This window comes from Schistocerca americana, chromosome X (genome assembly GCF_021461395.2).
Source record: "Schistocerca americana isolate TAMUIC-IGC-003095 chromosome X, iqSchAmer2.1, whole genome shotgun sequence".
Lineage (NCBI taxonomy): Eukaryota > Metazoa > Arthropoda > Insecta > Orthoptera > Acrididae > Schistocerca > Schistocerca americana.
Genome location: NC_060130.1, coordinates 82,508,395 through 82,580,483, shown reverse-complemented (window position 1 = coordinate 82,580,483; position 72,089 = coordinate 82,508,395).

Below are 72,089 nucleotides of genomic sequence, written 5' to 3'. Positions count from 1 at the left end.
AGTTAGAGTGTCAGTCCTCTTGTACTTAAGTCCGCATTGTGCCTTTTGTATTAATTTCAGATGCAATTTCTGTGCTTCATCGTCAATAAGACGGTCCAAGGGATACAGTAAACCTGAAGTGAAGCATCGGAATCTAAATCTGGAGTCACAGGAGAGGTTCAAATCATAGAAAGAGAGTGTTAGTTCTCTTGTACTTAAGTCGGCATTGTTCCTTTTGTATTAAATTCGGATGCAATTTCTGTGTTTCATCGTCAATAAGAAGGTCCAAGGGATACAGTAAACCTGAAGTGAAGCATCGGAATCTAGAACTGGACTCACAGGTGAGGTTCAAATCATAGAGAGTTAGAGTGTCAGTCCTCTTGTACTTAAGTCGGCATTGTGCCTTTTGTATTACATTCGGATGCAATTTCTGTGTTTCATCGTCAATAAGAAGGTCCAAGGAATAAAGTAAACCTGAAGTGAAGCATCGGAATCTAAAACTGGACCCACAGGAGAGGTTCAAATCATAGAACGTTAGAGTGTCAGTCCTCTTGTACTTATGTCGGCATTGTGCCTTTTGTTTTAATTTCGGATGCAATTTCTGTGTTTCATCGTCAATAAGAAAGTCCAAGGGATACAGTAAACCTGAAGTGAAGCATCGGAATCTAATACTGAACTCACAGAGGAGGTTCAAATCATAGAGGGTTAGAGTGTCAGTCCTCTTGTTCTTAAGTCGGCATTGTGCCTTTTGTATTAAATTTTAATGCAATTTCTGTGTGTCATCGTCAATAAGAAGGTCCAAGGGATACAGCAAACATGAAGTGAAGGATCGCAAGCTAATACAGGACACACAGGAGAGGTTCAGATCATAGAAAGTTTGAGTGTCAGTCCTCTTGTACTTAAATCGGCAATGCGCCTTTTGTATTAAATTCGTATGCAATATCTGTATTTCATCGTCAATAAGAAGATCCAAGGGATACAGTAAACCTGATGTGATGGATCGGAATCTAAAACTGGACACACAGGAGAGGTTCAAATCATAGAAAGTTAGAGTGTCAGTCCTCTTGTACTTAAGTCGGCATTGTGCCTTTTGTATTACATTCGGATGCAATTTCTGTGTTTCATCGTCATTAAGAAGGTCCAAGGGATACAGTAAACCTGAAGTGAAGCATCGGAATCTAAAACTGGACTCTGAGGAGAAGTTCAAATCAAAGAAAGTTAGAGTGTCAGTGCTCTTGTACTTATGTCGGCATTGTGCCTATTGTATTAAATTCGGATGCAATTTATGTTTTTCATCTTCAATAATAAGGTCCAAGGGATACAGTAAACATGAAGTGAAGCACGGAATCTAAAACTGCACTCACAGGTGAGGTTCAAATCATAGTGATTTAGAGTGTCAGTCCTCTTGTACTTAAGTCGGCATTGTGCCTTTTGTATTGAATTCGGAAGCAATTTCTGTGTTTCATCGTCAATAAGAAGGTCCAAGTGATACAGTTAACGTGTAGTGAAGCATCGGAACCTAAAACTGGACTCACAGGAGAGGTTCGAATCAAAGAGAGTTAGAGGGTCAGTCCTCTGGTACTTAAGTCGGCATTGTGCCTTTTGTATTAAATTCGGATGCAATTTCTGTGTTTCATCGTCAATAAGAAGGTTCAAGGAATACTGTAAACCTAAAGTGAAGCATCGGAAGCTAAAACAGGACACACAGGAGAGGTTCAAATCATAGAAAGTTACAGTGTCAGTCGTCTTGTACTTAAGTCGGAATTGTGCATTTTGTATTAATTTCGAATGCAATTTCTGTGTTTCATCGTCAATAAGAAGGTCCAAGGTATACAGTTATCCGGAAGTGAAGCATCGGAATCTAAAACTGGACTCACAGCAGAGGTTCAAATCACGGAAAGTTAGAGTGTCAGTCCTCTTGTGCTTAAGTCGGCATTGTGCCTTTGGTATTAAATTCGGATGCAATTTCTGTGTTTCATCGTCAATTAGAAGGTCCAAGGGATACAGTAAACCTGAAGTGAAGCATCAGAATCTAAGACTGGACTCACAGGAGAGTTTCAAATCATAGGAATTTAGAGTGTCAGTCCTCTTGTACTTAAGTCCGCATTGTGCCTTTTGTATTAATTTCAGATGCAATTTCTGTGCTTCATCGTCACGAAGAAGGTCCACGGGATACAGTAAACCTAAAGTGAAGCATCGGAATTTAAAACTGGACTCACAGGAGAGGTTCAAATCATAGAAAATTAGAGTGTCAGTCCTCTTGTACTTAAGTCCGCATTGTGCCTTTTGTATTAATTTAAGATGCAATTTCTGTGCTTCATCGTCAATAAGACGGCCCAAGGGATACAGTAAACCTGAAGTGAAGCATCGGAATCAAAATCTGGACTCACAGGAGAGGTTCAAATCATAGAAAGAGAGTGTTAGTTCTCTTGTACTTCAGTCGGCATTGTTCCTTTTGTATTAAATTCGGATGCAATTTCTGTGTTTCATCGTCAATAAGAAGGTTCAAGGGATACAGTAAACCTGAAGTGAAGCATCGGAATCTAGAACTGGACTCACAGGTGAGGTTCAAATCATAGAGAGTTAGAGAGTCAGTCCTCTTGTACTTAAGTCGGCATTGTGCCTTTTGTATTACATTTGGATGCAATTTCTGTGTTTTATCGTCCATAAGAAGGTCCAAGGAATAAAGTAAACCTGAAGTGAAGCATTGGAATCTAAAACTGGACTCACAGGAGAGGTTCAAATCATAGAATGTTAGAGTGTCAGTCCTCTTGTACTTATGTCGGCATTGTGCATTTTGTATTAATTTCGGATGCAATTTCTGTGTTTCATCGTCAATAAGAAAGTCCAAGGGATACAGTAGACCTGAAGTGAAGCATCGGAATCTAAAACTGAACTCACAGAGGAGGTTCAAATCATAGAGGGTTAGAGTGTCAGTCCTCTTGTTCTTAAGTCGGCATTGTGCCTTTTGTATTAAATTTTAATCCAATTTCTGTGTGTCATCGTCAATAAGAAGGTCCAAGGGATACAGCAAACATGAAGTGATGCGTCGGAATCTAAAACTTTACTCACTGGAAAGGTTCAAATCATAGAAAGTTAGAGTGAAAGTCCTCTTGTACTTAAGTCGGTATTGTGCCTATTGTATTAAATTCGGATGCAATTTCTGTGTTTCATCGTCAATAAGAAGGTCCAAGGGATACAGTAAACCTGATGTGAAGGATCGCAAGCTAAAACAGGACACACAGGAGATGTTCAAATCATAGAAAGTTGGAGTGTCAGTCCTCTTGTACTTAAATCGGCATTGCGCCTTTTGTATTAAATTCGTATGCAATATCTGTATTTCATCGTCAATAAGAAGATCCAAGGGATACAGTAAACCTGATGTGAAGGATCGCAAGCTAAAACAGGACACACAGGAGAGGTTCAAATCATAGAAAGTTGGAGTGTCAGTCCTCTTGTACTTAAATCGGCATTGCGCCTTTTGTATTAAATTCGTATGCAATATCTGTATTTCATCGTCAATAAGAAGATCCAAGGGATACAGTAAACCTGATGTGATGGATCGGAATCTAAAACTGGACACACAGGAGAGGTTCAAATCATGGAAAGTTAGAGTGTCAGTCCTCTTGTACTTAAGTCGGCATTGTGCCTTTTGTATTACATTCGGATGCAATATCTGTGTTTCATCGTCATTAAGCAGGTCCAAGGGATACAGTAAACCTGAAGTGAAGCATCGGAATCTAAAACTGGACTCTGAGGAGAAGTTCAAATCAAAGAAAGTTAGAGTGTCAGTGCTCTTGTACTTATGTCGGCATTGTGCGTATTGTATTAAATTCGGATGCAATTTATGTTTTTCATCTTCAATAAGAAGGTCCAACGGATACAGTAAACATGAAGTGAAGCACGGAATCTAAAACTGCACTCACAGGTGAGGTTCAAATCATAGTGATTTAGAGTGTCAGTCCTCTTGTACTTAAGTTGGCATTGTGCCTTTTGTATTGAATTCAAAAGCAATTTCTGTGTTTCATCGTCAATAAGAAGGTCCAAGTGATACAGTTAACCTGTAGTGAAGCATCGGAACCTAAAACTGGACTCACAGGAGAGGTTCGAATCAAAGAGAGTTAGAGGGTCAGTCCTCTGGTACTTAAGTCGGCATTGTGCCTTTTGTATTAAATTCGGATGCAATTTCTGTGTTTCATCGTCAATAAGAAGGTTCAAGGAATACTGTAAACCTAAAGTGAAGCATCGGAAGCTAAAACAGGACACACAGGAGAGGTTCAAATCATAGAAAGTTAGAGTGTCAGTCCTCTTGTACTTAAATCGGCATTGCGCCTTTTGTATTAAATTCGGATGCAATATCTGTATTTCAACGTCAATAGGAAGATCCAAGGGATACAGTAAACCTGAAGTGAAGCATCGGAATCTAAAACTGGACACACAGGAGAGGTTCAAATCATAGAAAGTTACAGTGTCAGTCGTCTTGTACTTAAGTCGGAATTGTGCATTTTGTATTAATTTCGAATGCAATTTCTGTGTTTCATCGTCAATAAGAAGGTCCAAGGTATACAGTTATCCGGAAGTGAAGCATCGGAATCTAAAACTGGACTCACAGGAGAGGTTCAAATCATAGAAAATTAGAGTGTCAGTCCTCTTGTACTTAAGTCGGCATTGTGCCTTTTGTATTAAATTCGGATGCAATTTCTGTGTTTCATCGTCAATAAGAAGGTCGAAGCGATACAGTAAACCTGAAGTGAAGCATCGGAATCTAAAACTGGACTCAAAGGAGAGGTTCAAATCATAGAAAGTTAGAGTGTCAGTCCTCTTGTACTTAAGTGAGCATTGTGCCTTTTGTATTAAATTCAGATGCAATTTCTGTGTTTCTTCGTCAATAAGAAGGTCCAAGGGATACAGTAAACCTGAAGTGAAGCATCGGAATCTAACACTGGACTCACAGGAGAGGTTCAAGTCAGAGAAAGTTAGAGTGTCAGTCCTCTTGTACTTAAGTGGGCATTGTGCATTTTGTATTAAATTCGAATGCAATTTCTGATATCCATCGTCAATAAGAAGGTCCAAGGGATACAGTAAACCTGAAGTGAAGCATCGGAATCTAAAACTTTCCTCACAGGAGAGGGTCAAATCATAGAAAGTTAGAGTGTCAGTCCTCTTGTACTTAAGTCAGCATTGTGCCTTTTGTATTAAATTCAGATGCAATTTCTGTGTTTCGTCGTCAATAAGAAGGTCCAAGGGATACAGTAAACCTGAAGTGAAGCATCGGAATCTAACACTGGACTCACAGGAGAGGTTCAAATCATAGAAAGTTAGAGTGTCAGTCCTCTTGTTCTTAAGTCGGCATTGTGCCTTTTGTATTAAATTTGGATGCAATATCTGTGTGTCATCGTCAATTAGAAGGTCCAAGGGATACAGTAAACACGAAGTGAAGCATCGGAATCTAAAACTGGACTCACAGGAGAGGTTCAAATGATAGAAAGTTTGAGTGTCAGTCCTCTTGTACTTAAGTCGGAACTGTGCATTTTGTATTAAATTCGAATGCAATTTCTGTGATTCATCGTCAATAAGAAGGTCCAAGGTATACAGTTATCCTGAAGTGAAGCATCGGAATCTAAAACTGGACTCACAGGAGAGGTTCAAATCACAGAATGTTAGAGTGTCAGTCCTCTTGTACTTAAGTCGGCATTGTGCCTTTTGTATTAAATTCGGATGCAATTTCTGTGTTTCATCGTCAATATGAAGGTCCATGCGATACAGTAAACCTGAAGTGAAGCATCGGAATCTAAAACTGGACTCAAAGGAGAGGTTCAAATCATAGAAAGTTATAGTGTCAGTCCTCTTGTACTTAAGTCAGCATTGTGCCTTTTGCATTAAATTCAGATGCAATTTCTGTGTTTCATCGTCAATAAGAAGGTCCAAGGGATACAGTAAACCTGAAGTGAAGCATCGGAATCTAACACTGGACTCACAGGAGAGGTTCAAATCATAGAGAGTTAGAGTGTCAGCCCTCTTGTACTTAAGTGGGCATTGTGCATTTTGTATTAAATTCGGATGCAATTTCTGATTTCCATCGTCAATAAGATGGTCCAAGGGATACAGTAAACCTGAAGTGAAGCATCGGAATCTAAAACTTTCCGCACAGGAGAGGGTCAAATCATAGAAAGTTAGAGTGTCAGTCCTCTTGTACTTAAGTCAGCATTGTGCCTTTTGTATTAAATGCAGATGCAATTTCTGTGTTTCGTCGTCAGTAAGAAGGTTTAAGGGATACAGTAAACCTGAAGTGAGGCTTCAGAATCTAAAACTGGACTCACAGAGGAGGTTCAAATCATAGAGAGTTAGAGTGTCAGTCCTCTTGTTCTTAAGTCGGCATTGTGCCTTTTGCATTAAATTTGGATGCAATTTCTGTGTGTCATCGTCAATAAGAAGGTCCAAGGGATACAGTAAACACGAAGTGAAGCATCGGAATCTAAAACTTTCCTCACAGGAGAGGTTCAAATCATAGAAAGTTAGAGTGCCAGTCCTCTTGTACTTAAGTCGGCATTGTGCCTTTTGTATTACATTCAGATGCAATTTCTGTGTTTCATCGTCAGTAAGAAGGTCCAAGGGATACAGTAAACCTGAAGTGAAGCATCGGAATCTAAAACTGGACTCTGAGGAGAGGTTGAAATCAAAGAAAGTTAGAGTGTCAGTGCTCTTGTACTTACGTCGGCATTGTGCCTATTGTATTAAGTTCGGATGCAATTTATGTTTTTCATCTTCAATATGAAGGTCCAAGGGATACAGTAAACATGAAGTGAAGCACGGAATCTAAAACTGGACTCACAGGAGAGGATCAAATCATAGTGATTTAGAGTGTCAGTCCTCTTGTACTTAAGTCGGTATTGTGCCTTTTGTATTAAATTCGGAAGCAATTTCTGTGTTTCATCGTCAATAAGAAGGTCCAAGTGATACAGTTAACCTGTAGTGAAGCATCGGAATCTAAATCTGGACCCACAGGAGAGGTTCGAATCTAAGAGAGTTAGAGTGTCTGTCCTCTTGTACTTAAGTCGGCATTGTGCCTTTTGTATTAAATTCGGATGCAATTTCTGTGTTTCATCGTCAATAAGAAGGTTCAGGGGATACTGTAAACCTGAAGTGAAGCATCGGAAGCTAAAACAGGACACACAGGAGAGGTTCAAATCATAGAAAGTTAGAGTGTCAGTCCTCTTGTACTTAAATCGGCATTGCGCCTTCTGTATTAAATTCGGATGCAATATCTGTATTTCATCGTCAATAAGAAGGTCCAAGGGATACAGTAAACCTGAAATAAAGCATCGGAATTTAAAACTGGACACACAGGAGAGGTTCAAATCATAGAAAGTTACAGTGTCAGTCCTCTTGTACTTAAGTCGGCATTGTGCATTTTGTATTAAATTCGGATGCAATTTCTATGTTTCATCGTCAATAAGAAGGTCCAAGGTATTCAGTTAACCTGAAGTGAAGCATCGGAATCTAAAACTGGACTCATAGGAGAGGTTCAAATCATAGAAAGTTAGAGTGTCAGTCCTCTTGTACTTAATTGGGCATTGTGCCTTTTGTATTAAGTTCATATGCAATTTCTGAATTCCATCGTCAATACGAAGGTCCAAGGGATACAGTAAACTTGAAGTGAAGCATCGGAAACTAACACTGGACTCACAGGAGAGGTTCAAATCATAGAGAGTCAGAGTGTCAGTCCTCTTGTACTGAAGTGGGCATTGTGCCTTTTGTATTAAATTCGGATGCAATTTCTGTGTTTCATCGCCAATAAGAAGGGCCAAGGGATACAGTAAACCTGAAGTGAAGCATCGGATTCTAAAACTGGACACACTGGAGAGGTTCAAATTATAGAAAGTTAGAGTGTCAGTCCTCTTGTACTTGAGTCGGCATTGCGCCATTTGCTTTAAATTCGGATGCATTTTCTGTGTTTCATCGTCAATAAGAAGGTGCAAGGGATACAGTAAACCTAAAGTGAAGCATCGGAATCTAAAACTGGACTCACAGGAGAGGTTCAAATCATAGGGAGTTAGATTGTCAGTCCTCTTGTACTTAGGTCGGCATTGTGCCTTTTGTATTAAATTAGGTTGCACGTTCAGTGTTTCATCGTCAGTAAGAAGGTCCAAGGGATACAGTAAACCTGAAGTGATGCATCGGAATCTAAAACTGGACGCACAGGAGAGGTTCAAATCACAGAGATTTAGTGTGTCGGTCCTCTTGTCCTTAAGTCGGCATTGTGCCTTTTGTATTAAATTCGCATGCAATTTCTGTGTTTCATCGTAAATGAGAAGATCCAAGGGATACAGTAAACCTGAAGTGAAGCTTCGGAATCTAAAACGGGACTCACAGGAGAGGTTCACATCATAGACAGTTAGAGTGTCAGTGCTCTTGTACATAAGTCGGCATTGTGCCTTTTGTATTAAATTCGGATGCAATTTCTGTGTTTCATCTCCAATAAGAAGGTCCAAGGGATACTGTAAACCTGAAGTGAAGCATTGGAATCTAATACTGGACTTACTGGAGAGGATCAGATCATAGAGAGTTAGAGTGTCATTCCTCTTGTACTTAAGTCGGCATTGTGACTTTCGTAGTAAATTCGGATGCAATTACTGTGTTTCATCGTCAACAAGAAGGGCCAAGTGATACAGTAAACCTGACGTGAAGCATCGGAATCTAAAATTGGACTAACAGGAGAGGTTCAAATCATAGAAAGTTAGAGTGTCAGCCCTCTTGTACTTATGTCGGCATTATGCCTTTTGTATAAAATTCGGATGCAATTTCTGTGTTTCTTCGTCAATAAGAAGGTCCTAGGGATACAGTAAACCTGAAGTGAAGCATCGGAAACTAAAACTGGACTCAAAGGAGAGGTTCAAATCATAGAGAGTTAGAGTTCAGACCACTTGTACTTAAGTGGGCATTGTGCCTTTTGTATTAATTTCGGATGCAATTTCTGTGTTTCATCGAAAATAAGAGGGTCCAAGGGATACAGTAAACCTGAAATGAAGCATCGGATTCTAAAACTGGACTCACAGGAGAGGTTAAAATCATAGAAAGTTAGAGTGTCAGTCCTCTCGTACTTTTGCCGTCATTATGCCTTTTGTATAAAATTCGGATGCAATTTCTGTGTTTCTTCGTCAATAAGAAGGTCCTAGGGATACAGTCAACCTGAAGTGTAGCATCGGAATCTAAAACTGGACTAACAGGAGTGGTTCAAATCATAGGGAGTTAGAGTGTCAGTCCTCTTGTACTTAAGTCGGCATTGTGCCTTTTGTATTAAATTCGGATGCAATTTCTGTGTTTCATCGTCAATAAGAAGGTCCAAGGTATACAGTAAACCTGAAGTGAAGCATCGAAATGTAGAACTGGACTCAAAGGAGAGGTTCAAATTATAGAGAGTTAGAGTGTCAGTGCTCTTGTACTTAAGTCGGCATTGTGCCTTTAGTATTAAATTCGGATGCAATTACTGCGTTTCATCGCCAATAAGAAGGTCAAGGGATACAGTAAACCTGAAGTGAAGCATCGGAATCTAAAACTGGACTCAAAGGAGAGGTTCAAATCATAGAAAATTAGTGTGTCAGTCCTCTTGTACTTTAGTCAGCATTGTGCCTTTTGTATTAAATTCGGATGCAATTTCTGTGTTTTATCGTCAATAAGAAGTACCAAGGGATACAGTAAACCTGAAGTGAAGCATCGGAATCTAAAACTGGACTCACAGGTGAGGTTCAAATCGTAGAAAGTTACAGTGTCAGTCCTCTTGTACTTAAGTCGGCATTGTGCCTTTTGTATTAAATTCGGATGGAATTTCTGTGTTTCATCGTCAATCAGAGGGTCCAAGGTATATAGTAAACCTGAAGTGAAGCATCGGAATCTAAAACTGGACTCACATTAGAGGTTCAAATCATAGAGAGTTAGAATGTCAGTCCTGTTGCACTTAAGTGGGCATTGTGCCCTTTGTATTAAATTCGGATGCAATTTCTGTGTTTCATCGTCAATAAGAAGGTCCAAGGGATACAGTAAACCTGAAATGAAGCATCGGATTATAAAACTGGACTCACAGGAGAGGTTCAAATCATAGAAGGTTAGAGTGTCAGTCCTCTCGTACTCATGTCGTCATTGTGCCTTTTGTATAAAATTCGGATGTAATATCTGTGTTTCGTCGTCAGTAAGAAGGTCCTAGGGATACAGTAAACCTGAAGTGTAGCATCGGAATCTAAAACTGGACTCCCAGGAGTGGTTCAAATCATAGAAAGTTAGAGTGTCAGTACTCTTGTACTTAAGTCAGCATTGAGTCTTTTGTATTAAATTCGGATGCAGTTTCTGTGTTTCATCGCCAATAAGAAATTCCAAGGGATACAGTAAACCTGAAGTGAAGCATCGGAATCTAAAACTGGACTCACAGGAGAGGTTCAAATTATAGAGAGTTAGAGTGTCAGTCCTCTTGTACTTAAGTCGACATTGTACCTTTCATATTAAATTCGGATGCAATTTCTGTGTTTCATCGAAAATAAAAGGGTCCAAGGGATACAGTAAACCTGAAGTGAAGCATCGGAATCTAACACTGGACACATATTAGAGGTTCAAATCATAGAGACTTAGAGTGTCAGTCCTCTTGTACTAAAGTCGCCTTGTGCCTTTTGTATTTAATTCGGATGCAATTTCTGAGTTTCATCGTCAATAAGAAGGTCCAAGGGATACAGTAAACCTGAATTGAAACATCGGATTCTAAAACTGGCCTCACAGGAGAGGTTCAAATCATAGAAAGTTAGAGTGTCAGTCCTCTCGTACTTATGTCGTCATTGTGCCTTTTGCATAAAATTCGGATGCAATTTCTGAGTTTCGTCGTCAATAAGACGGTCCTAGGGATACAGTAAACCTGAAGTGTAGCGTCGGAACCTAAAACTGGACTCCCAGGAGTGGTTCAAATCATAGAGAGTTAGAGTGTCAGTCCTCTAGTACTTAAGTCGGCATTGTGCCTTTTCTATTAAATTCGGTTGCAATTTCTGTGTTTCATTGTCAATAAGAAGGTCCAAGGGATACAGTAAACCTGAAGTGAAGCATCGGAATCTAGAACTGGACTCAAAGGAGAGGTTCAAATCAGAGAAAGTTAGAGTGTCAGTACTCTTGTACTTAAGTCGGAATTGTGCATTTTGTATTAAATTCGAATGCAATTTCTGTGTTTCATCGTCAATAAGAAGGTCCAAGGTATACAGTTATCCTGAAGTGAAGCATCGGAATCTAAAACTGGACTCACAGGAGAGGTTCAAATCATAGAATGTTAGAGTGTCAGTCCTCTTGTACTTAAGTCGGCATTGTGCCTTTTGTATTAAATTCGGATGCAATTTCTGTGTTTCATCGTCAATATGAAGGTCCATGCGATACAGTAAACCTGAAGTGAAGCATCGGAATCTAAAACTGGACTCAAAGGAGAGGTTCAAATCATAGAAAGTTATAGTGTCAGTCCTCTTGTACTTAAGTCAGCATTGTGCCTTTTGCATTAAATTCAGATGCAATTTCTGTGTTTCATCGTCAATAAGAAGGTCCAAGGGATACAGTAAACCTGAAGTGAAGCATCGGAATCTAACACTGGACTCACAGGAGAGGTTCAAATCAAAGAAAGTTAGAGTGTCAGCCCTCTTGTACTTAAGTGGGCATTGTGCATTTTGTATTAAATTCGGATGCAATTTCTGATTTCCATCGTCAATAAGATGGTCCAAGGGATACAGTAAACCTGAAGTGAAGCATCGGAATCTAAAACTTTCCGCACAGGAGAGGGTCAAATCATAGAAAGTTAGAGTGTCAGTCCTCTTGTACTTAAGTCAGCATTGTGCCTTTTGTATTAAATGCAGATGCAATTTCTGTGTTTCGTCGTCAATAAGAAGGTTTAAGGGATACAGTAAACCTGAAGTGAGGCTTCAGAATCTAAAACTGGACTCACAGAGGAGGTTCAAATCATAGAGAGTTAGAGTGTCAGTCCTCTTGTTCTTAAGTCGGCATTGTGCCTTTTGCATTAAATTTGGATGCAATTTCTGTGTGTCATCGTCAATAAGAAGGTCCAAGGGATACAGTAAACACGAAGTGAAGCATCGGAATCTAAAACTTTCCTCACAGGAGAGGTTCAAATCATAGAAAGTTAGAGTGTCAGTCCTCTTGTACTTAAGTCGGCATTGTGCCTTTTGTATTACATTCAGATGCAATTTCTGTGTTTCATCGTCAGTAAGAAGGTCCAAGGGATACAGTAAACCTGAAGTGAAGCATCAGAATCTAAAACTGGACTCTGAGGAGAGGTTGAAATCAAAGAAAGTTAGAGTGTCAGTGCTCTTGTACTTACGTCGGCATTGTGCCTATTGTATTAAATTCGGATGCAATTTATGTTTTTCATCTTCAATATGAAGGTCCAAGGGATACAGTAAACATGAAGTGAAGCACGGAATCTAAAACTGGACTCACAGGAGAGGATCAAATCATAGTGATTTAGAGTGTCAGTCCTCTTGTACTTAAGTCGGTATTGTGCCTTTTGTATTAAATTCGGAAGCAATTTCTGTGTTTCATCGTCAATAAGAAGGTCCAAGTGATACAGTTAACCTGTAGAGAAGCATCGGAATCTAAATCTGGACCCACAGGAGAGGTTCGAATCTAAGAGAGTAAGAGTGTCTGTCCTCTTGTACTTAAGTCGGCATTGTGCCTTTTGTATTAAATTCGGATGCAATTTCTGTGTTTCATCGTCAATAAGAAGGTTCAGGGGATACTGTAAACCTGAAGTGAAGCATCGGAAGCTAAAACAGGACACACAGGAGAGGTTCAAATCATAGAAAGTTAGAGTGTCAGTCCTCTTGTACTTAAATCGGCATTCCCCTTCTGTATTAAATTCGGATGCAATATCTGTATTTCATCGTCAATAAGAAGGTCCAAGGGATACAGTAAACCTGAAATAAAGCATCGGAATTTAAAACTGGACACACAGGAGAGGTTCAAATCATAGAAAGTTACAGTGTCAGTCCTCTTGTACTTAAGTCGGCATTGTGCATTTTGTATTAAATTGGGATGCAATTTCTGCGTTTTATCGTGAATAAGAAGGTCCAAGGTATACAGTAAACCTGAAGTGAAGCATCAGAATCTAAAACTGGACTCACAGGAGAGGTCCAAATCATAGAAAGTTTGAGTGTCACTCCTCTTGTACTTAAGTCGGAATTGTGCATTTTGTATTAAATTCGGATGCAATTTCTATGTTTCATCGTCAATAAGAAGGTCCAAGGTATTCAGTTAACCTGAAGTGAAGCATCGGAATCTAAAACTGGACTCATAGGAGAGGTTCAAATCATAGAAAGTTAGAGTGTCAGTCCTCTTGTACTTAATTGGGCATTGTGCCTTTTGTATTAATTTCGGATGCAATTTCTGAATTCCATCGTCAATACGAAGGTCCAAGGGATACAGTAAACTTGAAGTGAAGCATCGGAAACTAACACTGGACTCACAGGAGAGGTTCAAATCATAGAGAGTCAGAGTGTCAGTCCTCTTGTACTGAAGTGGGCATTGTGCCTTTTGTATTAAATTCGGATGCAATTTCTGTGTTTCATCGCCAATAAGAAGGGCCAAGGGATACAGTAAACCTGAAGTGAAGCATCGGATTCTAAAACTGGACACACTGGAGAGGTTCAAATTATAGAAAGTTAGAGTGTCAGTCCTCTTGTACTTGAGTCGGCATTGCGCCATTTGCTTTAAATTCGGATGCATTTTCTGTGTTTCATCGTCAATAAGAAGGTGCAAGGGATACAGTAAACCTAAAGTGAAGCATCGGAATCTTAAACTGGACTCACAGGAGAGGTTCAAATCATAGGGAGTTAGATTGTCAGTCCTCTTGTACATAGGTCGGCATTGTGCCTTTTGTATTAAATTAGGTTGCACATTCAGTGTTTCATCGTCAGTAAGAAGGTCCAAGGGATACAGTAAACCTGAAGTGATGCATCGGAATCTAAAACTGGACTCACAGGAGAGGTTCAAATCACAGAGATTTAGTGTGTCGGTCCTCTTGTCCTTAAGTCGGCATTGTGCCTTTTGTATTAAATTCGCATGCAATTTCTGTGTTTCATCGTAAATAAGAAGGTCCAAGGGATACAGTAAACCTGAAGTGAAGCTTCGGAATCTAAAACGGGACTCACAGGAGAGGTTCAAATCATAGACAGTTAGAGTGTCAGTGCTCTTGTACATAAGTCGGCATTGTGCCTTTTGTATTAAATTCGGATGCAATTTCTGTGTTTCATCTCCAATAAGAAGGTCCAAGGGATACTGTAAACCTGAAGTGAAGCATTGGAATCTAATACTGGACTTACTGGAGAGGATCAGATCATAGAGAGTTAGAGTGTCATTCCTCTTGTACTTAAGTCGGCATTGTGACTTTCGTAGTAAATGCGGATGCAATTTCTGTGTTTCATCGTCAACAAGAAGGGCCAAGTGATACAGTAAACCTGACGTGAAGCATCGGAATCTAAAATTGGACTAACAGGAGAGGTTCAAATCATAGAAAGTTAGAGTGTCAGCCCTCTTGTACTTATGTCGGCATTGTGAATTTTGTATTAAATTGGGATGCAATTTCTGAATTTCATCGTCAATAAGAAGGTTTAAGGGATACAGTAAACCTGAAGTGGAACATCGGAATCTAAAACTGGACTCACAGGAGAGGTTCAAATCATAGAAAGTTAGAGTGTCAGTCCTCTTGTACTTAAGTCGGCATTCTGCCATTTGTATTAAATTCGGATGCAATTTCTGTGTTTCATCGTCAATAAGAAGATCCAAATGAGACAGTAAACCTGAAGTGAAGCATCGGAATCTAAGACTGGACTCACCGCAGAGGTTCATATCATAGAAAGTTAGAGTGTCAGTCCTCTTGTACTTATGTCGGCATTGTGCCTTTAGTATTAAATTCGGATCCAATTACTGCGTTTCATCGCCAATTAGAAGGTCCAAGGGATACAGTGAACCTGAAGTGAGGCATGGGAATCTAAAACTGGACTCAAAGGAGAGGTTCTAATCATAGAAAATTAGAGTGTCAGTCCTCTTGTACTTAAGTCAGCAATGTGCCTTTTGTATTAAATTCGGATGCAATATCTGTGTTTCATCGTCAATAACAAGTTCCAAGGGATACAGTAAACCTGAAGTGAAGCATCGGAATCTAAAACAGGAATCACAGGAGAGGTTCAAATCGTAGAAAGTTAGAGTGTCAGTCCTCTTGTACTTAAGTCGGCATTGTGCCTTTTTTTATTAAATTCGGATGGAATTTCTGTGTTTCATCGTCAATCAGAGGGTCCAAGGTATATAGTAAACCTGAAGTGAAGCATCGGAATCTAGAACTGGACTCACAGGAGAGGTTCAAATCATAGAGAGTTCGAGTGTCAGTCCTCTTGTACTTAAGTCGCATTATGCCTTTCGTATTAAATTCGGATGCAATTTCTGTTTTTCATCGTCGATAAGAAGGTCCAAGGTATACAGTAAACCTGAAGTGAAGCATCGGAATCTAAAACTGGACTCACAGGAGAGGTTCAAATCATAGAAAGTTAGAGTGTCAGTCCTCTTGTACTTAAGTTGGCATTGTGCCTTTTGTATTAAATTTGGATGCAATTTCTGTGTTTCATCGTCAATAAGAAGGTCCAAGGGATACAGTAAACCTGAAGTGAAGCATCGGAAACTAAAACTGGACTCAAAGGAGAGGTTCAAATCATAGAGAGTTAGAGTTCAGACCACTTGTACTTAAGTGGGCATTGTGCCTTTTGTATTAAATTCGGATGCAATTTCTGTGTTTCATCGAAAATAAGAGGGTCCAAGGGATACAGTAAACCTGAAATGAAGCATCGGATTCTAAAACTGGACTCACAGGAGAGGTTCAAATCATAGAAAGTTAGAGTGTCAGTCCTCTCGTACTTATGTCGTCATTATGCCTTTTGTATAAAATTCGGATGCAATTTCTGTGTTTCATCGTCAATAAGAAGGTCCAAGGTATACAGTAAACCTGAAGTGAAGCATCGAAATGTAGAACTGGACTCAAAGGAGAGGTTCAAATTATAGAGAGTTAGAGTGTCAGTGCTCTTGTACTTAAGTCGGCATTGTGCCTTTAGTATTAAATTCGGATGCAATTACTGCGTTTCATCGCCAATAAGAAGGTCCAAGGGATACAGTAAACCTGAAGTGAAGCATCGGAATCTAAAACTGGACTCAAAGGAGAGGTTCAAATCATAGAAAATTAGTGTGTCAGTCCTCTTGTACTTTAGTCAGCATTGTGCCTTTTGTATTAAATTCGGATGCAATTTCTGTGTTTTATCGTCAATAAGAAGTACCAAGGGATACAGTAAACCTGAAGTGAAGCATCGGAATCTAAAACTGGACTCACAGGTGAGGTTCAAATCGTAGAAAGTTACAGTGTCAGTCCCCTTTGTACTTAAGTCGGCATTGTGCCTTTTGTATTAAATTCGGATGGAATTTCTGTGTTTCATCGTCAATCAGAGGGTCCAAGGTATATAGTAAACCTGAAGTGAAGCATCGGAATCTAAAACTGGACTCACATTAGAGGTTCAAATCATAGAGAGTTAGAATGTCAGTCCTGTTGCACTTAAGTGGGCATTGTGCCCTTTGTATTAAATTCGGATGCAATTTCTGTGTTTCGTCGTCAATAAGAAGGTCCAAGGGATACAGTAAACCTGAAATGAAGCATCGGATTATAAAACTGGACTCACAGGAGAGGTTCAAATCATAGAAGGTTAGAGTGTCTGTCCTCTCGTACTTATGTCGTCATTGTGCCTTTTGTATAAAATTCGGATGCAATATCTGTGTTTCGTCGTCAGTAAGAAGGTCCTAGGGATACAGTAAACCTGAAGTGTAGCATCGGAATCTAAAACTGGACTCCCAGGAGTGGTTCAAATCATAGAAAGTTAGAGTGTCAGTACTCTTGTACTTAAGTCAGCATTGAGTCTTTTGTATTAAATTCGGATGCAGTTTCTGTGTTTCATCGCCAATAAGAAATTCCAAGGGATACAGTAAACCTGAAGTGAAGCATCGGAATCTAAAACTGGACTCACAGGAGAGGTTCAAATTATAGAGAGTTAGAGTGTCAGTCCTCTTGTACTTAAGTCGACATTGTACCTTTCATATTAAATTCGGATGCAATTTCTGTGTTTCATCGAAAATAAGAGGGTCCAAGGGATACAGTAAACCTGAAGTGAAGCATCGGAATCTAAAACTGGACTCATATTAGAGGTTCAAATCATAGAGACTTAGAGTGTCAGTCCTCTTGTACTAAAGTCGTCTTGTGCCTTTTGTATTTAATTTGGATGCAATTTCTGAGTTTCATCGTCAATAAGAAGGTCCAAGGGATACAGTAAACCTGAATTGAAACATCGGATTCTAAAACTGGCCTCACAGGAGAGGTTCAAATCATAGAAAGTTAGAGTGTCAGTCCTCTCGTACTTATGTCGTCATTGTGCCTTTTGCATAAAATTCGGATGCAATTTCTGAGTTTCGTCGTCAATAAGACGGTCCTAGGGATACAGTAAACCTGAAGTGTAGCGTCGGAACCTAAAACTGGACTCCCAGGAGTGGTTCAAATCATAGAGAGTTAGAGTGTCAGTCCTCTAGTACTTAAGTCGCCATTGTGCCTTTTGTATTAAATTCGGTTGCAATTTCTGTGTTTCATCGTCAATAAGAAGGTCCAAGTGATACAGTAAACCTGATGTGAAGCATCGGAATCTAAAACTGGACTCACATTAGAGGTTCATATCATAGAGACTTAGAGTGTCAGTCCTCTTGTACTTAAGTCGGCTTGTGCCTTTTGTATTTAATTCGGATGCAATTTCTGTGTTTCATCGTGATAAGAAGGTCCAAGGGATACAGTAAACCTGAAGTGAAGCATCGGAATCTAAAACTGGACCCACAGGAGAGGTTCAAATCATAGAAAGTTAGACTGTCAGTTCTCTTGTACTTAAGTCGACATTGTGCCTTTCGTATTAAATTCGGATGCAATTTCTGTGTTTCATCGAAAATAAGAGGGTCCAAGGGATACAGTAAACCTGAAGTGAAGCATCGGAATCTAAAACTGGACTCACATTAGAGGTTCAAATCATAGAGACTTAGAGTGTCAGTCCTCTTGTACTTAAGTCGGCTTGTGCCTTTTGTATTTAATTCGGATGCAATTTCTGTGTTTCATCGTGATAAGAAGGTCCAAGGGATACAGTGAACCTGAATTGCAGCATCGGACTCTAAAACTGGAATCACAGGAGAGGTTCAAATCATAGAAAGTTAGAGTGTCAGTCCTCTCGTACTTATGTCGTCATTGTGCCTTTTGCATAAAATTCGGATGCACTTTTTGAGTTTCGTCGTCAATAAGACGGTTCTAGGCATACAGTAAACCTGAAGTGTAGCATCGGAAACTAAAACTGGACTCCCAGCAGTGGTTCAAATCATAGAGAGTTAGAGTGTCAGTCCTCTTGTACTTAAGTCGGCATTGTGCCTTTTGTATTAAATTCGGATGCAATTTCTGTGTTTCATCGTCAATAAGTAGGTCCAAGGGATACAGTAAACCTGAAGTGAAGCATCGGAATCTAAATCTGGACTCACAGGAGAGGTTCAAATCATAGAAAGTTAGAGTGTCAGTTCTCTTGTACTTAAGTCGACATTGTGCCTTTCGTATTAAATTCGGATGCAATTTCTGTGTTTCATCGAAAATAAAAGGGTCCAAGGGCTACAGTAAACCTGAAGTGAAGCATCGGAATCTAAAACTGGACTCACATTAGAGGTTCAAATCATAGAGAGTTAGAATGTCAGTCCTGTTGTACTTAAGTGGGCATTGTGCCTTTTGTATTAAATTCGAATGCAATTTCTGTGTTTCATCGTCAATAAGAAGGTCCAAGGGATACCGTAAACCTGAAATGAAGCATCGGATTCTAAAACTGGACTCACAGGAGAGGTTCAAATCATAGAAAGTTAGAGTGTCAGTCCTCTCGTACTTATGCCGTCATTGTGCCTTTTGTATAAAATTCGGATGCATTTTCTGTGTTTCGTCGTCGATAAGAAGGTCCTAGGGATGCAGTAAACCTGAAGTGTAGCATCGGAATCTAAAACTGGACTCCCAGAAGTGGTTCAAATCATAGAGAGTTAGAGTGTCAGTCCTCTTGTACTTAAGTCGGCATTGTGCCTTTTGTATTAAATTCGGATTCAATTTCTGTGTTTCATCGTCAATAAGGAGGTCCAGGGGATACAGTAAACCTGAAGTGAAGCATCTGAATCTAGAACTGGACTCAAAGGAGAGGTTCAAATCATAGAAAGTTAGAGTGTCAGTACTCTTGTACTTAAGTCAGCATTGAGTCCTTTGTATTAAATTCGAATGCAGTTTCTGTGTTTCATCGCCAATAAGAAATTCCAAGGGATACAGTAAACCTGAAGTGAAGCATCGGAATATAAAACTGGACTCACAGGAGAGGTTCAAATTATAGAGAGTTAGAGTGTCATTCCTCTTGTACTTAAGTCGGCATTATGCCTTTCGTCTTAAATTCGGATGCAATTTCTGTTTTTCATCGTCGATAAGAAAGTCCAAGGTATACAGTAAACCTGAAGTGAAGCATCGGAATCTAAAACTGGACTCACCGCAGAGGTTCAAATCATAGAAAGTTAGAGTGTCAGTCCTCTTGTACTTAAGTCGGCATTGTGCCTTTAGTATTAAATTCGGATGCAATTACTGCGTTTCATCGCCAATAAGAAAGTCCAAGGGATACAGTAAACCAGAAGTGAAGCATCGGAATCTAAAAGTGGACTCAAAGGAAAGGTTCAAATCATAGAAAATTAGAGTGTCAGTCCTCTTGTACTTAAGTCAGCATTGTGCCTTTTGTATTAAATTCGGATGCAATTTCTGTGTTTCATCGTCAATAAGAAGGTCCATGGGATACAGTAAACCTGAAGTGAAGCATCGGAATCTAGAACTGGACTCAAAGGAGGGGTTCAAATCATAGAATGTTAGAGTGTCAGTACTCTTGTACTTAAGTCAGCATTGAGTCTTTTGTATTAAATTCGGATGCAGTTTCTGTGTTTCATCGCCAATAAGAAATTCCAAGGGATACAGTAAACCTGAAGTGAAGCATCGGAATCTAAAACTGGACTCACAGGAGAGGTTCAAATTAAAGAGAGTTAGAGTGTCAGTCCTCTTGTACTTAAGTCGGCATTATGCCTTTCGTATTAAATTCGGATGCAATTTCTGTTTTTCATCGTCGATAAGAAAGTCCAAGGTATACAGTAAACCTGAAGTGAAGCATCGGAATCTAGAACTGGGCTCAAAGGAGAGAATCAAATCATAGAAAGTTAGTGTGTCAGTACTCTTGTACTTAAGTCAGCATTGAGTCTTTTGTATTAAATTCGGATGCAGTTTCTGTGTTTCATCGCCAATAAGAAATTCCAAGGGATACAGTAAACCTGAAGTGAAGCATCGGAATCTAAAACTGGACTCACAGGAGAGGTTCAAATTATAGAGAGTTAGAGTGTCAGTCCTCTTGTGCTTAAGTCGGCATTATGCCTTTCGTATTAAATTCGGATGCAATTTCTGTTTTTCATCGTCGATAAGAAAGTCCAAGGTATACAGTAAACCTGAAGTGAAGCATCGGAATCTAAAACTGGACTCACAGGAGAGGTTCAAATCATAGAGAGTTCCAGTGTCAGTCCTCTTGTACTTAAGTCGGCATTATGCCTTTCGTATTAAATTCGGATGCAATTTCTGTTTTACATCGTCGATAAGAAAGTCCAAGGTATACAGTAAACCTGAAGCGAAGCATCGGAATCTAAAACTGGACTCATATTAGAGGTTCAAATCATAGAGACTTATAGTGTCAGTCCTCTTGTACTTAAGTCGGCTTGTGCGTTTTGTATATAATTCGGATGCAATTTCTGTGTTTCATCGTCAATAAGAAGGTCCAAGGGATACAGTAAACCTGAATTGAAGCATCAGATTCTAAAACTGGACTCACAGGAGAGGTTCAAATCATAGAAAGTTAGAGTGTCAGTCCTCTCGTACTTATGTCGTCATTGTGCCTTTTGCATAAAATTCGGATGCAATTTCTGAGTTTCGTCGTCAATAAGACGGTCCTAGGGATACAGTAAACCTGAAGTGTAGCATCGGAATCTAAAACTGGACTCCCAGGAGTGGTTCTAATCATAGAGAGTTAGAGTGTCAGTCCTCTAGTACTTAAGTCGGCATTGTGCCTTTTGTATTTAATTCGGATGCAATTTCTGTGGTTCATCGTCAATAAGAAGGTCCAAGGGATACAGTCAACCTGAAGTGAAGCATCGGAATCTAGAACTGGACTCAAAGGAGAGGTTCAAATCATAGAAAGTTAGAGTGTCGGTACTCTTGTACTTAAGTCAGCATTGAGTCTTTTGTATTAAATTCATATGCAATTTCTGTGTTTCATCGTCAATAAGAAATTCCAAGGGATACAGTAAACCTGAAGTGAAGCATCGGAATCTAAAACTGGACTCACAGGAGAGGTTCAAATCATAGAAAGTTAGAGTGTCAGTCCTCTTGTACTTAAGTTGGCATTGTGACTTTTATATTAAATTTGGATGCAATTTCTGTGTTTCATCGTCAATAAGAAGGTCCAAGGGATACAGTAAACCTGAAGTGAAGCATCGGAAACTAAAACTGGACTCAAAGGAGAGGTTCAAATCATAGCGAGTTAGAGTTTTGACCACTTGTACTTAAGTGGGCATTGTGCCTTTTGTATTAAATTCGGATGCAATTTCTGTGTTTCATCGTCAATAAGAAGGTCCAAGTGATACAGTAAACCTGAAGTGAAGCATCGGAATCTAAAACCGGACTCACTGGAGAGGTTCAAATCATAGAGAGTTAGAGTGTCAGTCCTCTTGTACATAAGTCGGCATTGTGCCTTTTGTGTTAAATTCGGATGCAATATCTGTGTTTCATCGTCAATAGGCAGAGCCAAGGGATACAGTAAACCAGAAGTGAAGCATCGGAATCTAAAACTGGACTCACAGGAGAGGTTCAAATCATAGAAAGTTAGAGTGTCAGTGCTCTTGTACTTAAGTCGACATTGTGCCTTTCATATTAAATTCGGATGCAATTTCTGTGTTTCATCGAAAATAAGAGGGTCCAAGGGATACAGTAAACCTGAAGTGAAGCATCGGAATCTAAAACTGGACTCACATTAGAGGTTCAAATCATAGAGACTTAGAGTGTCAGTCCTCTTGTACTTAAGTCGGCTTGTGCCTTTTGTATTAAATTTGGATGCAATTTCTGTGTTTCATCGTCAATAAGAAGGTCCATGGGATACAGTAAACCTGAAGTGAAGCATCGGAATCTAGAACTGGACTCAAAGGAGAGGTTCAAATCATAGAATGTTAGAGAGTCAGTACTCTTGTACTTAAGTCAGCATTGAGTCTTTTGTATTAAATTCGGATGTGTGTTTCATCGCCAATAAGAAATTCCAAGGGATACAGTAAACCCGAAGTGAAGCATCGGAATCTAAAACTGGACTCACAGGAGAGGTTCAAATTATAGAGAGTTAGAGTGTCAGTCCTCTTGTACTTAAGTCGGCATTATGCCTTTCGTATTAAATTCGGATGCAATTTCTGTTTTTCATCGTCGATAAGAAAGTCCAAGGTATACAGTAAACCTGAAGTGAAGCATCGGAATCTAAAACTGGACTCACAGGAGAGGTTCAAATCATAGAACGTTAGAGTGTCAGTCCTCTTGTACTTAAGTCGGCATTGTGTATTTTGTATTAAATTCGGATGCAATATCTGTGTTTCATCGTCAATCAGAGGGTCCAAAGTATATAGTAAATCTGAAGTGAAGCATCGGAATCTAAAACTGGACTCACAGGAGAGGTTCAAATCATAGAGAGTTCGAGTGTCAGTCCTCTTGTACTTAAGTCGGCATTATGCCTTTCATATTAAATTCGGATGCAATTTCTGTTTTACATCGTCGATAAAAAAGTCCAAGGTATACAGTAAACCTGAAGCGAAGCATCGGAATCTAGAACTGGACTCAAAGGAGAGGTTCAAATCATAGAAAGTTAGAGTGTCAGTACTCTTGTACTTAAGTCTGCATTGAGTCTTTTGTATTAAATTCATATGCAATTTCTGTGTTTCATCGTCAATAAGAAATTAAAAGGGATACAGTAAACCTGAAGTGAAGCATCGGAATCTAAAACTGGACTCACAGGAGAGGTTCAAATCATAGAAAGTTAGAGTGTCAGTCCTCTTGTACTTAAGTTGGCATTGTGACTTTTATATTAAATTTGGAAGCAATTTCTGTGTTTCATCGTCAATAAGAAGGTCCAAGGGATACAGTAAACCTGAAGTGAAGCATCGGAAACTAAAACTGGACTCAAAGGAGAGGTTCAAATCATAGAGAGTTAGAGTTTTGACCACTTGTACTTAAGTGGGCATTGTGCCTTTTGTATTAAATTCGGATGCAATTTCTGTGTTTCATCGTCAATAAGAAGGTCCAAGTGATGCAGTAAACCTGAAGTGAAGCATCGGAATCTAAAACCGGACTCACTGGAGAGGTTCAAATCATAGAGAGTTAGAGTGTCAGTCCTCTTGTACATAAGTCGGCATTGTGCCTTTTGTGTTAAATTCGGATGCAATATCTGTGTTTCATCGTCAATAGGCAGAGCCAAGGGATACAGTAAACCAGAAGTGAAGCATCGGAATCTAAAACTGGACTCACAGGAGAGGTTCAAATCATAGAAAGTTAGAGTGTCAGTGCTCTTGTACTTAAGTCGACATTGTGCCTTTCATATTAAATTCGGATGCAATTTCTGTGTTTCATCGAAAATAAGAGGGTCCAAGGGATACAGTAAACCTGAAGTGAAGCATCGGAATCTAAAACTGGACTCACATTAGAGGTTCAAATCATAGAGACTTAGAGTGTCAGTCCTCTTGTACTTAAGTCGGCTTGTGCCTTTTGTATTTAATTCGGATGCAATTGCTGTGTTTTATCGTCAATAAGAAGGTCCAAGGGATACAGTAAACCTGAATTGAAGCATCGGATTCTAAAACTGGACTCACAGAAGAGGTTCATATCATAGAAAGTTAGAGTGTCAGTCCTCTCGTACTTATGTCGTCATTGTGCCTTTTGCATAAAATTCGGATGCACTTTCTGAGTTTCGTCGTCAATAAGATGGTCCTAGGGATACAGTAAACCTGAAGTGTAGCATCGGAAACTAAAACTGGACTCCCAGGAGTGGTTCAAATCATAGAGAGTTACAGTGTCAGTCCTCTTGTACTTAAGTCGGCATTCTGCCTTTTGTATTAAATTCGGATGCAATTTCTGTGTTTCATCGTCAATAAGAAGGTCCATGGGATACAGTAAACCTGAAGTGAAGCATCGGAATCTAGAACTGGACCCAAAGGAGAGGTTCAAATCATAGAATGTTAGAGTGTCAGTACTCTTGTACTTAAGTCAGCATTGAGTCTTTTGTATTAAATTCGGATGCAATTTCTGTGTTTCATCGTCAATAAGAAATTCCAAGGGATACAGTAAACCTGAAGTGAAGCATCGGAATCTAAAACTGGACTCACAGGAGAGGTTCAAATCATAGAAAGTTAGAGTGTTAGTCCTCTTGTACTTAAGTTGGCATTGTGCTTTTGTATTAAATTTGGATGCAATTTCTGTGTTTCATCGTCAATAAGAAGGTCCAAGGGATACAGTAAACCTGAAGTGAAGCATCGGAAACTAAAACTGGACTCAAAGGAGAGGTTCAAATCATAGAGAGTTAGAGTTCAGACCACTTGTACTTAAGTGGGCATTGTGCCTTTTGTGTTAAATTCGGATGCAATTTCTGTATTTCATCGTCAATCAGAGGGTCCAAGGTATATAGTAAACCTGAAGTGAAGCATCGGAATCTCAAACTGGACTCACAGGAGAGGTTCAAATCATAGAGAGTTAGAGTGTCAGTCTTCTTGTACATAAGTCGGCATTGTCCCTTTTGTGTTAAATTCGGATGCAATATCTGTGTTTCATCGTCAATAGCCAGAGCCAAGGGATACAGTAAACCAGAAGTGATGCATCGGAAACTAAAACTGAACTCACAGGAGAGGTTCAAATCATAGAAATTTAGTGCGTCGGTCCTCTTGTACTTAAGTCGCCATTGTGCCTTTTGTATTAAATTCGGACGCAATTTCTGTATATCATCGTAAATAAGAATGTCCAAGGGATACAGTAAACCTGAAGTGAAGCATCGGAATCTAAAACTGGACTCACAGGAGAGGTTCAAATCATAGAATGTTAGAGTGTCAGTTCTCTTGTACTTAAGTCGACATTGTGCCTTTCGTATTAAATTCGGATGCAATTTCTGTGTTTCATCGAAAATAAGAGGGTCCAAGGGCTACAGTAAACCTGAAGTGAAGCATCGGAATCTAAAACTGGACTCACATTAGAGGTTCAAATCATAGAGAGTTAGAATGTCAGTCCTGTTGTACTTAAGTTGGCATTGTGCCTTTTGTATTAAATTCGGATGCAATTTCTGTGTTTCATCGTCACTAAGAAGGTCCAAGGGATACAGTAAACCTGAAATGAAGCATCGGATTCTAAAACTGGACTCACAGGAGAGGTTCAAATCATAGAAAGTTAGAGTGTCAGTCCTCTCATACATATGCCGTCATTGTGCCTTTTGTATAAAATTCGGATGCATTTTCTGTGTTTCGTCGTCAATAAGAAGGTCCTAGGGATACAGTAAACCTGAAGTGTAGCATCGGAATCTAAAACTGGACTCCCAGGAGTGGTTCAAATCATAGAGAGCTAGAGTGTCAGTCCTCTTGTACTTAAGTCGGCATTGTGCCTTTTGTATTAAATTCGGATTAAATTTCTGTGTTTCATCGTCAATAAGAAGGTCCAGGGGATACAGTAAACCTGAGGTGAAGCATCGGAATCTAGAACTGGACTCAAAGGAGAGGTTCAAATCATAGAAAGTTAGAGTGTCAGTACCCTTGTACTTAAGTCAGCATTGAGTCTTTTGTATTAAATTCGAATGCAGTTTCTGTGTTTCATCGCCAATAAGAAATTCCAAGGGATACAGTAAACCTGAAGTGAAGCATCGGAATATTAAACTGGACTCACAGGAGAGGTTCAAATTATAGAGAGTTAGAGTGTCAGTCCTCTTGTACTTAAGTCAGCATTATGCCTTTCGTATTAAATTCGGATGCAATTTCTGTTTTTCATCGTCGATAAGAAAGTCCAAGGTATACAGTAAACCTGAAGTGAAGCATCGGAATCTAAAACTGGACTCACCGCAGAGGTTCAAATCATAGAAAGTTAGAGTGTCAGTCCTCTTGTACTTAAGTCGGCATTGTGCCTTTAGTATTAAATTCGGATGCAATTACTGCGTTTCATCGCCAATAAGAAGGTCCAAGGGATACAGTAAAACTGAAGTGAAGCATCGGAATCTAAAACTGGAATCAAAGGAGAGGTTCAAATCATAGAATATTAGAGTGTCAGTCCTCTTGTACTTAAGTCAGCATTGTGCCTTTTGTATTAAATTCGGATGCAATTTCTCTGTTTCATCGTCAATAAGAAGTCCCAAGGGATACAGTAAACCTGAAGTGAAGCATCGGAATCTAAAACTGGACTCACAGGAGAGGTTCAAATCGTTGAAAGTTAGAGTGTCAGTCCTCTTGTACTTAAGTCGGCATTGTGCCTTTTTTATTGAATTCGGATGGAATTTCTGTGTTTCATCGTCAATCAGAGGGTCCAAGGTATATAGTAAACCTGAAGTGAAGCATCGGAATCTAAAACTGGACTCACAGGAGAGGATCAAATCATTGAGAGTTCGAGTGTCAGTCCTCTTGTACTTAAGTCGGCATTATGCCTTTCGTATTAAATTCGGATGCAATTTCTGTTTTTCATCGTCGATAAGAAGGTCCAAGGGATACAGTAAACCTGAAGTGAAGCATCGGAATCTAAAGCTGGATTCACATTAGAGGTTCAAATCATAAAGAGTTGGAATGTCAGTCCTGTTGTACTTAAGTGGGCATTGTGCCTTTTGTATTAAATTCGGATGCAATTTCTGTGTTTCATCGTCAATAAGAAGGTCCAAGGGATACAGTAAACCAGAAGTGAAGCATCGGAATCTAGAACTGGGCTCAAAGGAGAGGTTCAAATCATAGAAAGTTAGAGTGTCAGTACTCTTGTACTTAAGTCAGCATTGAGTCTTTTGTATTAAATTCGGATGCAGTTTCTGTGTTTCATCGCCAATAAGAAATTCCAAGGGATACAGTAAACCTGAAGTGAAGCATCGGATTCTAAAACTGGACTCACAGGAGAGGTTCAAATCATAGAAAGTTAGAGTGTCAGTCCTCTCGTACTTATGTCGTCATTGTGCCTTTTGCATAAAATTCGGATGCAATTTCTGAGTTTCGTCGTGAATAAGACGGTCCTAGGGATACAGTAAACCTGAAGTGTAGCATCGGAATATAAAACTGGACTCCCAGGAGTGGTTCAAATCATAGAGAGTTAGTGTGTCAGTCCTCTAGTACTTAAGTCGGCATTGTGCTTTTGTATTAAATTTGGATGCAATTTCTGTGTTTCATCGTCAATAAGAAGGTCCAAGGGATACAGTAAACCTGAAGTGAAGCATCGGAAACTAAAACTGGACTCAAAGGAGAGGTTCAAATCATAGAGAGTTAGAGTTCAGACCACTTGTACTTAAGTGGGCATTGTGCCTTTTGTGTTAAATTCGGATGCAATTTCTTATTTCATCGTCAATCAGAGGGTCCAAGGTATATAGTAAACCTGAAGTGAAGCATCGGAATCTCAAACTGGACTCACAGGAGAGGTTCAAATCATAGAGAGTTAGAGTGTCAGTCTTCTTGTACATAAGTCGGCATTGTCCCTTTTGTGTTAAATTCGGATGCAATATCTGTGTTTCATCGTCAATAGCCAGAGCCAAGGGATACAGTAAACCAGAAGTGATGCATCGGAAACTAAAACTGAACTCACAGGAGAGGTTCAAATCATAGAAATTTAGTGCGTCGGTCCTCTTGTACTTAAGTCGCCATTGTGCCTTTTGTATTAAATTCGGACGCAATTTCTGTATATCATCGTAAATAAGAATGTCCAAGGGATACAGTAAACCTGAAGTGAAGCATCGGAATCTAAAACTGGACTCACAGGAGAGGTTCAAATCATAGAATGTTAGAGTGTCAGTTCTCTTGTACTTAAGTCGACATTGTGCCTTTCGTATTAAATTCGGATGCAATTTCTGTTTTTCATCGTCGATAAGAAGGTCCAAGGGATACAGTAAACCTGAAGTGAAGCATCGGAATCTAAAGCTGGATTCACATTAGAGGTTCAAATCATAAAGAGTTGGAATGTCAGTCCTGTTGTACTTAAGTGGGCATTGTGCCTTTTGTATTAAATTCGGATGCAATTTCTGTGTTTCATCGTCAATAAGAAGGTCCAAGGGATACAGTAAACCTGAAATGAAGCATCGGATTCAAAAACTGGACTCACAGGAGAGGTTCAAATCATAGAAAGTTAGAGTGTCAGTCCTCTCGTACTTATGTCGTCATTGTGCCTTTTGTATAAAATTCGGATGCTATTTCTGTGTTTCGTCGTCAATAAGAAGGTCCTAGGGATACAGTAAACCTGAAGTGTAGCATCGGAATCTAAAACTGGACTCCCAGGAGTGGTTCAAATCATAGAGAGTTAGAGTGTCAGTCCTCTTGTACTTAAGTCGGCATTGTGCCTTTTGTATTAAATTCGGATGCAATTTCTGTGTTTCATCGTCAATAAGAAGGACCAAGGGATACAGTAAACCAGAAGTGAAGGATCGGAATCTAGAACTGGGCTCAAAGGAGAGGTTCAAATCATAGAAAGTTAGAGTGTCAGTACTCTTGTACTTAAGTCAGCATTGAGTCTTTTGTATTAAATTCGGATGCAGTTTCTGTGTTTCATCGCCAATAAGAAATTCCAAGGGATACAGTAAACCTGAAGTGAAGCATCGGATTCTAAAACTGGACTCACAGGAGAGGTTCAAATCATAGAAAGTTAGAGTGTCAGTCCTCTCGTACTTATGTCGTCATTGTGCCTTTTGCATAAAATTCGGATGCAATTTCTGAGTTTCGTCGTGAATAAGACGGTCCTAGGGATACAGTAAACCTGAAGTGTAGCATCGGAATATAAAACTGGACTCCCAGGAGTGGTTCAAATCATAGAGAGTTAGTGTGTCAGTCCTCTAGTACTTAAGTCGGCATTGTGCTTTTGTATTAAATTTGGATGCAATTTCTGTGTTTCATCGTCAATAAGAAGGTCCAAGGGATACAGTAAACCTGAAGTGAAGCATCGGAAACTAAAACTGGACTCAAAGGAGAGGTTCAAATCATAGAGAGTTAGAGTTCAGACCACTTGTACTTAAGTGGGCATTGTGCCTTTTGTGTTAAATTCGGATGCAATTTCTGTATTTCATCGTCAATCAGAGGGTCCAAGGTATATAGTAAACCTGAAGTGAAGCATCGGAATCTCAAACTGGACTCACAGGAGAGGTTCAAATCATAGAGAGTTAGAGTGTCAGTCTTCTTGTACATAAGTCGGCATTGTCCCTTTTGTGTTAAATTCGGATGCAATATCTGTGTTTCATCGTCAATAGCCAGAGCCAAGGGATACAGTAAACCAGAAGTGATGCATCGGAATCTAGAACTGGACTCAAAGGAGAGGTTCAAATCATAGAAAGTTAGAGTGTCAGTACCCTTGTACTTAAGTCAGCATTGAGTCTTTTGTATTAAATTCGAATGCAGTTTCTGTGTTTCATCGCCAATAAGAAATTCCAAGGGATACAGTAAACCTGAAGTGAAGCATCGGAATATTAAACTGGACTCACAGGAGAGGTTCAAATTATAGAGAGTTAGAGTGTCAGTCCTGTTGTACTTAAGTCAGCATTATGCCTTTCGTATTAAATTCGGATGCAATTTCTGTTTTTCATCGTCGATAAGAAAGTCCAAGGTATACAGTAAACCTGAAATGAAGCATCGGATTCTAAAACTGGACTCACAGGAGAGGTTCAAATCATAGAAAGTTAGAGTGTCAGTCCTCTCGTACTTATGTCGTCATTGTGCCTTTTGTATAAAATTCGGATGCAATTTCTGTGTTTCGTCGTCAATAAGAAGGTCCTAGGGATACAGTAAACCTGAAGTGTAGCATCGGAATCTAAAACTGGACTCCCAGGAGTGGTTCAAATCATAGAGAGTTAGAGTGTCAGTCCTCTTGTACTTAAGTCGGCATTGTGCCTTTTGTATTAAATTCGGATGCAATTTCTGTGTTTCATCGTCAATAAGAAGGACCAAGGGATACAGTAAACCAGAAGTGAAGCATCGGAATCTAGAACTGGGCTCAAAGGAGAGGTTCAAATCATAGAAAGTTAGAGTGTCAGTACTCTTGTACTTAAGTCAGCATTGAGTCTTTTGTATTAAATTCGGATGCAGTTTCTGTGTTTCATCGCCAATAAGAAATTCCAAGGGATACAGTAAACCTGAAGTGAAGCATCGGATTCTAAAACTGGACTCACAGGAGAGGTTCAAATCATAGAAAGTTAGAGTGTCAGTCCTCTCGTACTTATGTCGTCATTGTGCCTTTTGCATAAAATTCGGATGCAATTTCTGAGTTTCGTCGTGAATAAGACGGTCCTAGGGATACAGTAAACCTGAAGTGTAGCATCGGAATATAAAACTGGACTCCCAGGAGTGGTTCAAATCATAGAGAGTTAGTGTGTCAGTCCTCTAGTACTTAAGTCGGCATTGTGCCTTTTGTATTTAATTCGGATGCAATTTCTGTGGTTCATCGTCAATAAGAAGGTCCAAGGGATACAGTAAACCTGAAGTGAAGCATCGGAATCTAGAACTGGACTCACAGGAGTGGTTCAAATCATAGAGACTTAGTGTGTCAGTCCTCTAGTACTTAAGTCGGCATTGTGCCTTTTGTATTTAATTCGGATGCAATTTCTGTTTTTCATCGTCGATAAGAAAGTCCAAGGTATACAGCAAACCTGAAGGGAAGCATCGGAATCTAAAACTGGACTCATATTAGAGGTTCAAATCATAGAGACTTAGAGTGTCAGTCCTCTTGTACTTAAGTCGGCTTGTGCCTTTTGTATTTAATTCGGATGCAATTTCGGTGTTTCATCGTCAATAAGAAGGTCCAAGGGATACAGTAAACCTGAATTGAAGCATCGGATTCTAAAACTGGACTCACAGGAGAGGTTCAAATCATAGAAAGTTAGAGTGTCAGTCCTCTCGTACTTATGTCGTCATTGTGCCTTTTGCATAAAATTCGGATGCAATTTCTGAGTTTCGTCGTGAATAAGACGGTCCTAGGGATACAGTAAACCTGAAGTGTAGCATCGGAAACTAAAACTGGACTCCCAGGAGTGGTTCAAATCATAGAGAGTTACAGTGTCAGTCCTCTTGTACTTAAGTCGGCATTGTGCCTTTTGTATTAAATTCGGATGCAATTTCTGTGTTTCATCGTCAATAAGAAGGTCCATGGGATACAGTAAACCTGAAGTGAAGCATCGGAATCTAGAACTGGACCCAAAGGAGAGGTTCAAATCATAGAATGTTAGAGTGTCAGTACTCTTGTACTTAAGTCAGCATTGAGTCTTTTGTATTAAATTCGGATGCAATTTCTGTGTTTCATCGTCAATAAGAAATTCCAAGGGATACAGTAAACCTGAAGTGAAGCATCGGAATCTAAAACTGGACTCACAGGAGAGGTTCAAATCATAGAAAGTTAGAGTGTTAGTCCTCTTGTACTTAAGTTGGCATTGTGCTTTTGTATTAAATTTGGATGCAATTTCTGTGTTTCATCGTCAATAAGAAGGTCCAAGGGATACAGTAAACCTGAAGTGAAGCATCGGAAACTAAAACTGGACTCAAAGGAGAGGTTCAAATCATAGAGAGTTAGAGTTCAGACCACTTGTACTTAAGTGGGCATTGTGCCTTTTGTGTTAAATTCGGATGCAATTTCTGTATTTCATCGTCAATCAGAGGGTCCAAGGTATATAGTAAACCTGAAGTGAAGCATCGGAATCTCAAACTGGACTCACAGGAGAGGTTCAAATCATAGAGAGTTAGAGTGTCAGTCTTCTTGTACATAAGTCGGCATTGTCCCTTTTGTGTTAAATTCGGATGCAATATCTGTGTTTCATCGTCAATAGCCAGAGCCAAGGGATACAGTAAACCAGAAGTGATGCATCGGAAACTAAAACTGAACTCACAGGAGAGGTTCAAATCATAGAAATTTAGTGCGTCGGTCCTCTTGTACTTAAGTCGCCATTGTGCCTTTTGTATTAAATTCGGACGCAATTTCTGTATATCATCGTAAATAAGAATGTCCAAGGGATACAGTAAACCTGAAGTGAAGCATCGGAATCTAAAACTGGACTCACAGGAGAGGTTCAAATCATAGAATGTTAGAGTGTCAGTTCTCTTGTACTTAAGTCGACATTGTGCCTTTCGTATTAAATTCGGATGCAATTTCTGTGTTTCATCGAAAATAAGAGGGTCCAAGGGCTACAGTAAACCTGAAGTGAAGCATCGGAATCTAAAACTGGACTCACATTAGAGGTTCAAATCATAGAGAGTTAGAATGTCAGTCCTGTTGTACTTAAGTTGGCATTGTGCCTTTTGTATTAAATTCGGATGCAATTTCTGTGTTTCATCGTCACTAAGAAGGTCCAAGGGATACAGTAAACCTGAAATGAAGCATCGGATTCTAAAACTGGACTCACAGGAGAGGTTCAAATCATAGAAAGTTAGAGTGTCAGTCCTCTCATACATATGCCGTCATTGTGCCTTTTGTATAAAATTCGGATGCATTTTCTGTGTTTCGTCGTCAATAAGAAGGTCCTAGGGATACAGTAAACCTGAAGTGTAGCATCGGAATCTAAAACTGGACTCCCAGGAGTGGTTCAAATCATAGAGAGCTAGAGTGTCAGTCCTCTTGTACTTAAGTCGGCATTGTGCCTTTTGTATTAAATTCGGATTCAATTTCTGTGTTTCATCGTCAATAAGAAGGTCCAGGGGATACAGTAAACCTGAGGTGAAGCATCGGAATCTAGAACTGGACTCAAAGGAGAGGTTCAAATCATAGAAAGTTAGAGTGTCAGTACCCTTGTACTTAAGTCAGCATTGAGTCTTTTGTATTAAATTCGAATGCAGTTTCTGTGTTTCATCGCCAACAAGAAATTCCAAGGGATACAGTAAACCTGAAGTGAAGCATCGGAATATTAAACTGGACTCACAGGAGAGGTTCAAATTATAGAGAGTTAGAGTGTCAGTCCTCTTGTACTTAAGTCAGCATTATGCCTTTCGTATTAAATTCGGATGCAATTTCTGTTTTTCATCGTCGATAAGAAAGTCCAAGGTATACAGTAAACCTGAAGTGAAGCATCGGAATCTAAAACTGGACTCACCGCAGAGGTTCAAATCATAGAAAGTTAGAGTGTCAGTCCTCTTGTACTTAAGTCGGCATTGTGCCTTTAGTATTAAATTCGGATGCAATTACTGCGTTTCATCGCCAATAAGAAGGTCCAAGGGATACAGTAAACCTGAAGTGAAGCATCGGAATCTAAAACTGGAATCAAAGGAGAGGTTCAAATCATAGAATATTAGAGTGTCAGTCCTCTTGTACTTAAGTCAGCATTGTGCCTTTTGTATTAAATTCGGATGCAATTTCTCTGTTTCATCGTCAATAAGAAGTCCCAAGGGATACAGTAAACCTGAAGTGAAGCATCGGAATCTAAAACTGGACTCACAGGAAAGGTTCAAATCGTCGAAAGTTAGAGTGTCAGTCCTCTTGTACTTAAGTCGGCATTGTGCCTTTTTTATTGAATTCGGATGGAATTTCTGTGTTTCATCGTCAATCAGAGGGTCCAAGGTATATAGTAAACCTGAAGTGAAGCATCGGAATCTAAAACTGGACTCACAGGAGAGGATCAAATCATTGAGAGTTCGAGTGTCAGTCCTCTTGTACTTAAGTCGGCATTATGCCTTTCGTATTAAATTCGGATGCAATTTCTGTTTTTCATCGTCGATAAGAAGGTCCAAGGGATACAGTAAACCTGAAGTGAAGCATCGGAATCTAAAGCTGGATTCACATTAGAGGTTCAAATCATAAAGAGTTGGAATGTCAGTCCTGTTGTACTTAAGTGGGCATTGTGCCTTTTGTATTAAATTCGGATGCAATTTCTGTGTTTCATCGTCAATAAGAAGGTCCAAGGGATACAGTAAACCTGAAATGAAGCATCGGATTCTAAAACTGGACTCACAGGAGAGGTTCAAATCATAGAAAGTTAGAGTGTCAGTCCTCTCGTACTTATGTCGTCATTGTGCCTTTTGTATAAAATTCGGATGCTATTTCTGTGTTTCGTCGTCAATAAGAAGGTCCTAGGGATACAGTAAACCTGAAGTGTAGCATCGGAATCTAAAACTGGACTCCCAGGAGTGGTTCAAATCATAGAGAGTTAGAGTGTCAGTCCTCTTGTACTTAAGTCGGCATTGTGCCTTTTGTATTAAATTCGGATGCAATTTCTGTGGTTCATCGTCAATAAGAAGGACCAAGGGATACAGTAAACCAGAAGTGAAGCATCGGAATCTAGAACTGGGCTCAAAGGAGAGGTTCAAATCATAGAAAGTTAGAGTGTCAGTACTCTTGTACTTAAGTCAGCATTGAGTCTTTTGTATTAAATTCGGATGCAGTTTCTGTGTTTCATCGCCAATAAGAAATTCCAAGGGATACAGTAAACCTGAAGTGAAGCATCGGATTCTAAAACTGGACTCACAGGAGAGGTTCAAATCATAGAAAGTTAGAGTGTCAGTCCTCTCGTACTTATGTCGTCATTGTGCCTTTTGCATAAAATTCGGATGCAATTTCTGAGTTTCGTCGTGAATAAGACGGTCCTAGGGATACAGTAAACCTGAAGTGTAGCATCGGAATATAAAACTGGACTCCCAGGAGTGGTTCAAATCATAGAGAGTTAGTGTGTCAGTCCTCTAGTACTTAAGTCGGCATTGTGCTTTTGTATTAAATTTTTATGCAATTTCTGTGTTTCATCGTCAATAAGAAGGTCCAAGGGATACAGTAAACCTGAAGTGAAGCATCGGAAACTAAAACTGGACTCAAAGGAGAGGTTCAAATCATAGAGAGTTAGAGTTCAGACCACTTGTACTTAAGTGGGCATTGTGCCTTTTGTGTTAAATTCGGAATCAATTTCTGTATTTCATCGTCAATCAGAGGGTCCAAGGTATATTGTAAACCTGAAGTGAAGCATCGGAATCTCAAACTGGACTCACAGGAGAGGTTCAAATCATAGAGAGTTAGAGTGTCAGTCTTCTTGTACATAAGTCGGCATTGTCCCTTTTGTGTTAAATTCGGATGCAATATCTGTGTTTCATCGTCAATAGCCAGAGCCAAGGGATACAGTAAACCAGAAGTGATGCATCGGAAACTAAAACTGAACTCACAGGAGAGGTTCAAATCATAGAAATTTAGTGCGTCGGTCCTCTTGTACTTAAGTCGCCATTGTGCCTTTTGTATTAAATTCGGACGCAATTTCTGTATTTCATCGTAAATAAGAATGTCCAAGGGATACAGTAAACCTGAAGTGAAGCATCGGAATCTAAAACTGGACTCACAGGAGAGGTTCAAATCATAGAATGTTAGAGTGTCAGTTCTCTTGTACTTAAGTCGACATTGTGCCTTTCGTATTAAATTCGGATGCAATTTCTGTGTTTCATCGAAAATAAGAGGGTCCAAGGGCTACAGTAAACCTGAAGTGAAGCATCGGAATCTAAAACTGGACTCACATTAGAGGTTCAAATCATAGAGAGTTAGAATGTCAGTCCTGATGTACTTAAGTTGGCATTGTGCCTTTTGTATTAAATTCGGATGCAATTTCTGTGTTTCATCGTCACTAAGAAGGTCCAAGGGATACAGTAAACCTGAAATGAAGCATCGGATTCTAAAACTGGACTCACAGGAGAGGTTCAAATCATAGAAAGTTAGAGTGTCAGTCCTCTCATACATATGCCGACATTGTGCCTTTTGTATAAAATTCGGATGCATTTTCTGTGTTTCGTCGTCAATAAGAAGGTCCTAGGGATACAGTAAACCTGAAGTGTAGCATCGGAATCTAAAACTGGACTCCCAGGAGTGGTTCAAATCATAGAGAGTTAGAGTGTCAGTCCTCTTGTACTTAAGTCGGCATTGTGCCTTTTGTATTAAATTCGGATTCAATTTCTGTGTTTCATCGTCAATAAGAAGGTCCAGGGGATACAGTAAACCTGAGGTGAAGCATCGGAATCTAGAACTGGACTCAAAGGAGAGGTTCAAATCATAGAAAGTTAGAGTGTCAGTACCCTTGTACTTAAGTCAGCATTGAGTCTTTTGTATTAAATTCGAATGCAGTTTCTGTGTTTCATCGCCAATAAGAAATTCCAAGGGATACAGTAAACCTGAAGTGAAGCATCGGAATATTAAACTGGACTCACAGGAGAGGTTCAAATTATAGAGAGTTAGAGTGTCAGTCCTCTTGTACTTAAGTCAGCATTATGCCTTTCGTATTAAATTCGGATGCAATTTCTGTTTTTCATCGTCGATAAGAAAGTCCAAGGTATACAGTAAACCTGAAGTGAAGCATCCGAATCTAAAACTGGACTCACCGCAGAGGTTCAAATCATAGAAAGTTAGAGTGTCAGTCCTCTTGTACTTAAGTCGGCATTGTGCCTTTAGTATTAAATTCGGATGCAATTACTGCGTTTCATCGCCAATAAGAAGGTCCAAGGGATACAGTAAACCTGAAGTGAAGCATCGGAATCTAAAACTGGAATCAAAGGAGAGGTTCAAATCATAGAATATTAGAGTGTCAGTCCTCTTGTACTTAAGTCAGCATTGTGCCTTTTGTATTAAATTCGGATGCAATTTCTCTGTTTCATCGTCAATAAGAAGTCCCAAGGGATACAGTAAACCTTAAGTGAAGCATCGGAATCTAAAACTGGACTCACAGGAGAGGTTCAAATCGTTGAAAGTTAGAGTGTCAGTCCTCTTGTACTTAAGTCGGCATTGTGCCTTTTTTATTGAATTCGGATGAAATTTCTGTGTTTCATCGTCAATCAGAGGGTCCAAGGTATATAGTAAACCTGAAGTGAAGCATCGGAATCTAAAACTGGACTCACAGGAGAGGATCAAATCATTGAGAGTTCGAGTGTCAGTCCTCTTGTACTTAAGTCGGCATTATGCCTTTCGTATTAAATTCGGATGCAATTTCTGTTTTTCATCGTCGATAAGAAGGTCCAAGGGATACAGTAAACCTGAAGTGAAGCATCGGAATCTAAAGCTGGATTCACATTAGAGGTTCAAATCATAAAGAGTTGGAATGTCAGTCCTGTTGTACTTAAGTGGGCATTGTGCCTTTTGTATTAAATTCGGATGCAATTTCTGTGTTTCATCGTCAATAAGAAGGTCCAAGGGATACAGTAAACCTGAAATGAAGCATCGGATTCTAAAACTGGACTCACAGGAGAGGTTCAAATCATAGAAAGTTAGAGTGTCAGTCCTCTCGTACTTATGTCGTCATTGTGCCTTTTGTATAAAATTCGGATGCAATTTCTGTGTTTCGTCGTCAATAAGAAGGTCCTAGGGATACAGTAAACCTGAAGTGTAGCATCGGAATCTAAAACTGGACTCCCAGGAGTGGTTCAAATCATAGAGAGTTAGAGTGTCAGTCCTCTTGTACTTAAGTCGGCATTGTGCCTTTTGTATTAAATTCGGATGCAATTTCTGTGTTTCATCGTCAATAAGAAGGACCAAGGGATACAGTAAACCAGAAGTGAAGCATCGGAATCTAGAACTGGGCTCAAAGGAGAGGTTCAAATCATAGAAAGTTAGAGTGTCAGTACTCTTGTACTTAAGTCAGCATTGAGTCTTTTGTATTAAACTCGGATGCAGTTTCTGTGTTTCATCGCCAATAAGAAATTCCAAGGGATACAGTAAACCTGAAGTGAAGCATCGGATTCTAAAACTGGACTCACAGGAGAGGTTCAAATCATAGAAAGTTAGAGTGTCAGTCCTCTCGTACTTATGTCGTCATTGTGCCTTTTGCATAAAATTCGGATGCAATTTCTGAGTTTCGTCGTGAATAAGACGGTCTTAGGGATACAGTAAACCTGAAGTGTAGCATCGGAATATAAAACTGGACTCCCAGGAGTGGTTCAAATCATAGAGAGTTAGTGTGTCAGTCCTCTAGTACTTAAGTCGGCATTGTGCCTTTTGTATTTAATTCGGATGCAATTTCTGTGGTTCATCGTCAATAAGAAGGTCCAAGGGATACAGTAAACCTGAAGTGAAGCATCGGAATCTAGAACTGGACTCCCAGGAGTGGTTCAAATCATAGAGAGTTAGTGTGTCAGTCCTCTAGTACTTAAGTCGGCATTGTGCCTTTTGTATTTAATTCGGATGCAATTTCTGTTTTTCATCGTCGATAAGAAAGTCCAAGGTATACAGTAAACCTGAAGTGAAGCATCGGAATCTAAAACTGGACTCATATTAGAGGTTCAAATCATAGAGACTTAGAGTGTCAGTCCTCTTGTACTTAAGTCGGCTTGTGCCTTTTGTATTTAATTCGGATGCAATTTCGGTGTTTCATCGTCAATAAGAAGGTCCAAGGGATACAGTAAACCTGAATTGAAGCATCGGATTCTAAAACTGGACTCACAGGAGAGGTTCAAATCATAGAAAGTTAGAGTGTCAGTCCTCTCGTACTTATGTCGTCATTGTGCCTTTTGCATAAAATTTGGATGCAATTTCTGAGTTTCGTCGTCAATAAGACGGTCCTAGGGATACAGTAAACCTGAAGTGTAGCATCGGAATCTGAAACTGGACTCCCAGGAGTGGTTCAAATCATAGAGAGTTAGTGTGTCAGTCCTCTAGTACTTAAGTCGGCATTGTGCCTTTTGTATTTAATTCGGATGCAATTTCTGTGGTTCATCGTCAATAAGAAGTTCCAAGGGATACAGTAAACCTGAAGTGAAGCATCGGAATCTAGAACCGGACTCAAAGGATAGGTTCAAATCATAGAAAGTTAGAGTGTCAGTACTCTTGTACTTAAGTCAGCATTGAGTCTTTTGTATTAAATTCAGATGCAATTTCTGTGTTTCATCGTCAATAAGAAATTCCAAGGGATACAGAAAACCTGATGTGAAGCATCGGAATCTAAAACTGGACTCACAGGAGAGGTTCAAATCATAGAAAGTTAGAGTGAAAGTCCTCTTGTACTTAAGTTGGCATTGTGACTTTTATATTAAATTTGGATGCAATTTCTGTGTTTCATCGTCAATAAGAAGGTCCAAGGGATACAGTAAACCTGAAGTGAAGCATCGGAAACTAAAACTGGCCTCAAAGGAGAGGTTCAAATCATAGAGAGTTAGAGTTTTGACCAGTTGTACTTAAGTGGGCATTGTGCCTTTAGTATTAAATTCGGATGCAATTTCTGTGTTTCATCGTCAATAAGAAGGTCCAAGTGATACAGTAAACCTGAAGTGAAGCATCGGAATCTAAAACCGGACTCACTGGAGAGGTTCAAATCATAGAGAGTTAGAGTGTCAGTCCTCTTGTACATAAGTCGGCATTGTCCCTTTTGTGTTAAATTCGGATGCAATATCTGTGTTTCATCGTCAATAGCCAGAGCCAAGGGATACAGTAAACCAGAAGTGAAGCATCGGAAACTAAAACTGGACTCACAGGAGAGGTTCAAATCATAGAAATTTAGTGCGTCGGTCCTCTTGTACTTAAGTCGCCTTTCAGCCTTTTGTATTAAATTCGGACGCAATTTCTGTATATCATCGTAAATAAGAATGTCCAAGGGATACAGTAAACCTGAAGTGAAGCATCGGCATCTAAAACTGGACTCACAGGAGAGGTTCAAATCATAGAAAGTTAGAATGTCAGTCGTGTTGTACTTAAGTGGGCATTGTGCCTTTTGTATTAAATTCGGATGCAATTTCTGTGTTTCATCGTCAATAAGAAGGTCCAAGTGATACAGTAAATCTGAAGTGAAGCATCGGAATCTAAAACCGGACTCACTGGAGAGGTTCAAATCATAGAGAGTTAGAGTGTCAGTTCTCTTGTACTTAAGTCGACATTGTGACTTTCGTATTAAATTCGGATGCAATTTCTGTGTTTCATCGAAAATAAGAGGGTCCTAGGGGTTCAGTAAACCTGAAGTGAAGCATCGGAATCTAAAACTGGACTCACATTAGAGGTTCAAATCATAGAGAGTTAGAGTGTCAGTACTCTTGCACTTAAGTCGCCATTCAGCCTTCTGTATTAAATTCGGACGCAATTTCTGTATATCATCGTAAATAAGAATGTCCAAGGGATACAGTAAACCTGAAGTGAAGCATCGGCATCTAAAACTGGACTCACAGGAGAGGTTCAAATCATAGAAAGTTAGAGTGTCAGTCCTCTCATACTTATGCCGTCATTGTGCCTTTTGTATAAAATTCGGATGCATTTTCTGTGTTTCGTCGTCAATAAGAAGGTCCAGGGGATACAGTAAACCTGAAGTGAAGCATCGGAATCTAGAATTGGACTCAAAGGAGAGGTTCATATCATAGAAAGTTAGAGTGTCAGTACTCTTGTACTTAAGTCAGCATTGAGTCTTTTGTATTAAATTCGAATGCAGTTTCTGTGTTTCATCGCCAATAAGAAATTCCAAGGGATACAGTAAACCTGAAGTGAAGCATCGGAATCTAAAACTGGACTCACAGGAGAGGTTCAAATTATAGAGAGTTAGAGTGTCAGTCCTCTTGTACTTAAGTCGGCATTATGCCTTTCGTATTAAATTCGGATGCAATTTCTGTTTTTCATCGTCGATAAGAAAGTCCAAGGTATACAGTAAACCTGAAGTGAAGCATCGGAATCTAAAACTGGACTCACCGCAGAGGTTCAAATCATAGAATGTTAGAGTGTCAGTCCTCTTGTACTTAAGTCGGCATTGTGCCTTTAGTATTAAATTCGGATGCAATTACTGCGTTTCATCGCCAATAAGAAGGTCCAAGGTATACAGTAAACCTGAAGTGAAGCATCGGAATCTAAAACTGGACTCAAAGGAGAGGTTCAAATCATAGAAAATTAGAGTGTCAGTCCTCTTGTACTTAAGTCAGCATTGTGCCTTTTGTATTAAATTCGGATGCAATTTCTGTGTGTCATCGTCAATAAGAAGTCCCAAGGGATACAGTAAACCTGAAGTGAAGCATCGGAATCTAAAACTGGACTCACAGGAGAGGTTCAAATCGTAGAAAGTTAGAGTGTCAGTCCTCTTGTACTTGAGTCGGCATTGTGCCTTTTGTATTAAATTCGGATGGAATTTCTGTGTTTCATCGTCAATCAGAGGGTCCAAGGTATAACGTAAACCTGAAGTGAAGCATGGGAATCTAAAACTGGACTCACAAAAGAGGTTCAAATCATGGAGATTTCGAGTGTCAGTCCTCTTATACTTAAGTCGGCATTATGCCTTTCGTATTAAATTCGGATGCAATTTCTGTTTTTCATCGTCGATAAGAAAGTCCAAGGTATACAGTAAACCTGAAGTGAAGCATCGGAATCTAAAACTGGACTCACAGGAGAGGTTCAAATCATAGAAAGTTAGAGTGTCAGTCCTCTTGTACTTAAGTTGGCATTGTGCCTTTTGTATTGAATTTGGATGCAATTTCTGTGTTTCATCGTCAATAAGAAGGTCCAAGGGATACAGTAAACCTGAAGTGAAGCATCGGAATCTAAAACTGGACTCACATTAGAGGTTCAAATCATAGAGAGTTAGAATGTCAGTCTTGTTGTACTTAAGTGGGCATTGTGCCTTTTGTATTAAATTCGGATGCAATTTCTGTGTTTCATCGTCATTAAGAAGGTCCAAGGGATACAGTAAAACTGAAATGAAGCATCGGATTCTAAAACTGGACTCACAGGATATGTTCAAATCATAGAAAGTTAGAGTGTCAGTCCTCTCGTACTTATGTCGTCATTGTGCCTTTTGTATAAAATTCAGATGCAATTTCTGTGTTTCGTCGTCAATAAGAAGGTCCTAGGGATACAGTAAACCTGAAGTGTAGCATCGGAATCTAAAACTGGGCTCAAAGGAGAGGTTCAAATCATAGAAAGTTAGAGTGTCAGTACTCTTGTACTTAAGTCAGCATTGAGTCTTTTGTATTAAATTCGGATGCAGTTTCTGTGTTTCATCGCCAATAAGAAATTCCAAGGGATACAGTAAACCTGAAGTGAAGCATCGGAATCTAAAACTGGACTCACAGGAGAGGTTCAAATTATAGGGAGTTAGAGTGTCAGTCCTATTGTACTTAAGTCGGCATTATGCCTTTCGTATTAAATTCGGATGCAATTTCTGTTTTTCATCGTCGATAAGAAAGTCCAAGGTATACAGTAAACCTGAAGTGCAGCATCGGAATCTAAAACTGGACTCACAGGAGAGGTTCAAATCATAGAAAGTTAGAGTGTCAGTCCTCTTGTACTTAAGTCGGCATTGTGCCTTTTGTATTAAATTCGGATGCAATTTCTGTGTTTCATCGTCAATCAGAGGGTCCAAGGTATATAGTAAACCTGAAGTGAAGCATCGGAATCTCAAACTGGACTCACAGGAGAGGTTCAAATCATAGAGAGTTCGAGTGTCAGTCCTCTTGTACTTAAGTCGGCATTATGCCTTTCGTATTAAATTCGGATGCTATTTCTGTTTTTCATCGTCGATAAGAAAATCCAAGGTATCCAGTAAACCTGATGTGAAGCATCGGAATCTAAAACTGGACTCACAGGAGAGGTTCATATCATAGAAAGTTAGAGTGTCAGTCCTCTTGTACTTAAGTTGGCATTGTGCCTTTTGTATTAAATTTGGATGCAATTTCTGTGTTTCATTGTCAATAACAAGGTCCAAGGGACACAGTAAACTTGAAGTGAAGCATCGGAAACTAAAACTGGACTCACAGGAGAGGTTCAAATCATAGAGAGTTAGAGTGTCAGACCACTTGTTCTTAAGTGGGCATTGTGCCTTTTGTATTAAATTCGGATGCAATTTCTGTGTTTCATCGTCAAAAAGAAGGTCCAAGTGATACAGTAAACCTGAAGTGAAGCATCAGAATCTAAAACTGGACTCACAGGAGAGGTTCAAATCATTGAAAGTTAGAGTGTCAGTGCTCTTGTACTTAAGTCGACATTGTGCCTTTCATATTAAATTCGGATGCAATTTCTGTGTTTCATCGAAAATAAGAGGGTCCAAGGGATACAGTAAACCTGAAGTGAAGCATCGGAATCTAAAACTGGACTCACAGGAGAGGTTCAAATTATAGAGAGTTAGAGTGTCAGTTCTCTTGTACTTAAGTCGGCATTATTACTTTCGTATTAAATTCGGATGCAATTTCTGTTTTTTATCGTCGATAAGAAAGTCCAAGGTATACAGTAAACCTGAAGTGAAGCATTGGAATCTAAAACTGGACTCACAGGAGGGGTTCAAATCATAGAAAGTTAGAGTGTCAGTCCTCTTGTACTTAAGTCGGCATTGTGCCTTTTGTATTAAATTCGGATGCAATTTCTGTGTTTCATCGTCAATCAGAGGGTCCAAGGTATATAGTAAACCTGAAGTGAAGCATCGGAATCTGAAACTGGACTCACTGGAGAGGTTCAAATCATAGAGAGTTTGAGTGTCAGTCCTCTTGTACTTAAGTCGGCATTATGCCTTTCGTATTAAATTCGGATGCAATTTCTGTTTTTCATCGTCGATAAGAAAATCCAAGGTATACAGTAAACCTGATGTGAAGCATCGGAATCTAAAACTGGACTCACAGGAGAGGTTCAAATCATAGAAAGTTAGAGTGTCAGTCCTCTTGTACATAAGTCGACATTGTGCCTTTCATATTAAATTCGGATGCAATTTCTGTGATTCATCGAAAATAAGAGGGTCCAAGGGATACAGTAAACCTGAAGTGAAGCATCGGAATCTAAAACTGGACTCACATTAGAGGTTCAAATCATAGAGACTTAGAGTGTCAGTCCTCTTGTACTTAAGTCGGCTTTTGCCATTTGTATTTAATTCGGATGCAATTTCTGTGTTTCATCGTCAATAAGAAGGTCCAAGGGATACAGTAAACCTGAATTGAAGCATCGGATTCTAAAACTGGACTCACAGGAGAGGTTCAAATCATAGAAAATTAGAGTGTCAGTCCTCTCGTACTTAAGTCGGCATTATGCCTTTCGTATTAAATTCGGATGCAATTTCTGTTTTTCATCGTCGATAAGAAAGTCCAAGGTATACAGTAAACCTGAAGTGAAGCATCGGAATCTAAAACTGGACTCACAGGAGGGGTTCAAATCATAGAAAGTTAGAGTGTCAGTCCTCTTGTACTTAAGTCGTCATTGTGCCTTTTGCATAAAATTCGGATGCAATTCCTGTGTTTCATCGTCAATAAGAAGGTCCAAGGGATACAGTAAACCTGAAGTGAAGCATCGGAATCTAGAACTGGACTCAAAGGAGAGGTTCAAATCATAGAAAGTTAGAGTGTCAGTACTCTTGTAGTTAAGTCAGCATTGAGTCTTTTGTATTAAATTCGGATGCAATTTCTGTGTTTCATCGTCAATAAGAAATTCCAAGGGATACAGTATACCTGAAGTGAAGCATCGGAATCTAAAACTGGACCCACAGGAGAGGTTCATATCATAGAATGTAAGAGTGTCAGTCCTCTTGTACTTAAGTCGGCATAGTGCCTTTTGTATTAAATTCGGATGCAGTTTCTGTGTTTCATCGTCAATAAGAGGGTCCGAGGGATACAGTGAACCTGAACTGAAGCATCGGAATCTAAAACTGGACTCACAGGAGATGTTCAAATTATAGGGAGTTAGAGTGTCAGTCCTCTTGTACTTAAGTCGGCATTGTGCCTTTTGTATTAAATTCGGATGCAATTTCTGTGTTTCATCGTCAATAAGAAGGTCCAAGGGATACAGTAAACCTGAAGTGAAGAATTGGAATCTAAAACTGAACTCACAGGAGGGGTTCAAATCATAGAAAGATAGAGTGTCAGTCCTCTTGTACTTAAGTTGGCATTGTGCCTTTTGTAATAAATTTGGATGCATTTTCTGTGTTTCATCGTCAATAAGAAGGTCCAAGGGATACAGTAAACCTGAAGTGAAGCATCGGAATCTATAACTGGACTCACATTAGAGATTCAAATCATAGAGAGTTAGAGTGTCAGTCCTCTTGTACTTAAGTGGGCATTGTGCCTTTTGTATTAAATTCGGATGCAATTTCTGAGGTTTGTCGTCAATAAGAAGGTCCTAGGGATACAGTAAACCTGAAGTGTAGCATCGGAATCTAAAACTGGACTCCCAGGAGAGTTTCAAATCATAGAGAGTTAGAGTGTCAGTCCTCTTGTACTTAAGTCGGCATTGTGCCTTTTGTATTAATTTCGGATGCAATTTCTGTGTGTCATCGTCAATAAGAAGGTCCAAGGGATACAGTATTCCTGAAGGGAAGCATCGGATTCTAAAGGTGGATTCACAGGAGAGGTTCAAATCATAGAAAATTAGTGTGTCAGTCCTCTTGTACTTAGGTCGGCATTGTGCCTTTTGTACTACATTCGTAATGCAATTTCTGTGTTTCATCGTCAATAAGAAGGTCCAAGGGATACAGTAAACCTGAGGTGAAGCATCGGAATCTAAAACTGGACTCACATTAGAGGTTAAAATCATAGAGAGTTGGAGTGTCAGTCCTTTTGTACTTAAGTGGGCATTGTGCATTTTGTATTAAATTCGGATGCAATTTCTGTGTTTCATCGTCAATAAGAAGCTCCATGGGATACAGTAAACCTGAAATGAAGCATCGGACTCTAAATCTGGACTCACAGGAGAGGTTTTAATCATAGAGGGTTAGAGTGTCAGTCCTCTTGTATTTAAGTCGGCATTGTGCCTTTTGTAATAAATTCGGATGCAATTTCTGTGTTTCATCGTCAATAAAGAGGTCCAAGGGATACAGTAAACCTGATGTGAGGCATCGGAATCTAAAACTGGACTCACAGGAGAGGTTCAAATCATAGAGAGTTAGAGTGTCAGTCCTCTTGTACGTAAGTCTGCATTGTGCCTTTTGTATTAAATTCGGTTGCACTTTCTGTGTTTCATCGTCAATAAGAAGGTCCAAGCGATACAGTAAACCTGAAGTGAAGCATCTGAATCTAAAACTGGACTCACAGGGAAGGTTCAAATCATAGAAATTTAGTGTGTCGGTCCTCTTGTACTTGAGTCGCCATTGTGCCTTGTGTATTAAATTCGGACGCATTTTCTGTTTTTCATTGTAAATAAGAATGTCCAAGGGATACAGTAAACCTGAAGTGAAGCATCGAAATCTAATATCGGACTGACAGGAGAGGTTCAAATCATAGAAAGTTAGAGTGTCAGTGCTTTTGTACTTAAGTCGACATTGTGCCTTTCGTATTAAATTCGGATGCAATTTCTGTGTTTCATCATCAATAAGAATGTCCAAGGGATACAGTAAACCTGAAGTGAAGCATCGGAATCTAAAACTGGACTCACATTAGAGGTTAAAATCATAGAGAGTTGGAGTGTCAGTCCTTTTGTACTTAAGTGGGCATTGTGCAATTTGTATTAAATTCGGATGCAATTTCTGTGTTTCATCGTCAATAAGAAGCTCCATGGGATACAGTAAACCTGAAATGAAGCATCGGACTCTAAATCTGCACTCACAGGAGAGGTTCAAATCATAGGAAGTTAGAGTGTCAGTCCTCTTGTACTTAAGTCGGCATTGTGCTTTTTGTATTAAATTCGGATGCAATTTCTGTGTTTCATCGTCAATAAGAAGGTCCAAGGGATACAGTAATCCTGAAGTGAAGCATTGCATTCTAAAACTGGACTCACAGGAGAGGTTCAAATCATAGAAAATTAGAGTGTCAGTCCTCTTGTACTTAAGTCGGCATTGTGCCCTTTGTATTAAATTCGGATGCAATTTCTGTGTTTTATCGTCAATAAGAAGGTCCAAGGTATACAGTAAACCTGAAGTGAAGCATCGGAATCTAAAACTGGACTCAAGGAGAGGTTCAAATCATAGAAAGTTAGAGTGTCAGTCCTCTTGCACTTAAGTCGGCATTGTGCCTTTTGTATTAAATTCGGATGCAATTTCTGTGTTTCATCGTCAATAAGAAGGTCCAAGGGATACAGTAAACCTGAAGTGAAGCATCGGAATCTAAAACTGGACTCAAAGGAGCGGTTCAAATCATAGAAAGTTAGAGTGTCAGTACTCTTGTACTTAAGTCAGCATTGTGAATTTTGTATTACATTCGGTTGCAATTTCTGTGTTTCATCGTCAATAAGAAGTTCCAAGGGATACAGTAAACCTGAAGTGAAGCATCGGAATCTAAAACTGGACTCACAGGAGAGGTTCAAATCATAGGAAGTTAGAGTGTCAGTCCTCTTGTACTTAAGTCGGCATTGTGCTTTTTGTATTAAATTCGGATGCAATTTCTGTGTTTCATCGTCAATAAGAAAATCCAAGGAATACAGTAATCCTGAAGTGAAGCATCGCATTCTAAAACTGGACTCACAGGAGAGGTTCAAATCATAGAAAATTAGAGTGTCTGTCCTCTTGTACTTAAGTCGGCATTTTCCCCTTTGTATTAAATTCGGATGCAATTTCTGTGTTTCATCGTCAATAAGAAGGTCCAAGTCATACAGTAAACCTGAAGAGAAGCATCGGAATCTAAAACTGGACTCCCTGGAGAGGTTCAAATCATAGAGAGTTAGAGTGTCAGTCCTCTGGTACATAAGTCGGCATTGTGCCTTTTGTATTAAATTCGGATGCAAAATCTGTGTTTCATCGTCAATAAGTAGATAAAAGGGATACAGTAAACCTGAAGTGAAGCATCGGAATCTAAATTGGACTCAGCGGAGAGGTTCAAGACATAGAAAGTTTGAGTGTCAGTCCTCTTGTACTTAAGTCGGCATTGTGCCTTTTGTATTAAATTCGGATGCAATTTCTGTGTTTCATCGTCAATAGGAAGGTCCAAGGGATACAGTAACCCTGAAATGAAGCATCGGATTCCAAAACTGGACTCACAGGAGAGGTTCAAATCATAGAAAGTTAGAGTGTCAGTCCTGTTGTACTTAAGTCGGCATTGTGCTTTTTGTATTAAATTCGGATGCAATTTCTGTGTTTCATCGTCAATAAGAAGGTCTAAGGGATACAGTAATCCTGAAGTGATGCATCGCATTCTAAAACTGGACTCACAGGAGAGGTTCAAATCATAGAAAATTAGAGTGTCAGTCCTCTTGTACTTAAGTCGGCATTGTGCCCTTTGTATTAAATTCGGATGCAATTTCTGTGTTTCATCGTCAATAAGAAGGTCCAAGTGATACAGTAAACCTGAAGTGAAGCATCGGAATCTAAAACTGGACTCACAGGAGAGGTTCAAATTGTAGAGAGTTAGAGTGTCAGTCCTCTTGTACTTGAGTCGGCACTATGCCTTTTGTATTAAATTCGGATGCAATTTCTGTGTTTGATCGTCATTAAGAACGTCCTAGGGAAACAGTAAACCTGAAGTGAAGCATCGGAATCTAAAACTGGACTCACAGGAGAGGTTCAAATCATAGAAAGTTAGAGTGTCAGTCCTCTTGTACTTAATTCGGCATTGTGCCTGTTGTATTAAATTCGGATGCAATTTCTGTGTTTCATCGTCAATAAGAGGGTACGAGGGATACAGTAAACCTGAAATGAAGCATCGGAATCTAAAACTGGACTCACAGGAGAGGTTCAAATTGTAGAGTGTTAGAGTGTCAGTCCTCTTGTACTTAAGTCGGTATTATGCCTTTTGTATTAAATTCTGATGCAATTTCTGTGTTTCATCGTCAGTAAGAAGGTCCTAGGGATACAGTAAACCTGAAGTGAAGCATCGGAATCTAAAACTGGACTCATAGGAGAGGTTCAAATCATAGAAAGTTAGAGTGTCAGTCCTCTTGTTCTTAAGTCGGCATTGTGCCTTTTGTATTAAATTCGGATGCAATTTCTGTGTTTCATCGTCTATTAGAAGGTCCAAGGGTACAGTTAACCTGAAGTGAAGCATCGGGATCTAAAACTGGACTCATAGTAGAGGTTCAAATCGTAGAGAGTTAGAGTGTCAGTCCTCTTGTATTTAAGTCGGCATTGTGCCTTTTGTATTAAATTCGGATGCAATTTCTGTGTTTCATCGTCAATAAAGAGGTCCAAGGGATACAGTAAACCTGATGTGAAGCATCGGATTCTAAAACTGGACTCACAGGAGAGGTTCAAATCATAGAAAGTTAGAGTGTCAGTCCTCTCGTACTTAAGTCGTCATTGTGCCTTTTGTATAAAATTCGGATGCAATTTCTGTGTTTCGTCGTCAATAAGAAGGTCCTAGGGATCCAGCAAACCTGAAGTGTAGCATCGGAATCTAAAACTGGACTTCCAGGAGAGGTTCAAATCATAGAGAGTTAGAGTGTCAGTCCTCTTGTACTTAAGTCGGCATTGTGCCTTTTGTATTAAATTGGGTTGCACATTCTGTGTTTCATCGTCAATAAAAAGGTCCAATGGATACAGTAAACCTGAAGTGAAGCATCGGACTCTAAAACTGGACTCACAGGAGAGGTTCAAATCATAGAAAGTTAGAGTGTCAGTCCTCTTGTACTTAAGTCGGCATTGTGCCCTTTGTATTAAATTCGGATGCAATTTCTGTGTTTCATCGTCAATAAGAAGATCCAAGTAAACAGTAAACCTGAAGTGAGGCATCGGAATCTAAAACTGGACTCACGGGAGAGGTTCAAATCATAGAAAGTTAGAGTGTCAGTCCTCTTGTACTTAAGTCGGCATTGTGCATGTTGTATTAAATTCGGATGCATTTTCTGTGTTTCATCGTCAATAAGAGGGTCCGAGGGATACAGTAAACCTGAAATGAAGCATTGGGATCAAAAACTGGACTCACAGGAGAGGTTCAAATTGTAGAAAGTTAGAGTGACAGTCCTCTTGTACTTAAGTCGGCATTGTGCCTGTTGTATTAAATTCGGATGCAATTTCTGTGTTTCATCGTCAATAAGAGGGTACGAGGGATACAGTAAACCTGAAATGAAGCATCGGAATCTAAAACTGGACTCACAGGAGAGGTTCAAATTGTAGAGAGTTAGAGTGTCAGTCCTCTTGTACTTAAGTCGGCAATATGCCTTTTGTATTAAATTCTAATGCAATATCTGTGTTTCATCGTCATTAAGAAGGTCCTAGGGATAGAGTAAACCTGAAGCGAAGCATCGGAATCTAAAACTGGACTCACAGGAGAGGTTCAAATCATAGAAAGTTAGAGTGTCAGTCCTCTTGTACTTAAGTCGGCATTGTGCCTTTTGTATTAAATTCGGATGCAATTTCTGTGTTTCATCGTCTATTAGAAGGTCCAAGGGATACAGTTAACCTGAAGTGAAGCATCGGGATCTAAGACTGGACTCGTAGTAGAAGTTCAAATCGTAGAGAGTTAGAGTGTCAGTCCTCTTGTATTTAAGTCGGCATTGTGCCTTTTGTATTAAATTCGGATGCAATTTCTGTGTTTCATCGTCAATAAAGAGGTCCAAGGGATACAGTAAACCTGATGTGAAGCATCGGAATCTAAAACTGGACTCACAGGAGAGGTTCAAATCATAGAAAGTTAGAGTGTCATTCCTCTTGTACTTAAGTCGGCATTGTGCCTTTTGTATTACATTCGGATGCAATTTCTGTCTTTCATCGTCAATATGAAGGTCCAAGGGATACAGTAAACCAGAAGTGAAGCATCGGAATCTAAAACTGGACTCACAGGAGTGGTTCAAAACATAGAGTGTTAGAGTGTCAGTCCTCTTGTATTTAAGTCGGCATTGTTCTTTTGTATTAAATTCGGATGCAATTTCTGTGTTTCATCGTCAATAAAGAGGTCCAAGGGATACTGTAAACCTGATGTGAGGCATCGGAATCTAAAACTGGACTCACAGGAGAGGTTCGATCATAGAAATTTTGAGTGTCAGTCCTCTTGTACGTAAGTCGTCATTGTGCCTTTTGTAATAAATTCGGATGCTATTTCTGTGTTTCATCGTCAATAAGAGGGTCCAAGGGATACAGTAAACCTGAAGTGAGGCATCGAAATCTAAATCTGGACTCACAGAGGAGATTCAAATAATAGAGAGTTTGAGTGTCAGTCCTCTTGTACTTAAGTCGGTATTGTGCCTTTTGTATCAAATTCGGATGCAATTTCAGTGTTTCATCGTCAATAAGAAGGTCCAAGGGATACAGTAAACCTGAAGTGAAGCATCGGAACATAAAACTGGACACACAGGAGAGGTTCAAATCGTAGAAAGTTACAGTGTCAGTCCTCTTGTACTTAAGTCGGCATTGTACATTTTGTATTAAATTGGGATGCAATTTCTTTGTTTTATCGTCAATAAGGAGGTCCAACGTATACAGTAAACCTGAAGTGAAGCATCGGAATCTAAAACTGGACTCACAGGAGAGGTTCAAATCATAGAAAGTTTGAGTGTCAGTCCTCTTGTACTTAAGTCGACATTGTGCCTTTTCTGTTAAATTCGGATGCAGTGTCTGTGTTTCATCGTCAATAAGAGGGTCTAAGGTAAACCTGAAGTGAAGCATCGGAATCTAAAACTGGTCTCACAGGAAAGGTTCAAACCAAAAAGAGTAGGAAGAGTCGGTCTTTTCGTACTTGATTAGGCATTGTGCCTTTAGTATTAAATTCGGATGCAATTTCTGTGTTTCATCGTCAATAAGAAGATCCAAGGGATACAGTAAACCTGAAGTGAAGCATTGGAATCTAAAACTGGACTCACAGGAGAGGTTCAAATCATAGAAATTTAGAGTGTCAGTTCTCTTGTACTTAAGTCGGCATTGTGCCTTTTGAATTTAATTCCGATGCAATTTCTGTGCTTCATCGTCAAGAAGAAGGTCCAAGGGATACAGTAAACCTGAAGTGAAGCATCGGAATTTAAAACTGGACTCACAGGAGAGGTTCAAATCATAGAAAGTTAGAGTGTTAGTCCTCTTGTACTTAAGTCCGCATTGTGCCTTTTGTATTAAATTCGGATGCAATTTCTGTGTTTCATCGTCAACAAGACGGTCCAAGGGATACAGTAAACCTGAAGTGAGGCATCGGAATGTAAAACTGGACTCACAGGAGAGGTTCAAATCATAGAAAGTTAGAGTGTCAGTCCTCTTGTACTTAAGTCGGCATTGTGCCTTTTGTATTACATTCGGATGCAATTTCTGTGTTTCATCGCCAGTAAGAAGGTCCAAGGGATACAGTAAACCTGGAGTGAAGCATCGGAATCTAAAACTGGACTCTGAGGAGCGGTTCAAATCAAAGAAAGTTAGAGTGTCAGTGCTCTTGTACTTAAGTCGGCATTGTGCCTATTGTATTAAATTCGGATGCAATTTATGTGTTTCATCTTCAATAAGAAGGTCCAAGGGATACAGGAAACATGAAGTCAGATACGGAATCTAAAACTGGACTCACAGGAGAGGTTCAAATCATAGAGGGTTAGAGTGTCAGTCCCCTTGTACTTAAGTCGGCATTGTGACATTTGTATTAAATTCGGATGCAATTTCTGTGTTTCATCGTCAATAAGAAGGTCCAAGCGATACAGTAAACCTAAAGTGAAGCATCGGAATCTAAAACTGGACTCAAAGGAGAGGTTCAAATCATAGAAAGTTAGAGTGTCAGTCCTCTTGTACGTAAGTCAGCATTGTGCCTTTTGTTCTAAATTCAGATGCAATTACTGTGTTTCATCGTCAATAAGATGGTCCAAGGGATACAGTAAACCTAAAGTGAAGCATCGGAATCTAAAACTGGACTCACAGGAGAGGTTCGATCATAGAAATTTAGGGTGTCAGTCCTCTTGTACGTAAGTCGTCATTGTGCCTTTTGTACTAAATTCGGATGCTATTTCTGTGTTTCGTCGTCAATAAGAGGGTCCAAGGGATACAGTAAACCTGAAGTGAGGCATCGAAATCTAAATCTGGACTCACAGAGGAGATTCAAATCATAGAGAGTTTGAGTGTCAGTCCTCTTGTTCTTAAGTCGGCATTGTTCCTTTTGTATTAAATTCGGATGCAATTTCTGTGTTTTTTCGTCAATAAGAAGGTCCAAGGGATACAGTAAACCTCAAGTGAAGCATCGGAATCTAAAACGGGACTCACAGCAGAGGTTCAAATCATAGAAACTTAGAGTGTCAGTCCTCTTGTACTTAAGTCGGTATTGTGCCTTTTGTATCAAATTCGGATGCAATTTCTGTGTTTTATCGTCAATAAGAAGGTCCAAGGGATACAGTAAACCTGAAGTGAACCTTCGGAATCTAAAACTGGACTCACAGGAGATGTCCAAATCATAGAAATTTAGAGTGTCAATCCTCTTGTACTTCAGTCGGCATTGTGCCTTTGGTATTAAATTCGGATGCAATTTCTGTGTTTCATCGTCAATTAGAAGGTCCAAGGGATACAGTAAACCTGAAGTGAAGCATCAGAATCTAAGACTGGACTCACAGGAGAGTTTCAAATCATAGAAATTTAGAGTGTCAGTTCACTTGTACTTAAGTCGGCATTGTGCCTTTTGAATTTAATTCCGATGCAATTTCTGTGCTTCATCGTCACGAAGAAGGTCCACGGGATACAGTAAACCTGAAGTGAAGCATCGGAATTTAAAACTGGAGTCACAGGTGAGGTTCAAATCATAGAAAGTTAGAGTGTCAGTCCTCTTGTACTTAAGTCCGCATTGTGCCTTTTGTATTAATTTCAGATGCAATTTCTGTGCTTCATCGTCAATAAGACGGTCCAAGGGGTACAGTAAACCTGAAGTGAAGCATCGGAATCTAAATCTGGACTCACAGGAGAGGTTCAAATCATAGAAAGAGTGTGTTAGTTCTCTTGTACTTAAGTCGGCATTGTTCCTTTTGTATTAAATTCGGATGCAATTTCTGTGTTTCATCGTCAATAAGAAGGTCCAAGGGATACAGTAAACCTGAAGTGAAGCATCGGAATCTAGAACTGGACTCACAGGTGAGGTTCAAATCATAGAGAGTTAGAGTGTCAGTCCTCTTGTACTTAAGTCGGCATTGTGCCTTTTGAATTACATTCGGATGCAATTTCTGTGTTTCATCGTCAATAAGGAGGTCCAAGGAATAAAGTAAACCTGAAGTGAAGCATCGGAATCTAAAACTGGACTCACAGGAGAGGTTCAAATCATAGAATGTTAGAGTGTCAGTCCTCTTGTACTTATGTCGGCATTGTGCCCTTTGTATTAATTTCGGATGCAATTTCTGTGTTTCATCGTCAATAAGAAAGTCCAAGGGATACAGTAAACCTGAAGTGAAGCATCGGAATCTAAAACTGAACTCACAGAGGAGGTTCAAATCATAGAGGGTTAGAGTGTCAGTCCTCTTGTTCTTAAGTCGGCATTGTGCCTTTTGTATTAAATTTTAATGCAATTTCTGTGGGTCATCGTCAATAAGAAGGTCCAAGGGATACAGCAAACATGAAGTGAAGGATCGCAAGCTAAAACAGGACACACAGGAGAGGTTCAAATCATAGAAAGTTTGAGTGTCAGTCCTCTTGTACTTAAATCGGCATTGCGCCTTTTGTATTAAATTCGTATGCAATATCTGTATTTCATCGTCAATAAGGAGATCCAAGGGATACAGTAAACCTGATGTGATGGATCGGAATCTAAAACTGGACACACAGGAGAGGTTCAAATCATAGAAAGTTAGAGTGTCAGTCCTCTTGTACTTAAGTCGGCATTGTGCCTTTTGTATTACATTCGGATGCAATTTCTGTGTTTCATCGTCATTAAGAAGGTCCAAGGGATACAGTAAACCTGAAGTGAAGCATCGGAATCTAAAACTGGACTCTGAGGAGAAGTTCAAATCAAAGAAAGTTAGAGTGTCAGTGCTCTTGTAGTTATGTCGGCATTGTGCCTATTGTATTAAATTCGGATTCAATTTATGTTTTTCATCTTCAATAAGAAGGTCCAAGGGATACAGTAAACATGAAGTGAAGCACGGAATCTAAAACTGCACTCACAGGTGAGGTTCAAATCATAGTGATTTAGAGTGTCAGTCCTCTTGTACTTAAGTCGGCATTTTGCCTTTTGTATTGAATTCGGAAGCAATTTCTGTGTTTCATCGTCAATAAGAAGGTCCAAGTGATACAGTTAACCTGTAGTGAAGCATCGGAACCTAAAACTGGACTCACAGGAGAGGTTCGAATCAAAGAGAGTTAGAGGGTCAGTCCTCTGGTACTTAAGTCGGCATTGTGCCTTTTGTATTAAATTCGGATGCAATTTCTGTGTTTCATCGTCAATAAGAAGGTCCAAGGGATACAGTAAACCTGAAGTGAAGCATCGGAATCAAAATCTGGACTCACAGGAGAGGTTCAAATCATAGAAAGAGAGTGTTAGTTCTCTTGTACTTAAGTCGGCATTGTTCTTTTTGTATTAAATTCGGATGCAATTTCTGTGTTTCATCGTCAATAAGAAGGTCCAAGGGATACAGTAAACCTGAAGTGAAGCATCGGAATCTAGAACTGGACTCACAGGTGAGGTTCAAATCATAGAGAGTTAGAGTGTCAGTCCTCTTGTACTTAAGTCGGCATTGTGCCTTTTGTATTACATTCGGATGCAATTTCTGTGTTTCATCGTCAATAAGATGGTCCAAGGAATAAAGTAAACCTGAAGTGAAGCATCGGAATCTAAAACTGGGCTCACAGGAGAGGTTCAAATCATAGAATGTTAGAGTGTCAGTCCTCTTGTACTTATGTCGGCATTGTGCCTTTTGTATTAATTTCGGATGTAATTTCTGTGTTTCATCGTCAATAAGAAAGTCCAAGGGATACAGTAAACCTGAAGTGAAGCATCGGAATCTAAAACTGAACTCACAGAGGAGGTTCAAATCATAGAGGGTTAGAGTGTCAGTCCTCTTGTTCTTAAGTCGGCATTGTGCCTTTTGTATTAAATTTTAATCCAATTTCTGTGTGTCATCGTCAATAAGAAGGTCCAAGGGATACAGCAAACATGAAGTGAAGCGTCGGAATCTAAAACTTTACTCACTGGAAAGGTTCAAATCATAGAAAGTTAGAGTGTCAGTCCTCTTGTACTTAAGTCGCTATTGTGCCTATTGTATTAAATTCGGATGCAATTTCTGTGTTTCATCGTCAATAAGAAGGTCCAAGGGATACAGTAAACCTGAAACGAAGCTTCGGAAGCTAAAACAGGACACACAGGAGAGGTTCAAATCATAGAAAGTTGGAGTGTCAGTCCTCTTGTACTTAAATCGCCATTGCGCCTTTTGTATTAAATTCGTATGCAATATCTGTATTTCATCGTCAATAAGAAGATCCAAGGGATACAGTAAACCTGATGTGAAGGATCGCAAGCTAAAACAGGACACACAGGAGAGGTTCAAATCATAGAAAGTTGGAATGGCAGTCCTCTTGTACTTAAATCGGCATTGCGCCTTTTGTATTAAATTCGTATGCAATATCTGTATTTCATCGTCAACAAGAAGATCCAAGGGATACAGTAAACCTGATGTGATGGATCGGAATCTAAAACTGGACACACAGGAGAGGTTCAAATCATAGAAAGTTAGAGTGTCAGTCCTCTTGTACTTAAGTCGGCATTGTGCCTTTTGTATTACATTCGGATGCAATATCTGTGTTTCATCGTCATTAAGCAGGTCCAAGGGATACAGTAAACCTGAAGTGAAGCATCGGAATCTAAAACTGGACTCTGAGGAGAAGTTCAAATCAAAGAAAGTTAGAGTGTCAGTGCTCTTGTACTTATGTCGGCATTGTGCCTATTGTATTATATTCGGATGCAATTTATGTTTTTCATCTTCAATAAGAAGGTCCAAGGGATACAGTAAACATGAAGTGAAGCACGGAGTCTAAAACTGCACTCACAGGTGAGGTTCAAATCATAGTGATTTAGAGTGTCAGTCCTCTTGTACTTAAGTCGGCATTGTGCCTTTTGTTTTGAATTCGGAAACAATTTCTGTGTTTCATCGTCAATAAGAAGGTCCAAGTGATACAATTAACCTGTAGTGAAGCATCGGAACCTAAAACTGGACTCACAGGAGAGGTTCGAATCAAGGAGAGTTAGAGCGTCAGTCCTCTGGTACTTAAGTCGGCATTGTGCCTTTTGTATTAAATTCGGATGCAATATCTGTGTTTCATCGTCAATAAGAAGGTTCAAGGAATACTGTAAACCTAAAGTGAAGCATCGGAAGCTAAAACAGGACAAACAGGAGAGGTTCAAATCATAGAAAGTTAGAGTGTCAGTCCTCTTGTACTTAAATCGGCATTGCGCCTTTTGTATTAAATTCGGATGCTATATCTGTATTTCAACGTCAATAGGAAGATCCAAGGGATACAGTAAACCTGAAGTGAAGCATCGGAATCTAAAACTGGACACACAGGAGAGGTTCAAATCATAGAAAGTTACAGTGTCAGTCGTCTTGTACTTAAGTCGGAATTGTACATTTTGTATTAATTTCGAATGCAATTTCTGTGTTTCATCGTCAATAAGAAGGTCCAAGGTATACAGTTATCCGGAAGTGAAGCATCGGAATCTAAAACTGGACTCACAGGAGAGGTTCAAATCATAGAAAATTAGAGTGTCAGTCCTCTTGTTCTTAAGTCGGCATTGTGCCTTTTGTATTAAATTTGGATGCAATATCTGTGTTTCATCGTCAATAAGAAGGTCCAAGGGATACAGTAAACCTGAAGTGAAGCATCGGAATCTAACACTGGACTCACAGGAGAGGTTCAAATCATAGAAAGTTAGAGTGTCAGCCCTCTTGTACTTAAGTGGGCATTGGGCACTTTGTATTAAATTCGGATGCAATTTCTGATATCCATCGTCAATAAGAAGGTCCAAGGGATACAGTAAACCTGAAGTGAAGCATCGGAATCTAAAACTTTCCGCACAGGAGAGGGTCAAATCATAGAAAGTTAGAGTGTCAGTCCTCTTGTACTTAAGTCGGCATTGTGCCTTTTGTATTAAATTCGGATGCAATTTCTGTGTTTCATCGTCAATAAGAAGGTCGAAGCGATACAGTAAACCTGAAGTGAAGCATCGGAATCTAAAACTGGACTCAAAGGAGAGGTTCAAATCATAGAAAGTTAGAGTGTCAGTCCTCTTGTACCTAAGTGAGCATTGTGCCTATTGTATTAAATTCAGATGCAATTTCTGTGTTTCTTCGTCAATAAGAAGGTCCAAGGGATACAGTAAACCTGAAGTGAAGCATCGGAATCTAACACTGGACTCACAGGAGAGGTTCAAATCAGAGAAAGTTAGAGTGTCAGTCCTCTTGTACTTAAGTGGGCATTGTGCATTTTGTATTACATTCGAATGCAATTTCTGATATCCATCGTCAATAAGAAGGTCCAAGGGATACAGTAAACCTGAAGTGAAGCATCGAAATCTAAAACTTTCCTCACAGGAGAGGGACAAATCATAGAAAGTTAGAGTGTCAGTCCTCTTGTACTTAAGTCAGCATTGTGCCTTTTGTATTAAATTCAGATGCAATTTCTGTGTTTCGTCGTCAATAAGAAGGTCCAAGGGATACAGTAAACCTGAAGTGAAGCATCGGAATCTAACACTGGACTCACAGGAGAGGTTCAAATCATAGAAAGTTAGAGTGTCAGTCCTCTTGTTCTTAAGTCGGCATTGTGCCTTTTGTATTAAATTTGGATGCAATATCTGTGTGTCATCGTCAATAAGAAAGTCCAAGGGATACAGTAAACACGAAGTGAAGCATCGGAATCTAAAACTGGACTCATAGGAGAGGTTCAAATGATAGAAAGTTTGAGTGTCAGTCCTCTTGTACTTAAGTCGGAATTGCGAATTTTTTGTATTAAATTCGAATGCAATTTCTGTGTTTCATCGTCAATAAGAAGGTCCAAGGTATACAGTTATCCTGAAGTGAAGCATCGGAATCTAAAACTGGACTCACAGGAGAGGTTCAAATCATAGAATGTTAGAGTGTCAGTCCTCTTGTACTTAAGTCGGCATTGTGCCTTTTGTATTAAATTCGGATGCAATTTCTGTGTTTCATCGTCAATATGAAGGTCCAAGCGATACAGTAAACCTGAAGTGAAGCATCGGAATCTAAAACTGGACTCACAGGAGAGGTTCAAATCATAGAAAGTTAGAGTGTCAGTCCTCTTGTACTTAAGTCAGCATTGTGCCTTTTGCATTAAATTCAGATGCAATTTCTGTGTTTCATCGTCAATAAGAAGGTCCAAGGGATACAGTAAACCTGAAGTGAAGCATCGGAATCTAACACTGGACTCACAGGAGAGGTTCAAATCATAGAAAGTTAGAGTGTCAGCCCTCTTGTACTTAAGTGGGCATTGGGCATTTTGTATTAAATTCGGATGCAATTTCTGATATCCATCGTCAATAAGAAGGTCCAAGGGATACAGTAAACCTGAAGTGAAGCATCGGAATCTAAAACTTTCCGCACAGGAGAGGGTCAAATTATAGAAAGTTAGAGTGTCAGTCCTCTTGTACTTAAGTCAGCATTGTGCCTTTTGTATTAAATGCAGATGCAATTTCTGTGTTTCGTCGTCAATAAGAAGGTTTAAGGGATACAGTAAACCTGAAGTGAGGCTTCAGAATCTAAAACTGGACTCACAGAGGAGGTTCAAATCATAGAGAGTTAGAGTGTCAGTCCTCTTGCTCTTAAGTCGGCATTGTGCCTTTTGCATTAAATTTGGATGCAATTTCTGGGTGTCATCGTCAATAAGAAGGTCCAAGGGATACAGTAAACACGAAGTGAAGCATCGGAATCTAAAACTTTCCTCACATTAGAGGTTCAAATCATAGAAAGTTAGAGTGTCAGTCCTCTTGTACTTAAGTCGGCATTGTGCCTTTTGTATTACATTCAGATGCAATTTCTGTGTTTCATCGTCAGTAAGAAGGTCCATGGGATACAGTAAATCTGAAGTGAAGCATCGGAATCTAAAACTGGACTCTGAGGAGAGGTTGAAATCAAAGAAAATTAGAGTGTCAGTGCTCTTGTACATAAGTCGGCATTGTGCCTATTGTATTAAATTCGGATGCAATTTATGTTTTTCATCTTCAATATGAAGGTCCAAGGGATACAAGAAACATGAAGTGAAGCTCGGAATCTAAAACTGGACTCACAGGAGAGGATCAAATCATAGTGATTTAGAGTGTCAGTCCTCTTGTACTTAAGTCGGTATTGTGCCTTTTGTATTAAATTCGAAAGCAATTTCTGTGTTTCATCGTCAATTAGAAGGTCCAAGTGATACAGTTAACCTGTAGTGAAGCATCGGAATCTAAATCTGGACCCACAGGAGAGGTTCGAATCTAAGAGAGTTAGAGTGTCTGTCCTCTTGTACTTAAGTCGGCATTGTGCCTTTTGTATTAAATTCGGATGCAATTTCTGTGTTTCATCGTCAATAAGAAGGTTCAGGGGATACTGTAAACCTGAAGTGAAGCATCGGAAGCTAAAACAGGACACACAGGAGAGGTTCAAATCATAGAAAGTTAGAGTGTCAGTCCTCTTGTACTTAAATCGGCATTGCGCCTTTTGTATTAAATTCGGATGCAATATCTGTATTTCATCGTCAATAAGAAGGTCCAAGGTATACAGTTATCCTGAAGTGAAGCATCGGAATCTAAAACTGGACTCACAGGAGAGGTTCAAATCATATAATGTTAGAGTGTCAGTCCTCTTGTACTTAAGTCGGCATTGTGCCTTTTGTATTAAATTCGGATGCAATTTCTGTGTTTCATCGTCAATATGAAGGTCCAAGCGATACAGTAAACCTGAAGTGAAGCATCGGAATCTAAAACTGGACTCAAAGGAGAGGTTCAAATCATAGAAAGTTATAGTGTCAGTCCTCTTGTACTTAAGTCAGCATTGTGCCTTTTGCATTAAATTCAGATGCAATTTCTGTGTTTCATCGTCAATAAGAAGGTCCAAGGGATACAGTAAACCTGAAGTGAAGCATCGGAATCTAACACTGGACTCACAGGAGAGGTTCAAATCATAGAAAGTTAGAGTGTCAGCCCTCTTGTACTTAAGTGGGCATTGTGCATTTTGTATTAAATTCGGATGCAATTTCTGATATCCATCGCCAATAAGAAGGTCCAAGGGATACAGTAAACCTGAAGTGAAGCATCGGAATCTAAAACTTTCCGCACAGGAGAGGGTCAAATCATAGAAAGTTAGAGTGTCAGTCCTCTTGTACTTAAGTCAGCATTGTGCCTTTTGTATTAAATGCAGATGCAATTTCTGTGTTTCGTCGTCAATAAGAAGGTTTAAGGGATACAGTAAACCTGAAGTGAGGCTTCAGAATCTAAAACTGGACTCACAGAGGAGGTTCAAATCATAGAGAGTTAGAGTGTCAGTCCTCTTGCTCTTAAGTCGGCATTGTGCCTTTTGCATTAAATTTGGATGCAATTTCTGTGTGTCATCGTCAATAAGAAGGTCCAAGGGATACAGTAAACACGAAGTGAAGCATCGGAATCTAAAACTTTCCTCACAGGAGAGGTTCAAATCATAGAAAGTTAGAGTGTCAGTCCTCTTGTACTTAAGTCGGCATTGTGCCTTTTGTATTACATTCAGATGCAATTTCTGTGTTTCATCGTCAGTAAGAAGGTCCAAGGGATACAGTAAACCTGAAGTGAAGCATCGGAATCTAAAACTGGACTCTGAGGAGAGGTTGAAATCAAAGAAAGTTAGAGTGTCAGTGCTCTTGTACTTACGTCGGCATTGTGCCTATTGTATTAAATTCGGATGCAATTTAAGTTTTTCATCTTCAATATGAAGGTCCAAGGGATACAGTAAACATGAAGTGAAGCACGGAATCTAAAACTGGACTCACAGGAGAGGATCAAATCATAGTGATTTAGTGTGTCAGTCCTCTTGTACTTAAGTCGGTATTGTGCCTTTTGTATTAAATTCGAAAGCAATTTCTGTGTTTCATCGTCAATAAGAAGGTCCAAGTGATACAGTTAACCTGTAGTGAAGCATCGGAATCTAAATCTGGACCCACAGGAGAGGTTCGAATCTAAGAGAGTTAGAGTGTCTGTCCTCTTGTACTTAAGTCGGCATTGTGCCTTTTGTATTAAATTCGGATGCAATTTCTGTGTTTCATCGTCAATAAGAAGTTCAAGGAATACTGTAAACCTGAAGTGAAGCATCGGAAGCTAAAACAGGACAAACAGGAGAGGTTCAAATCATAAAAAGTTAGAGTGTCAGTCCGCTTGTACTTAAATCGGCATTGCGCCTTTTGTATTAAATTCGGATGCAATATCTGTATTTCAACGTCAATAGGAAGATCCAAGGGATACAGTAAACCTGAAGTGAAGCATCGGAATCTAAAACTGGACACACAGGAGAGGTTCAAATCATAGAAAGTTACAGTGTCAGTCGTCTTGTACTTAAGTCGGAATTGTGCATTTTGTATTAATTTCGAATGCAATTTCTGTGTTTCATCGTCAATAAGAAGGTCCAAGGTATACAGTTATCCGGAAGTGAAGCATCGGAATCTAAAACTGGACTCACAGGAGAGGTTCAAATCATAGAAAATTAGAGTGTCAGTCCTCTTGTACTTAAGTCGGCATTGTGCCTTTTGTATTAAATTCGGATGCAATTTCTGTGTTTCATCGTCAATAAGAAGGTCGAAGCGATACAGTAAACCTGAAGTGAAGCATCGGAATCTAAAACTGGACTCAAAGGAGAGGTTCAAATCATAGAAAGTTAGAGTGTCAGTCCTCTTGTACTTAAGTGAGCATTGTGCCTATTGTATTAAATTCAGATGCAATTTTTGTGTTTCTTCCTCAATAAGAAGGTCCAAGGGATACAGTAAACCTGAAGTGAAGCATCGGAATCTAACACTGGACTCACAGGAGAGGTTCAAATCAGAGAAAGTTAGAGTGTCAGTCCTCTTGTACTTAAGTGGGCATTGTGCATTTTGTATTAAATTCGAATGCAATTTCTGATATCCATCGTCAATAAGAAGGTCCAAGGGATACAGTAAACCTGAAGTGAAGCATCGAAATCTAAAACTTTCCTCACAGGAGAGGGACAAATCATAGAAAGTTAGAGTGTCAGTCCTCTTGTACTTAAGTCAGCATTGTGCCTTTTGTATTAAATTCAGATGCAATTTCTGTGTTTCGTCGTCAGTAAGAAGGTCCAAGGGATACAGTAAACCTGAAGTGAAGCATCGGAATCTAACACTGGACTCACAGGAGAGGTTCAAATCATAGAAAGTTAGAGTGTCAGTCCTCTTGTTCTTAAGTCGGCATTGTGCCTTTTGTATTAAATTTGGATGCAATATCTGTGTGTCATCGTCAATAAGAAGGTCCAAGGGATACAGTAAACACGAAGTGAAGCATCGGAATCTAAAACTGGACTCACAGGAGAGGTTCAAATGATAGAAAGTTTGAGTGTCAGTCCTCTTGTACTTAAGTCGGAATTGCGCATTTTGTATTAAATTCGAATGCAATTTCTGTGTTTCATCGTCAATAAGAAGGTCCAAGGTATACAGTTATCCTGAAGTGAAGCATCGGAATCTAAAACTGGACTCACAGGAGAGGTTCAAATCATAGAATGTTAGAGTGTCAGTCCTCTTGTACTTAAGTCGGCATTGTGCCTTTTGTATTAACTTCGGATGCAATTTCTGTGTTTCATCGTCAATATGAAGGTCCAAGCGATACAGTAAACCTGAAGTGAAGCATCGGAATCTAAAACTGGACTCAAAGGAGAGGTTCAAATCATAGAAAGTTATAGTGTCAGTCCTCTTGTACTTAAGTCAGCATTGTGCCTTTTGCATTAAATTCAATTGCAATTTCTGTGTTTCATCGTCAATAAGAAGGTCCAAGGGATACAGTAAACCTGAAGTGAAGCATCGGAATCTAACACTGGACTCACAGGAGAGGTTCAAATCATAGAAAGTTAGAGTGTCAGCCCTCTTGTACTTAAGTGGGCATTGTGCATTTTGTATTAAATTCGGATGCAATTTCTGATATCCATCGTCAATAAGAAGGTCCAAGGGATACAGTAAACCTGAAGTGAAGCATCGGAATCTAAAACTTTCCGCACAGGAGAGGGTCAAATCATAGAAAGTTAGAGTGTCAGTCCTCTTGTACTTAAGTCAGCATTGTGCCTTTTGTATTAAATGCAGATGCAATTTCTGTGTTTCGTCGTCAATAAGAAGGTTTAAGGGATACAGTAAACCTGAAGTGAGGCTTCAGAATCTAAAACTGGACTCACAGGGGAGGTTCAAATCATAGGGAGTTAGAGTGTCAGTCCTCTTGCTCTTAAGTCGGCATTGTGCCTTTTGCATTAAATTTGGATGCAATTTCTGTGTGTCAACGTCAATAAGAAGGTCCAAGGGATACAGTAAACACGAAGTGAAGCATCGGAATCTAAAACTTTCCTCACAGGAGATGTTCAAATCATAGAAAGTTAGAGTGTCAGTCCTCTTGTACTTAAGTCAGCATTGTGCCTTTTGCATTAAATTCAGATGCAATTTCTGTGTTTCATCGTCAATAAGAAGGTCCAAGGGATACAGTAAACCTGAAGTGAAGCATCGGAATCTAACACTGGACTCACAGGAGAGGTTCAAATCATAGAGAGTCAGAGTGTCAGTCCTCTTGTACTGAAGTGGGCATTGTGCCTTTTGTATTAAATTCGGATGCAATTTCTGTGTTTCATCGCCAATAAGAAGGGCCAAGGGATACAGTAAACCTGAAGTGAAGCATCGGATTCTAAAACTGGACACACTGGAGAGGTTCAAATTATAGAAAGTTAGAGTGTCAGTCCTCTTGTACTCTAGTCGGCATTGTGCCTTTTGTATTAAATTCGGATGCAATTTCTGTGTTTCATCTCCAATAAGAAGGTCCAAGGGATACTGTAAACCTGAAGTGAAGCATTGGAATCTAATACTGGACTTACTGGAGAGGATCAGATCATAGAGAGTTGGAGTGTCATTCCTCTTGTACTTAAGTCGGCATTGTGCCTTTCGTAGTAAATTCGGATGCAATTTCTGTGTTTCATCGTCAACAAGAAGGGCCAAGTGATACAGTAAACCTGACGTGAAGCATCGGAATCTAAAATTGGACTAACAGGAGAGGTTCAAATCATAGAAAGTTAGAGTGTCAGTCCTCTTGTACTTATGTCGGCATTGTGAATTTTGTATTAAATTGGGATGCAATTTCTGAATTTCATCGTCAATAAGAAGGTTTAAGGGATACAGTAAACCTGAAGTGGAACATCGGAATCTAAAACTGGACTCACAGGAGAGGTTCAAATCATAGAAAGTTAGAGTGTCAGTCCTCTTGTACTTAAGTCGGCATTGTGCCATTTGTATTAAATTCGGATGCAATTTCTGTGTTTCATCGTCAATAAGAAGATCCAAATGAGACAGTAAACCTGAAGTGAAGCATCGGAATCTAAGACTGGACTCACCGCAGAGGTTCATATCATAGAAAGTTAGAGTGTCAGTCCTCTTGTACTTAAGTCGGCATTGTGCCTTTAGTATTAAATTCGGATGCAATTACTGCGTTTCATCGCCAATTAGAAGGTCCAAGGGATACAGTAAACCTGAAGTGAGGCATGGGAATCTAAAACTGGACTCAAAGGAGAGGTTCTAATCATAGAAAATTAGAGTGTCAGTCCTCTTGTACTTAAGTCAGCAATGTGCCTTTTGTATTAAATTCGGATGCAATTTCTGTGTTTCATCGTCAATAAGAAGTTCCAAGGGATACAGTAAACCTGAAGTGAAGCATCGGAATCTAAAACAGGAAACACAGGAGAGGTTCAAATCGTAGAAAGTTAGAGTGTCAGTCCTCTTGTACTTAAGTCGGCATTGTGCCTTTTTTTATTAAATTCGGATGGAATTTCTGTGTTTCATCGTCAATCAGAGGGTGCAAGGTATATAGTAAACCTGAAGTGAAGCATCGGAATCTAGAACTGGTCTCACAGGAGAGGTTCAAATCATAGAGAGTTCGAGTGTCAGTCCTCTTGTACTTAAGTCGCATTATGCCTTTCGTATTAAATTCGGTTGCAATTTCTGTTTTTCATCGTCGATAAGAAAGTTCAAGGTATACAGTAAACCTGAAGTGAAGCATCGGAATCTAAAACTGGACTCACAGGAGAGGTTCAAATCATAGAAAGTTAGAGTGTCAGTCCTCTTGTACTTAAGTTGGCATTGTGCCTTTTGTATTAAATTTGGATGCAATTTCTGTGTTTCATCGTCAATAAGAAGGTCCAAGGGATACAGTAAACCTGAAGTGAAGCATCGGAAACTAAAACTGGACTCAAAGGAGAGGTTCAAATCATAGAGAGTTAGAGTTCAGATCACTTGTACTTAAGTGGGCATTGTGCCTTTTGTATTAAATTCGGATGCAATTTCTGTGTTTCATCGACAATAAGAGGGTCCAAGGGATACAGTAAACCTGAAATGAAGCATCGGATTCTAAAACTGGACTCACAGGAGAGGTTCAAATCATAGAAAGTTAGAGTGTCAGTCCTCTCGTACTTATGTCGTCATTATGCCTTTTGTATAAAATTCGGATGCAATTTCTGTGTTTCGTCGTCAATAAGAAGGTCCTAGGGATACAGTCAACCTGAAGTGTAGCATCGGAATCTAAAACTGGACTAACAGGAGTGGTTCAAATCATAGAGAGTTAGAGTGTCAGTCCTCTTGTACTTAAGTCGGCATTGTGCCTTTTGCATTAAATTCGGATGCAATTTCTGTGTTTCATCGTCAATAAGAAGGTCCAAGGTATACAGTAAACCTGAAGTGAAGCATCGAAATGTAGAACTGGACTCAAAGGAGAGGTTCAAATCATAGAAAGTTAGAGTGTCAGTACTCTTGTACTGAAGTCAGCATTGAGTCTATTGTATTAAATTCGAATGCAGTTTCTGTGTTTCATCGCCAATAAGAAATTCCAAGGGATACAGTAAACCTGAAGTGAAGCATCGGAATATAAAACTGGACTCACAGGAGAGGTTCAAATTATAGAGAGTTAGAGTGTCAGTGCTCTTGTACTTAAGTCGGCATTGTGCCTTTAGTATTAAATTCGGATGCAATTACTGCGTTTCATCGCCAATAAGAAGGTCCAAGGGATACAGTAAACCTGAAGTGAAGCATCGGAATCTAAAACTGGACTCAAAGGAGAGGTTCAAATCATAGAAAATTAGTGTGTCAGTCCTCTTGTACTTTAGTCAGCATTGTGCCGTTTGTATTAAATTCGGATGCAATTTCTGTGTTTCATCGTCAATAAGAAATTCCAAGGGATACAGTAAACCTGAAGTGAAGCATCGGAATCTAAAACTGGACCCACAGGAGAGGTTCATATCATAGAATGTAAGAGTGTCAGTCCTCTTGTACTTAAGTCGGCATAGTGCCTTTTGTATTAAATTCGGATGGAATTTCTGTGTTTCATCGTCAATCAGAGGGTCCAAGGTATATAGTAAACCTGAAGTGAAGCATCGGAATCTAAAACTGGACTCACATTAGAGGTTCAAATAATAGAGAGTTAGAATGTCAGACCTGTTGCACTTAAGTGGGCATTGTGCCTTTTGTATTAAATTCGGATGCAATTTCTGTGTTTAATCGTCAATAAGAAGGTCCAAGGGATACAGTAAACCTGAAATGAAGCATCGGATTATAAAACTGGACTCACAGGAGAGGTTCAAATCATAGAAGGTTAGAGTGTCAGTCCTCTCGTACTTATGTCGTCATTGTGCCTTCTGTATAAAATTCGGATGCAATTTCTGTGTTTCGTCATCAGTAAGAAGGTCCTAGGGATACAGTAAACCTGAAGTGTAGCATCGGAATCTAAAACTGGACTCCCAGGAGTGGTTCAAATCATAGTGAGTTAGAGTGTCAGTCCTCTTGTACTTAAGTCGGCATTGTGCCTTTTGTATTAAATTCGGATTCAATTTCTGTGTTTCATCGTCAATAAGAAGGTCCAGGGGATACAGTAAACCTGAAGTGAAGCATCGGAATCTAAAACTGGACTCACCGCAGAGGTTCAAATCATGGAAAGTTAGAGTGTCAGTCCTCTTGTACTTAAGTCGGCATTGTGCCTTTAGTATTAAATTCGGATGCAATTACTGCGTTTCATCGCCAATAAGAAAGTCCAAGGGATACAGTAAACCTGAAGTGAAGCATCGGAATCTAAAAGTGGACTCATATTAGAGGTTCAAATCATAGAGACTTAGAGTGTCAGTCCTCTTGTACTAAAGTCGTCTTGTGCCTTTTGTATTTAATTCGGATGCAATTTCTGTGTTTCATCGTCAATAAGAAGGTCCAAGGGATACAGTAAACCTGAATTGAAGCATCGGATTCTAAAACTGGACTCACAGGAGAGGTTCAAATCATAGAAAGTTAGAGTGTCAGTCCTCTCGTACTTATGTCGTCATTGTGCCTTTTGCATAAAATTCGGATGCAATTTCTGAGTTTCGTCGTCAATAAGACGGTCCTAGGGATACAGTAAACCTGAAGTGTAGCATCGGAACCTAAAACTGGACTCCCAGGAGTGGTTCAAATCATAGAGAGTTAGAGTGTCAGTCCTCTAGTACTTAAGTCGGCATTGTGCTTTTCTATTAAATTCAATTGCAATTTCTGGGTTTCATCGTCAATAAGAAGGTCCAAGGGATACAGTAAACCTGAAGTGAAGCATCGGAATCTAGAACTGGACTCAAAGGGGAGGTTCAAATCATAGAAAGTTAGAGTGTCAGTACTCTTGTACTTAAGTCAGCATTGAGTCTTTTGTATTAAATTCATATGCAATTTCTGTGATTCATCGTCAATAAGAAATTCCAAGGGATACAGTAAACCTGAAGTGAAGCATCGGAATCTAAAACTGGACTCACAGGAGAGGTTCAAATCATAGAAAGTTAGAGTGTCAGTCCTCTTGTACTTAAGTTGGCATTGTGCCTTTTATATTAAATTTGGATGCAATTTCTGTGTTTCATCGTCAATAGGAAGGTCCAAGGGATACAGTAAACCTAAAGTGAAGCATCGGAAACTAAAACTGGACTCAAAGGAGAGGTTCAAATCATAGAGAGTTAGAGTTTTGACCACTTGTTCTTAAGTGGGCATTGTGCCTTTTGTATTAAATTCGGATGCAATTTCTGTGTTTCATCGTCAATAAGAAGGTCCAAGTGATACAGTAAACCTGATGTGAAGCATCGGAATCTAAAACCGGACTCACTGGAGAGGTTCAAATAATAGAGAATTAGAGTGTCAGTCCTCTTGTACATAAGTCGGCATTGTGTCCTTTGTGTTAAATTCGGATGCAATATCTGTGTTTCATCGTCAATAGACAGAGCCAAGGGATACAGTAAACCAGAAGTGAAGCATCGGATTAAAAAACTGGACTCACAGGAGAGGTTCAAATCATAGAAAGTTAGAGTGTCAGTGCTTTTGAACTTAAGTTGACATTGTGCCTTTCATATTAAATTCGGATGCAATTTCTGTGTTTCATCGAAAATAAGAGGGTCCAAGGGATACAGTAAACCTGAAGTGAAGCATCGGAATCTAAAACTGGACTCACATTAGTGGTTCAAATCATAGAGAGTTAGAATGTCAGTCCTGTTGTACTTAAGTGGGCATTGTGCCTTTTGTATTAAATTCGGATGCAATTTCTGTGTTTCATCGTCAATATGAAGGTCCAAGGGATACAGTAAACCTGCAATGAAGCATCGGATTCTAAAACTGGACTCACGGGAGAGGTTCAAATCATAGAAAGTTAGAGTGTCAGTCCTCTCGTACTTATGCCGTCATTGTGCCTTTTGTATAAAATTCGGATGCATTTTCTGTGTTTCGTCGTCAATAAGAAGGTCCTAGGGATGCAGTAAACCTGAAGTGTAGCATCGGAATCTAAAACTGGACTCCCAGAAGTGGTTCAAATCATAGAGAGTTAGAGTGTCAGTCCTCTTGTACTTAAGTCGGCATTGTGCCTTTTGTATTAAATTCGGATTCAATTTCTGTGTTTCATCGTCAATAAGAAGGTCCAAGGGATACAGTAAACCTGAAGTGAAGCATCGGAATCTAGAACTGGACTCAAAGGAGAGGTTCAAATCATAGAAAGTTAGAGTGTCAGTACTCTTGTACTTAAGTCAGCATTGAGTCTTTTGTATTAAATTCGAATGCAGTTTCTGTGTTTCATCGTCAATAAGAAATTCCAAGGGATACAGTAAACCTGAAGTGAAGCATCGGAATATAAAACTGGACTCACAGGAGAGGTTCAAATTATAGAGAGTTAGAGTGTCATTCCTCTTGTACTTAAGTCGGCATTATGCCTTTCGTATTAAATTCGGATGCAATTTCTGTTTTTCATCGTCGATAAGAAAGTCCAAGGTATACAGTAAACCTGAAGTGAAGCATCGGAATCTAAAACTGGACTCACCGCAGAGGTTCAAATCATGGAAAGTTAGAGTGTCAGTCCTCTTGTACTTAAGTCGGCATTGTGCCTTTAGTATTAAATTCGGATGCAATTACTGCGTTTCATCGCCAATAAGAAAGTCCAAGGGATACAGTAAACCTGAAGTGAAGCATCGGAATCTAAAAGTGGACTCAAAGGAGAGGTTCAAATCATAGAAAATTAGAGTGTCAGTCCTCTTGTACTTAAGTCAGCATTGTGCCTTTTGTATTAAATTCGGATGCAATTTCTGTGTTTCATCGTCAATAAGAAGTCCCAAGGGATACAGTAAACCTGAAGTGAAGCATCGGAATCTAAAACTGGACTCACAGGAGAGGTTCAAATCGTAGAAAGTTAGAGTGTCAGTCCTCTTGTACTTAAGTCGGCATTGTGCCTTTTGGATTGAATTCGGATGGAATTTCTGTGTTTCATCGTCAATCAGAGGGTCCAAGGTAAATAGTAAACCTGAAGTGAAGCATCGGAATCTAAAACTGGACTCACAGGAGAGGTTCAAATCATTGAGAGTTCGAGTGTCAGTCCTGTTGTACTTAAGTCGGCATTATGCCTTTCGTATTAAATTCGGATGCAATTTCTGTTTTTCATCGTCGATAAGAAAGTCCAAGGTATACTGTAAACCTGAAGTGAAGCATCGGAATCTAAAACTGGACTCACAGGAGAGGTTGAAATCATTGAAAGTTCGAGTGTCAGTCCTCTTGTACTTAAGTTGGCATTGTGCCTTTTGTATTAAATTTGGATGCAATTTCTGTGTTTCATCGTCAATAGGAAGGTCCAAGGGATACAGTAAACCTGAAATGAAGCATCGGATTCTAAAACTGGACTCACAGGAGAGGTTCAAATCATAGAAAGTTAGAGTGTCAGTCCTCTCGTACTTATGTCGTCATTGTGCCTTTTGTATAAAATTCGGATGCAATTTCTGTGTTTCGTCGTCAATAAGAAGGTCCTAGGGATACAGTAAACCTGAAGTGTAGCATCGGAATCTAAAACTGGACTCCCAGGAGTGGTTCAAATCATAGAGAGTTAGAGTGTCAGTCCTCTTGTACTTTAGTCGGCATTGTGCCTTTTGTATAAATTTCGGATGCAATTTCTGTGTTTCATCGTCAATAAGAAGGACCAAGGGATACAGTAAACCTGAAGTGAAGGATCGGAATCTAGAACTGGGCTCAAAGGAGAGAATCAAATCATAGAAAGTTAGAGTGTCAGTACTCTTGTACTTAAGTGAGCATTGAGTCTTTTGTATTAAATTCGGATGCAGTTTCTGTGTTTCATCGCCAATAAGAAATTCCAAGGGATACAGTAAACCTGAAGTGAAGCATCGGAATCTAAAACTGGACTCACAGGAGAGGTTCAAATTATAGAGAGTTAGAGTGTCAGTCCTCTTGTACTTAAGTTGGCATTATGCCTTTCGTATTAAATTCGGATGCAATTTCTGTTTTTCATCGTCGATAAGAAAGTCCAAGGTATACAGTAAACCTGAAGTGAAGCCTCGGAATCTAAAACTGGACTCACAGGAGAGGTTCAAATCA